Source organism: Gastrolobium bilobum, unplaced genomic scaffold (genome assembly GCF_033153095.1).
Source record: "Gastrolobium bilobum isolate Gb01-03AN ecotype WA unplaced genomic scaffold, APGP_CSIRO_Gbil_v1 utg39525, whole genome shotgun sequence".
In the NCBI taxonomy this organism is placed as follows: domain Eukaryota; kingdom Viridiplantae; phylum Streptophyta; class Magnoliopsida; order Fabales; family Fabaceae; genus Gastrolobium; species Gastrolobium bilobum.
Window position 1 is genome coordinate 108,877 of NW_026895757.1, and position 69,781 is coordinate 178,657.

Below are 69,781 nucleotides of genomic sequence, written 5' to 3' on the forward strand. Positions count from 1 at the left end.
GGTGTTGGTTGCTGGCGGACAAGTCTGGAGGTAGCAATATCGGTTGTCGGCTAGTCTCGTTGCTTGGGGGAGGATTTGATGAGATTGGTCGTTTCAGCTGGGGATCTGCGGTTCTGGCACACTTGTTCAGGAATTTGTGCGAGTGTATAGATGCCGGTCGATCTGACATGGGTGGTTGCCATATTCTTCTTCAGATTTGGGCATGGATACGATTCCCACCCATTGCTCCACCCCTTCCACATGTGGTCAGCACTAGGCCTTATCCCAGAGAGCCATGACAGTGAGCAGACTCTAGCCACGGACACCCATAGTGAGGGATTGGCTCGACATGTACTTGGTGGTATTGCTTCCTCGTTTTCGATTGGCTCCCACGGAAAAGAATAAGCCTCGACCAAGTTGGTTGTCAAGAAGACATTGTCTACGTACGTGAAAGGACTCCGCCTAACACTTAAAGCAGCAGTAGCGGCGTGACTACACGGGTACTTAAAGGCCTTAAACTTTCCACATTGACAAAATCTCTGTGGGAGATTGACAGAATATGAACGCTCCCAACCTGCGTCAACCTCGAACACAATATGATCCACGTTGTATGCACGAACATGGTGGCCTATTGCATGTACCTGATTCTTCTTGACCAGTTCAACAACATTTTTGCAATGACGATGAGATGATTGAAGTTGCGCAACGGCAGATGTACCTCTCTCAACAAAATAATGAACCAATGTGCTATATGTGTGCTTAACCAATGCAGTTATCGGCATATTTCTGGCCCCCTTCAAAACCCTGTTCACAAATTCTGCCAAATTTGTTGTCATATGCTCGTACCTCTGTCCTTCAAGATCGTAGGCACGCGACCACTTTTCCTTAGGGATGACAATAACATAGAATGAATTTAATTACACAGCAGTATGTAAACGTTGACATGTCATTGAAAATAAATACGTACCTAGAACGAGATCCGCAATAACGTCCGCATCGAGCTGTCTATGTCCCTGGGAAATGTGCTCATTCAAACAATTGTGATCTCCACCTCATCTCGTAATCTTCCAATTTTAACCAAACACTGGTTTGATCGCCCTAATGTGCCACAGGCAACCTTTAACATACGCACAACATTTCATGGATAACTTTGCAGGCGTGCTCTCAATTACAATTGCTTCTTGATGCTCCCTAATCAGGTTGTGCTTAAGTTCCATTTGGACATCTTTTTTTGTTGCAAATTCTTGGTTCACAAATAACTTGTCACCCAGTTGCCACAGACCTTGTATTAAACCCGATCCTGAAACCGTACCATCAGTGCATGATTCTTGTTCACTCCGATAACTTCAATCAATGTACGAATAATGCGGAATTCCTTGCCAAAAAGGAATAACAGCTTCGTCACCTGCATCTGATAATTAAAACTTTTTAATACAAACTTCCTAAATCAGGTATCAATTTAGGTATATACAAATTATATCAATTACCTTGATGATGATTACCTAATGGGGCAGACACAATGTCATGCAATTGCGGCATTTGCGCGACCACTGGTTCATGGTAGTCTGGGATTTGAGACGCACCCATCTCACCACCTTCATCTCCATCTGAAGCACTAGCATCCTCCGCTAGAAGACGTTCTTCCATTGCGATGTTTTCATCATCATCGTCGTCGTCTTCGTCTTGCATTTCCCAAGCCGGATCATTTTTATCTCCCTCAGAAATGTTACCAACTGGAGACGCATGAGCGGCAGACGTTGATGGAAGACGGGGAGAATTTAAATCAACTAACCTCACCGGTAATGGAACATTCTCCGTCGCGGCGATGTCGACATACAACTCCAGAAAATCTGTCCTTGACTGGTTGAAAAATTCTTCCATTGTCATCTCCACGTCTTCATCGTCAACCAATTGCAAACTAATGTATTTATCACATTGTCATAACCTTGTCGTGATCTGAGTGATACATTGGTTGTCTTGAAGACTTAATGTAACACCCCAAATTCTAACAATTTATAATAGCATAAATAAATTTAATAATTTTATAAATAACAGCGGAAGTTCAAAATAATCGAATTTGGGAAGTGTTACCGCCGCACCTGTACAGGGACAAGTGCAAGGCTAACTCTATTACATTCAAATAAAAATCTAAGACTACAGTTTTTTTTATACATAATATTTATTACAGCTAGAAATCCTGAGTCGTATCCTCACTGCCCACTGCTAGCCCCATCCTTGCAACCTGATTTACTGAAAATTTGCTCCCCCGCAGCCGCAGGATCATTGCAGTCAACAAACACAAAAGTCAGCAAAGCTGGTAATCCCAATCAAAATACAAAAATAAATAAATAAATAAATAGAACTCATAATAATTAAATCAAGTGATATAACTCAAAAATTCAAATCAAATACCAACTCGTTATTAATTATATTAATCTTTATTTAGTCTATTTATTGTATTTAGTAAGGGTAATTTATCAGCTAACATATTCAGCACAACATTAATCATAATATTACATAAATGGTAATATTCACAACTCAATGACATCCATCATAATCAAATCAAATAACATTTCATTATTAATCATGTTTAAGTTCATTGTACTTAGTGGGAAGAGAACCATGGTAGACCCAGGAAACCCTGTCAGTCTACCCTGTGACCCGGAAAACCCTGTCAGTCACAAACAAATCACATTGGCCATAATCAATTCACATCTTCCTAGTGTGCACACCTCTTCCCAAAGTTGCTACTAGTATCCCGGGAAACCCTGCCAGATACCACTTTGGGAAGAACGGATACAATCTTTTTCACATCAGTTTAACATCGGAGGCATAAAGCCCAAAAGTTGTGTTCATCACCTTGGGAGGTACCATCCCAAAGCTATCCTCCCACTATTAATTTATTCAATCACATACAATCAATTCAATCTTGTCACGTTTCTCATAATTGTCAAATAGTTTTCATGATTTCCACATCAATTTAATCAAGAGTATAATTTCAATAATATCATAATTTCCAAATCCATTATAATTTCCAAATCATTTATCCAAGAATATCAAAACTTCCAAATCCATTATTCAAATATAAATAATTACACAATTAATTCTGATATTTTCTAGAGGATAAAAATTCCCAACAATATAATTAATCAAAATTAAAATTAAAATTAAACCCAATAATATTCATATAATTAACCTATTTCTAGGGACTAGGATTACATATATCAAATTACATATAAATATAACCTATAACTCTCTAGGGATTAGGATTACATACAATGTATTTCATATATATAAAGTATCCTAATAGAACATAGGGATTATGATTACATATATCAAACATATAACTACCTAAAGATTAGGATACACCCAATAAAATTTCATACACAACAAATCTACAACCACCTAGAGATTAGGATTACTTGGTCTCCGTTTTCGCTAACTTCTAGAAGAAAAGAGTAATTTGGGGCAGAGAACCGGTTGGTAATCAGAAGAATATAAAATAAATTAAACTAAGTTTTTGAACTAAGAAGAGAGAATAATAGAGGAGAAATGTTGAAGAATGAATTGGTTTGGTTAGGCTAGACCTCTATTTATAGTTGAAGTTTAGGGCTTACACATTACTGACTCAATGCTGACTCATCATATCTAAACAATTTATGTTTGTTGACTCATCATATCTAAACAATTTATGTTTGTTGGCTCATCATATCTAAACAATTTATGTTTGTTGACCCATCATATCTAAACAATTTACTAATCAATCATTACTAATCAAACATAAATACATAAATCATCAATCAATTAATAAATCAATTAATCATAATTTATCAACTAATATATATATATATATATATATAATTATCACATAAATCAAATAATATTACTATTATTATCTTACCTCTTATTATTTTAACTATTATTAACACATTAATTAAAAATATTAAATATCAATATTATTAATTACAAAAATACTAAATATCATTATTATCCAAAAATATTTATTATTATATTATTATTATTTTTATTTTATTAAAAGAAAATATGAGGTATTACACTTAACTTCTGCCGAATTCTCTGATGCAGTTCGCCAATGGTTGCGTTGCGTTGGATACGTGTCGGCCTTTTTTCACCTTCAAACATGACACCTCGTCGACCTTGTACCTTCCTACCATTGTAATATAACACAACACGAACAGAATTAGGATTTGAACTCATTCTTAAATAGAATAAGAAATAAAATTCAAATACTAAATTAAATATGAAGGATTATGTATGTATGATGTTAGGAATTTTGGTAGAGAAGAGATATAAGGTGAGAGAAGAGGTGTGAAAAGTTGTAAGAGTGGAAGGAGAATATATAGGGTGCACAATATGACGCCCCATTGGGGCGTCTCCCTTTAGGGTGAGACGCCTTAATGGGGCGTCACATGTGACGCCCAAAAGAGGCGTCACATTGTGCAGTAGATCCGTAATTATTCTTAAAACTATAATAAATGCGTAATTATTTTATTAAAAAGCATTAAATTAATTTTTTTGCCAGTGATTAAGGACTGTGTCATGCATATGTCATCCCTACTTTGGTATGCCAAAATAATTTGCACATAATATGAAAATAGTTTCTTGCTTCGTATATTAGTCATGTGTCGCACTATCATATGACAAGGAGCTTTTCAGTTACAAAACCTACTAATGAAGAAATTCAAATATAATCGGAAAGTATTAATATTGACATTTTTATAAACCATTTAGTATCAATTAAATAACTTTCTTTTACTAGCAATTGCATGCATAGTTTTAGATTAGGAGTATTTAAGTAAAGTTTCTTCCGATAATATTTTATTTCTTATCCAACAAATCTGTATATTCACATTACAGGGGAAGTATCCGTTTATAATTTTTTTTTTTACAAATTACATTAAGTATGACCGGTTATACACTCTTAATTGAAGTATGACTGTTCATATTTAGTGTAGTTTGTAAATAAAAAATTTGTAAATATAACATTCCCCTATGTTATATACTCAATAAAATGGTATGATATTATGACAATATATAAATCTATCTAATTAATGATATACTTTGTATAATAAAACTTATTCTATTCAAGCAGGATCGTATTTGATATCCTGATTTGGTGACTAATGGTAATCACGGAGGAGATAGCCACATGTGATGACAAATTATTGTGCACAAAATAATAGACTTGAAACTGGAAGAGCGGGGGTGTGTATAGTGGTAGTGAGAGACAGGTTTTAGAAGTGTATACAAGTATTAGCGGTATCACTTACTTACTTTACGATTTCACATTGTCTCTTTTACTTAGTTACTGTGGTATATTTTGTTATTATACTTGTGTACACAGTAGATAGGATTTATCCTTTGGTTATTGCTGTGTAACTACTTACAGTTATTTTGTTAGAGTCCGTTGGGTGATAGCTGGACCCACGTGGCCCATGTATTGTCAGCTTAGCTATTTTCCTTTCTTATAAATAGGACAAGTGTCCTATCAGTAGTGTGACTTTACCATTTATGAAATCAGATCTGAAACTTCTATCTCTATCTCTGTGCATTCTTCTACCCTTTTTTTTCTCCCTCTCTCTCACACACAGAGCTTTGTTCAAGCTTCTATGGCTTCTACACATAATCTCAATATGGTATCAGAGCCCTCCTATTGAAGGCCTGAGCCATATCATCCACACACATGTCTTCCGCCTCAGATTCAAGTGCGAACAACAGTTCAAAAGAAGGATCAACTTGTTCACAGTCCAAACTTCTCAAGAACATTTGATGGAGCCTAAAGCTTCTTCTTCTCTCTTCGATCTTCAAGTTTCTGTCAAGCTTACACAGGATAATTACCTTTTATGGAACTAGATTATAGAGCCAGTCATTACACCTCACCAATTACATAAATTCCTTGTGAATCCTAAGATTCCACTGAAGTATAAGTCTTGTGAAGATCGCGAGAATGATGTTTTGAGTTCCTCATATGTGCAATGGCTTACGCAAGACCAGATGCTTCTTACCTGGCTTCTTTCAATTATTTCTGAAACGGTTGTTAATGATATATTACCGGTGAAACATGCCTTTAAGGCCTGGGAGAATGTACATAAATTATTCCATGGGATGATGAAATCTAAAGCCAGACAGTTACGATCTGAATTCAAAACCATCAAGAAAGGAACAAAGTCAGTGAAAGAGTACCTTGCACGAATCAAGACTATTTGTGACTCACTAAAAGCAATTGGTAAACCAATTTCTATTGAAGAACACACTGAACAGATCCTTGAAGGACTTTGAGCATATTAGAACTCATTTGTTATGCTAATTCATGGAATAGAAAAGTCATATTCTATTGCAGATCTTGGAGTTGAACTATTGGCACATGAACAGTTATTGATGAAGTAAATAACTGTCAATCTAACACAACAAACAAAGCAAATAGGAAGTGAAGAAGATGATTCTCAGGTTCAGAATCAGAAAAATAAAGGTGAACAAAGGAACTTATCGTCCAAAAATGGTCAAAATCGTGGAAGAGGATTATTTGGAGGTTGTTTCAATAGAGCAGAGGTCGTGGAAACATATCCAATGTATATTGCCAATTGTGCTACAAATTTGGCCATGATGTTAACTCATGTTGACATCGCTATGATGAAAACTTTGTTCCAACCTTGCCTCCACCACAAAGTACACCTTTCTCACATTTCTTTAGTCCTCAATCACAGGGCCAAAGGTCATACCAATATGTCAGAACTTCCAATCCTCAGCCACAAGCTCTAGTTTCAACTCAACAAGGACTTCTTCCTACTCGAAGTTCTGTTCCTATGATGGAAAGGCTTCCAGATTCTGAAGCTTCAAGTCGTGTAACTGGTGGAGCTCAAAATCTTATACAGAATCATCAACTACTTGGTTATGACCAAGTTTTTATGGGCAATGGTCAAGAATTGCCAATAACAACCATTGGATCTTCCTCTTTTTCTTCTCCTTTTGACTCTAGTACTCAATTGCATCTTAATAATTTACTATTAGTTCCTTCAAACACAAAAAGCCTCATTGGTGTTAGTAAGTTTGCAAAGGATAATGCTATCTTTTTTGAGTTTCATCCTCATACTTGTCTTGTTAAATCTCAGACTTCCCACAAGGTTCTCCTACAAAGGACTGTTAGTTCAAATGGACTTTACTATTTTCTTGCTATTCAACTACTGCGATATGGTTCATCAATGGCAACTTATACTTCTCTAAATGTGTTTAAAGTGTCTTCTGTCTGCAATAATTCTACACCTGTATGTACAATCTCTGAATGTCATATGTCCAATAGTCATTGTAAGTCAATTAGTGAAAATAATCAGCTTTGTGTACTTTCACAATCTATGTATTCCTTATGGCATTTTTTCTTAAGACATCCACACTTTGAGTCATTCGAAAATGTACTGAAGTCTTATAATATTCATGTCAATAAAATGGCAGATGATTTTTGTTCTTCATGTTATGTTGCCAAGTCACACAGACTTCCCTCCACACCCACTAAAGCAATATATAAAGATCCTTTTGAACTTGTGTATAGTGACTTATAGGGACCTTCACCTTTAAAATCAACATTAGGTTACTCCTATTACATATTACTTGTGGATGCTCACACAAAATATACCTAGATTTACCCACTAAAACAAAAATGCGAGGCACTTACACTGTTCAAACAGTTTTATATAATGATCAATAATCAGTTTTGAAGACCTCTTAAAGCCTTACAAACAGATTTGGGTGGGGAATACAAAACCTTCACTCAATACCTGAACCTTCATGGCATTTCACATCGCATAACTTGTCCTCACACACATCATCAAAATGGTGTTGTTGAAAGGAAACACAAACATATAATGGAAATTGGTTTAGCCTTATTAGCACATGCTTCACTCCCTATGCAATACTAGGACTATGCTTTTATTTATGCCACTTACCTTATAAGTAGACTCTTATCTTCAGCTATTAACTTTGAAGTATCGTACCATAAACTCTTCAATCAAAATCCAGACTATAAATTATTAAGGATATTTGGATGTGCTTGCTTTCCATTTCTCAAACTATACAATAGACATAAACTTGATTTTAGGTCCCAAGAGTGCATATTTTTGGGATATTCCCCAAACCATAGAGGTTACTATTGTCTTAATCCTGAAGGGAGGGTGTACATCTCTAAAGATGTCCAATTCAATGAATACAAGCTTCCTTATTCCATTTGGGCTCAGAATTTGCACGTCCTAATCCTTCGCAATCTCTTCCGTTGCCTATTTCAACTTATTTTCTTCCTCAAGTGTCTTCCTCAGCTCCCTTAGAGTCTGTTTCGCCACCACAAATCAACTATTGTCCTGATTCTCCCACTATTGATTCTCCTACTCAATTATCCACTCATATTGATTCTCAAACTATTCAGCCTATTAGTGACTCTCCTCCAATCACTGGTGAACCATCCCCTGATACTTCTAATATTGTCCAACAGTCCCCATATTCCATCTCTTTTGATTCTAATGCTTCTTCTTCATCTGTTTCTCCTTCCTCTTCTTCACTCTCTTCCTTTTCCCAATTTGAATATGCTCCCTCTGCTAACATTGGACCTCCTCTCCTCATTGTTCTATTATCACAATATCAAAAACTGCAATATGCAATCTGGCTTTTTTGACTCACATTGAGCCTTCCACAGTGAAACAATCTTTAGCCAGTCCACACTGGTTTAAGGGTATGCAATTGGAATTTTATGCTTTGCAATCTAACAATACTTGGAAACTTGTTCCTTTACCTTTTGGCAGGACTGCTATAGGATACAAGTGGGTCTTCAAAGTCAAAGAAAACCTAGATGGAAGCATAATCAAATATAAGTCCAGATTAGTGGCCAAAGGATTTCACCAAATGGAGAGTTTCGATTATAATGAGACTTTTTCCCCTATTGTGAAACCAATCACAGTTCGAATTATTCTCACTCTTGTCCTCTCATTTGGCTGGTCTTTGAGGCAACTAGACATTAGTAATGCCTTTCTCAATGGGGACTTGGAGGAAGAAGTGTATACGCAGCATCCCCTTGGATTTGAAGTAAAAGACATAACACTAGTTTGTAGACTCACTAAATCCTTATATGGGCTGAAACAAGCCCCTATAGCCTGGTTTGATAAGCTCGAGCTCTCATTGCTTTCTCTTAGGTTTCAATCAAGTCATTGTGATCTTTCTTTGTTTGTTTTTAAGGTTGCATCCAGGCTAGTTTTGCTCTTGGTTAATATAGATGATATAATCATTACTGGTAATGATACTCAATTTGTTCAATCTCTCATTACTCAGCTGCATTCTAATTTTGCTCTAGAAGATTTAGGCACTCTTGATTACTTCCGTAGAATTAAGGTTAAACAACAGTCCCCCACTACTCTCTTCCCCACACAGTCCAAGTATATTCGTGATTTACTAACTAGGGCAGAAATGCATAATGCCAAGATTGTTTCTTCTCCCATGCCTGCAAGCTGCAAGCTTACAAGGATTGGATCTAATCACTTCCCTGATCCACACTTATATCGTTCTATAGTGAGAGCTCTTTAATATGCTACCATCACTCGCCCTGAAATTAGCTTTGCAGTAAACATAGTTCGCCAGTTCATGAGTAAGCCTTTGGAAGATTATTGGCAAACTGTAAAACGTATCTTAAGGTATCTCAAAGGGACTTGCACTTTTGGATTGCTTCTTCAGGCTGCCAATCCTCGGGTTCCATTCTCTTTGACTGTTTCCTGTGATGCTGACTGGGCTAGTGACCCAAATGATAGAAGAACAACTTTTGGAGCTTGTTTATTCTTGGGTCCAAATCTGGTTTCTTGGTGGTTGAAGAGGCAAACCCTTATTGCCAGATCTACAGTTGAGGCAGAAAATAGGAGTCTTGCTCTTGCTTGTTCAGAAGTCCTTTGGGTCAAGTCTCTCTTCAGTGAACTGCAACTCCTTTTATCTATACCTTAGATTTTTTGGTACAATTTGACTACTACATCCCTATCTCATAATCCGGTTTTACATACTTGGACAAAACACTTAGAGCTAGATATCCATTTTGTAAGAGAAAGAGTTTTAGCTAAGGAGCTGGTTGTATCACATGTCCCTACTGTTGCCCAAATTGCTGACATACTCACCAAGGCGCTCTCTCCAATTCAGTTTGCATAGTTAAGACACAAACTCAGGGTATTGGATGCTGGCATGCCTCTCCAATCTCGCTCTTTGACTTTAGGGCACTGAGGTGCCGAGTTGTGTTCCTCTAAATTAGGAGTATGATGGTTCTGGGTTAGTTGACCATATTTCGTGCACGTGCTCCGCATCTTGGAATGAGTTCAATCCCTTATGCCTCAATTTTGGATCAGTTGATAGTTGTTGCGCCTTGTTCAAGAGGTCGTCCAGGTAGTATTCGTTTTTAAAGGTCGGTTTATGAGCCGGATAAACGCTAGTGCTTCGTAGGAGCTTGGCACCTCAGTTGACTGTTGGTTTCTTCTACGTTCAAGTCGATAACTACATCTTTACACGTGGCACCTTCTTGTTAGTTGATCATGCATTGGGATCATAGGAAAGCCTTCACATTACGGGCCTCATGTTGGTTGGTGACGACGACATATATATCCCTTAATTATTCCCAGCAAAGTTACTTTAATGTCCTCATACGAAATGTCTTTTATGCCCCAACATTTAGGCCTTTTCAAATTCGCGCCCCATATAATTGTGCCTTGCCCCTCTTTTCCCTCATGCAACCACTGTTTCCTCTCAATCCTCTAAAGTTCTAGTGTTATTTTCTGCTTGTTGCTTCTTCATTCTTGCTCTAACTCAAGATAATCATTTGTTTCAGATACGGTTCTTACAACTACGGGGGCATAGTGGAAAGACGTATTGACGCCCAACCTTATGAATCCAGGCAACCCATATATACATAAACGCTAACGAATGCTAAACAAAGATCTTTTATAGACGTACACCCAAAGCTAGGCATAGGTCTACTATGTTGAAAACAGTGAAATCTTGCATCATAATGAATGACAAAAAAACGAAGACATTAATTACGAAACTTTGTCTCAGGAGCTGAACAAAATCAACTCGCCTAAAAATCTGACGTGGCTGTACATGTCTTTGCTATGAGCACAATGTGAGGAAGAGCTATCCTAGAGTCACAACTCACAAGGGACAAAAGGGATTGGTATTGTGCCAGCTAGCATTTCTTTCTCTTCCCAAGTATTATGCGGGCATTTTAAATTGACAAATGACTATATAACAGTCAACGGAGAACAGATTTTAGTGAGTCCGCATTGTGTATCGCATTTTCATTCACATGAATTTTGACAGTGCTACGATAACCACTACCAGAAAATGAACCGGTCACAGCATGAAAAAAGGAATACTTCAAAGAATAATCATATCAAAATGCTCTAAAATTCGAAGTAAACTTTTAATTTCCCTTTTTCGTAAAATTGACCAAAAATATCATAAACTTTATCATGTAGAATCAAACCCTCTTGAAAGAAAAACGGATCAAAATACCCCAAGAGATGCAATTGCGCAGCACCTTCCACTACAGACAAAATAGCCCCTACCCTACCCCTACCCAACCAACCTATAGCTTTTAACGCAAAAAAAAGGAAGAAAAAATCCCCCGCTAAGCAGGCAGGACTGAGGCACCTGTAACTTATTGCAATATTTGCAAAATCCAGGGTTCCAATCAAAACCCACCCTCTTCTTTCACTCCCAAATCATCAGCCTTCTTTAAAAACAAAAGGGAAGAATGTTACTAGCCATCTGCCATTAAAAAAATGAAACTGGCATCTATCCATGATAAAACGAACATCAAGCTTCAGATCTGGAGTCAGAAGAACTCAATTCAGCAGAAGCTCCACGCAAGTTAGTGGCATAAGATTCAAAAAACTTGGACAACTTTGGCTGCATGCCCTGGCATAGCTTTAATGTAGTGGTGCCCAATTTCATGCACTACAAAACAAAATTAACAAAGTATAAGCAAATAATTCGGCCAACATGAATACATAAGGCTTTAAGAAATTAAGAAATCAATGAATACAAAACTAAATCAGGTTGATAGATACTCACCTCCTGATAGAAGGCATTGATCTCCTCTTCTGTGAGGCCTTCATCCTCACCAGAATCCTCCTCCCAGCCAAGAGAACGGAGGAATGCAGCCTCTTCCTCATCAGGAACTGTATCTTTCTCTTCATTATCAGGAAGTCTGTGAACCTCCACATGGGCATTACCATTGCTAGTTACGTCTGCACCATTTCCAAGATCTTGAGGACTTGCAGGAGTGCCAACTGCTTCCCTATTTACTTCACCAGATTTGTCCATTGTGGGAGATAAAACCACTGGGCTGGAATCTGGAAGAACTGAGGAGTTTGTCAGAGTTTTTTTCTTGATGAGATTAAAGAAATCATTCCGGCTCTGCACCTGAGAGATAGAATGTTTCTTATCCACAGTGGAACCTAATTTCAGATCCAAAGAAGTCCGCTTCCGTTCTGTGGAGGATTTGAGGTTATTGGGGTTCCTCAAAGGTGTAGTAGAAGCAGCTGGTAAAGCAACAGCATGATGATTTCCAGGTCTGCTGTTAGAATTATGTGTTGGACTTGAAGCATCCTTGGAGGCGGGGGTAACACCATTTTCCCACACCACTGATTTAAGATCAGTAAACTTTCCAGATGTCTTTGGAGCATCACCTTTTGCATTTCCACTGTGAACGGAATGACTAGCAATGTGCAATGCAGAGGGTTGCTGCGGCACAATCTTGGCAGCCATATTCATCTCAGCATTTCTGACTGTTGTCTTGGGCTTTGATTTCTCAGAAGAATTGTTGACCTGAAAAGAAAACTATCAGAAAATCACCAAGGATTTAAGAAAAAACTATAATTTATCAAATAGAAGACAGATACATGTTGCTAGAATATAATGATATTCAGTATTTCTGATGTTCTACTAATCTAAACAATATTCAATTTTGATATCATTGACATTTTAAGAACAAAAGGAAAAGTATCATTATACATAATCCAAATCAAGCATCCTCCACAGATTCATATATAATGGATGCAGACACAGACCAATATACCATCAAAGTCAATTTTGACAAAATTGAAATATTATAATCAAACCTGTATATATATATATATATATATATATATATATATAGCACATTTCACAAGATCAAATTAACAGTACTTAACATAAATAAAAAAATTAGAATAGACACACACCCACAAACCATCACAGTACCACCAGTAGTACAGCAACCTCAGTGCGCATGCCTAAACCAATGTCAAGAAATCGCATAAAAAGTAAAACAGGCGAAACCATGCAGCATTTGTAAAATTAACTGCCCATTCATAAACTCTTTGATCCACAATATGCATGAAAGAATCTCAGCAGAACAAGATACCAACTGATGATACAAGGGATCTGCTTCCTGATTCAAATTCAGGCTATAAAACCAATTCTAAAAATGAAAACTGCAAAATAAATAAATAAATTACTTGGCTAATGTATCATCTTTTCTAATGCTACCAATTAACCAATTTATTTCATATTTAAGAACCGAAATTGCGACCCGCATCGCTTCAAATTCGGGTTAGGATAGAAAAATTACAGTTTCATAAAGGAATTAAAGAATAAATTCAGAGGATGGATGCCAAAGATGCCACACATGTGACCTTTATAGAGGGAGGACAGCTGAGAGAGGGTAATAACTAAAACAACTTGTAGATTCCATATATACCCCTCTGTAGTCATAATTTTGTGCATTGTGTAAGGAGGAGCAATCAAATAAAAATGATTTATTTGCATTTCCCACATGCATCACACACTGTAAAAAATAAACACAAACAATATTCATCAAGAAGATGGATACGTAAAAATGATTTATTTGTTCTATAGTTACATCCAATCAGTTCCACAAAACTGTAAACTAAGTTCAACACAATAATAGGACAAAACTTCTGTTTCTTATTCCTTTTATTTATCTAAAACAAATATAAATAGAATAAAGCTGAACACAGCGCCCAAGTAAAAGTCATATCACACAATTCATGGAGAAAAAAGAAAGTAAAAACTATTATAGAAAATTAGTTTGCAATAATATTAGACTTACAACAATAAAGCAACATAAGATTGCAAGAACACTAATTTGTAATGGGCACTAATTCATGACCGAAGTCCGGCGATCATGAAATGATAAAAACAGAATACAAAACGAAACTAGTAAGAACTTTTACATCAACTAATTCTGATATTTTTCTCTTTCAAAGTCTAGTGTCTTCCCTAGAACCCCACCCTCGCTAAAGCATTCCAGGTTGTTAACAACTTTGAAATTTCTGGTACTTATTCCGAATTCTCAACCTCAACTCAGTTGTTTAGTACTAAATAACACCCCGTCACAAGAAAAGCGAATGGACAAAAGACAAGTGCAGTATCAAATTAAGAAATCAAATGCCCTGATAAAATTTAAAACAAACCAAAATTTGCAATATATGACCGATAAAACAAATCTTTCACAAGGCAATTTTCTCACCAAAGCCTTAGGCATTGATGGTGTTACTGGAATCAACTGTCTTGACTGCTTTATAGCCAATTCCTCAAGCCTTTGGGTTTTGACTGACACCTATAATTGATCAAGGCCTTATTAACTGGTCATGAAAATAAATAAAATCATTGGAAGTATAAGAATGAAGAAGATAATGATAGACAACTAGCTCAACTACCAGAGGAGTAGAACGAGCTCGGGATGGAGTCTGTGCCAAAGCTTCAGCCATATTAAGACCAGCTGTTGTACTTGAAAGTACAGACCCAGAAGTAGGAGTACCAGTTTGCTGCACAGTCAGAGATCCAGTACTAGTGCTGCCAATTATAGTAGGTACCTCTGCTAGTGCAGATGTCCATCCCTCCCCTCCAATCAAAGCTGAACTGCCTACAGGGAGAGTTTGACTAGCAGTAGCACCCAAACCGGGAGATGAAACTCTCCTTATTTCAGTAATTCCCTGCCTCTCTTCAGCTCCAAGTGATGGAAAATCCTTATCAAAAACAGCTTTCTGAATGCTACTACCAATACTACCACCAGAAAGTATGTCATTGCCATTGTTCTGGCTGCTGTTGCCACCAGATTTTGTATCTACTGTAACTCTGTGGGGCAAAAGCTCACTCTGTTTCCTGGAAACCATTGAATGAGAACGCCGCAAAGTATCCCTCTCTATCCTTCCCGAAAAGAGGTCGGCCAATGGTTCAGAACAGTCACGATCCCAGTGGTCTCCGAAATTCGATCTATCTTTGTCTCTATCACGGTCCTTATCACGATGACTTCTGTTGAAACTACTATATGCATGCTTGGCAGAACCATTGATTGAACCCCTCCGAGAATTTGATGAAAATGTCCGTTCAAGAAACACAGAGCGAGGGCTATCAAATTCACTAGTTGCCTTAGAAGATCTATTCCTTGTGTGATGGTGTACATGAGGAGCATCTAAACAAAAATATTAAGAGTTATTAATTTATGATTCTTTCCCCCCTTTTTATGAAGAAAACTCTGTTATAAACTTGCAAGTTTCAAAAAAACTGTGATTCTTAGATATATGATTGCAAGAAAAAAAGGAATAAGATTCTATTATAATGTTTTGAATTATTTAAACTGCGCATCAAAATATGTAAACAATTCAGGACATTGAAAATACCCGTGTGAGTAGACGAAGATGTAAAATGGTGGGCTGAACTGCCAGCCCCGGCAACACTTCCAGCACTTCTCAACCATTCTGGAACTAATGCAGGTTCACTTTTTTCCATAACGAACACTGAACATGATCAGAATCAACTAAAAAAGCTCGTGCACCTTCTTCACCAGCCCTACCCCTAGAACAGCACTAATATACTTAAACGTGAAACTACTGATTCTAACTCATACCCCTCATCTTTCTTTATTCTAGATACCCGAAACTAATCAAGAATAACACTATCGTCCGTCTGGCAGTGGAGTAATGAGTAACACCAGCTTATCTTCACAGAAGCTACAACCCCCAAACTTAATCACAGATTCAAGAAAATTAATCACAGATTAACTTCCAACCTTCCAAACGGTTTACAAAATTAACCACAGATTCAAGACCGTAACGGCTCCAACAATGCTTAACTGAAAGGGGCCCTCCAACAAACCACAAACAGACACCGCAACGCGCCAAAACAAAGGAGAAGGAAACAAGAGCCCCGTGACTTAACAATGCTGTGAAGGAAAAGCTTCTCTACGCCTCCATCTTCAAATAGAAAGATGGATTCGCATAAGACCTCGAAAACTCAGAGAGGCATCACCTCTTCAGGGGGAAAATATTGAAAAGAAATCGATCCCCGAACCAAAAAGCACGACTACGAAAACAATGGTAAAACTCTATAAATCGTTAAGCCAACCATCAAACAGTTTAGCACCAAGAATTGAGCCCTGTAAGACACCGAAAAATTACGTAGAGACAATAGAAACCCTAGAAAATACGCATGTGGAAAAAACTCCTCCGGAACCTAGGGTTACAGAGGGAGGAAATTTGGGGAAATTAGAAAGCGAGAGGAGGAAAGAGAAACAAAAAAAAAGGGAAGAAACTAACCCTAGAGTTAGAGAGAGAGGCAGTGATTGATGAAGATAAGGAAACGCAGCCGTTTCAATAACCGCCTAACGTAGCAGTGGTATTGCCGATTAGAAGAATGCGTTTAAGAGGGAACAAGAAGAACAAGAACAAGAGAAAGAGTTTTTGTACGAATAGCAACGTGTGATTTTTGAGAGAGCGAAATGGGATTGATTGAGATATAAGAAGAAGAAGAAGAAGAGACAGAGAGTGTGAAAATAGAGAATAGGGTTTTGTTTTTGTGAGAAGTGCGATGTGGTGTGGTGTGGGTGTGGGTGTGGGTGTGTGAGAGAGAACGCGAGAGAAGGTATAATTTCTGTTAGTTTAGGATACTGAGGATGAAACGTATGAAGAACAGCCTCTTCTTCTAAATGCAATTATCAAATTACAAATCAAATTAGGATATTAATATCAAAAACAAAATATATACGTGTGTAATTTTAATTATTATTATTTTTCCTCACTCTTAATTCTGACGTTTCCTTCGCTGCGCCTCCCAAATTCTAACCTTGACCTTTTTTCTTTTTTCTTTTTTAATACCGTACCCTGACCTTCTTTGAGTCTTCTTTTATTTTATTTTATTTTATTTTATTTTTTTTGGTAAAAACCCTTTCGCTTTTTTCTTGTACTCTTCTTTTCCCATATCCCTAAAATTTGATTATTTGATGCATGTATGATTTTTTCTTGACCACAAACGGTCACGGTGTGGGTGAGGGGCATCCACTGCTGCTTCATGGGAGCAAATTTTTAAAATAAATTAGATAGTATTTAAAATTATAAATAAAATATGCATAATTAATTCAAGTACAATGCAAAAGCATAGATTAAAAATTAAGTACCTAATTATTTAAAATCAAACTTAATTTAAAAAAAATAAATAACATGTATTATTTTAAAAATATATTAAGAGACTTATCTCCTTCAAACAAAATTGAATTTAATATATAAGAATTAACAAGAATATACTAATATTAATACTGCATATTCTTTCATTTTGCTTATTATTAAAATATATGAATGTATATTACCAATTTTTTAAGTTGTTACATTACAGATTATCTGACCAAATTATTATTTTTTACTATCATCTTGTCATATTTTTATAATACTTAACTATCATCTTATTTCTTTTTTTGGTGATGCATAACAGATTTGTGTTTCAATTGTTTTCTGAAAAATATGGTTTCTTTTGTATTATTTGTAGTTTAAAATTTTTTATTATTGTAAATCTCTCTCACACACTCACGAACATACATACACACATATATATAGATATATATATATATAAGTTTTTTAAAAAAAAAAACTGACGAGCCAGGAAAGCGTGAAAAAACAGACTACAGAAACTTTGTAATGACCGTTCAAAAAACAGTAAAAAGTAACTTTAAATATACATACTTGTTGAATTATCCATGAAACAAGTTATTGAATGTTTGCATAATAGTCCGTTTCAAGTCATTATTACATTGTTTAATAATCCTATTGAACGAACCATAATTATTTTGCAAAATCGACTCGCAGTCCTTGGGTTAAGGGTTTACTTTGACACTTTGAAACTTTGAAACGGCTGTTTTGTTGAAATGTTTAATAATTCCATGGGATTTACTTCCGTCATATTGCTAGAAAGAAGTAATATTTCTTGCTAACTCATGTGTTTGGTGGGACCCATAATTTTTATTTTTAATCTTTTAACTCTATTATCGGAGACTATCATCCATGAATCCTTAATGATGAGAGGAACGTAATACTGGATCAATACAGAGTTCGTTTTCTGATACACAGGATTCCTTTGCAAGACAAGTGCAGAGCATACTAACTTTTTTCATATAGTAGCAATTATAGTAATAACATTATACTAAGTTTTCGGAGAGAATAGAGAACTTTTTAGAAACTCATAAGGATATAACACACAAATTTATTTTCTTGCAAACTCATTTTGCTCATACGAACATTGAAGGTTTCCTTTTATAGGCAAGGAAACGATAATAACAACAAACATCATAATCAAACAACAGACACCTCAACAGACATAATAATACAAACGACAGACAACTTTTCAGAAATATGAATTATTGGGCACCCACTTTATATTACAACCATACACGTGTCTTTTAACTTGGCTCATTATCAATAGTGTCGGTACTAATGGACAGATTCAGAGCCCGTCTTTCTTCTAAGTGGACATCACCATACATATCTTTTCACCATGGCTTGTCAAATTTGGCTTTTTCTTCAATTATTTCTACCATGACATCAGTATTCGGATCTTGCTAGATCATATTGTCTTCAGGGTTTTTGGTTTCTGTAATTGGATCAAAAACCAATTATATTTCCATTGGATCTGGGCCTTCAGAAGAGCTTGGGCCTTGTGAGGAACTTGCGTGAAATGTTTGATACTTTGAATCTTCAAACCCATTGAGCTCTTTGACATGTTTTAACAGAGAGGTTTTAGAATATGGGTCTAATGTGTAATCATTAAAATATCCTCATAGATAAGCAATATTCTGAGACCATATGAGTCCATCTGGCCTTTGCCAATATGGCCTGAGAATGATAAAAATGGTAGTGATCTTTGAAATCTCTCTTCTTGTTTTACCTTCTTATTCCTTGGATAGAATGATCTTGTGCAGTTCTTTTCTCCACCGCGGCAAAGGAGAATACCATTCTAACAAGGTCCATAAAAAGTAATCTGAATTGTCAGGATCCATAAGAATTTCATAAGTTCTCTGAACCTTAAGAGCAAAAAGGACTGAGTAATTGAACGTGAGACACCATATACACTAAAGAGTATTTTCAGTAATGCCAAAACCTATATCACAAAAAACTTCTAACACTTGTAAATAAAGGGTTTCTGGATGAAAGGCTGAAGGTGTAACGTTTTTTGTTTTCATGGTCTTGTGGAGGTAATAAGAGTAATAATATTTAGCAAACATTTGGATTTGGTCAACTAAGGTATGTTGTCTTAATTCTGGAGGATAGTCTCTTTTATGCTTAGCTATTTTGGGTAATGCTTCATGCATGAGTATCAGAGGAAAAGGAACACTGGATATACCAGAGATGACCTGAATAGGAACTCTATGTCTGGAAGGTTTGGATAGGAAATCAGGGATGGTGTTGAGATTTCCTTTAATATGCTTTACAGTGAAATTTACCTTGAAAATCAATCTTTTAGTCTAAGGATTTGAGGGTCTGGTGGCATCTTGTTTTTGAATTCCAAAATCTTTGGAAAAGATGAGTTATCCATCTGGACTCCAAAATTATGATCACGGAGATAGAAATCAAATTTCTTGATTCCATTTTTGACTGTCAATGCTTCTTTGTAAGTGGTATGGTAATGTTGTTCTGCATCTGTGAATTGGCCACTTGCATGTCCTCAATAGTACTTCTTTTATGAGGACAGCTCCCCAAAAATGATCACTTGCATCTGTTTGAATAATTCTTTTACCAGTATTAGGAATCTTCAAGGCTGGTGGATTCTGACCAATCTTCTTTAGTTCTTTAACTGCTTGGGTCTGTTCTGAACTCCAAGAGGAGGGATTTTCTTCAAAAGCTTTGAAAGAAGACTAGTATATTTGACTGCATGGGGAATGAAATCTCTAACATAATTAACATTCCTAAGAACTGTTGAATATGCTTAACAGTTGAATTTTCATCTGGAAAATTTATGAGTCCTTCTACCAGGTGTGGCTCTGGCTGATACATTCCTTTTAAAAAATGCATTCCTAAGAAATCAACTTCAGTTTGAGCAATATGGATCTTTTTTTCAACAAGCATAATTCCATACGACCATACATGTCAGCTATTTCTGCAAATTGGCTGAGCAACTTTCTATGTGCTTCCATAGCTTTGGAAAAAAGAAGAACATCATCAATATAAATAAGAATTGTATCCAAGATTGGATTAGAGATTCTTGTCATTGCTTTCTAAAAAAGTGAATGAGCGAGCTACTTTGAGACCAAATGGAAGGACTCTCCATTGGTACTGCGCATTTGGAATGCAGAAAACAGACTTGTACCTGTCAGCAGGGTCTAATCCAAGTTGTCAAAAACCTGATTTTAAATCAATCTCAGAGAAGATGTGAGCATCTTTAAAGAGAATAGAAGGAGTATCAACCTATGGATAGGAAACTTATAATCTTGTAGGAAATGATTTAAAGGCTTATAATCAATCACCAATCTTTTCTTGCCTCAAATTTTTTCTAATCTCTTTTCCACATAAAAAGCTTGACATGCCCACTGAGATTTTGTAGGTTCTATCAATCCTTGCTTCAGGAGTTCTTGACATTCTTGTCTTACTAATTGAAGGTCTAAGGGAGACATTCCTGAATGAGTTGCTTTGGTAGGATTGATATCTTCATTGAGCTTGAAAGGAAGCTAAATGAAAAAATCTTCATTTTTCCATAGAGGATTAGGATGAGAGAATCCTCCATGATTATCTGCACATAAAGGCTTAAATTTTTCTTTAATGTCTTCAAGTTCAGGAGGAGCTTCAGAAAGAACATATAACCTTAAAGGTCTGTGAATAAGATTTGAAGTCTCTTTTGAATCTTTTTCCTTGAGGAAGGATCTGAAGTCTATGAGCTTTGGTATAGATATCCATTCCTATTAGAATATTTTTTTTGGGCAGAGTAGTCCCAATAACATTTAGGGGAAAACCTTATCCCTATAGGCTGCTTAATGACCAGGTAGGTTCTGAAGACCTTTCCATCAGTTGCTACAAAATAAGTTGTCTCTTTATTCCATGCTTCAGGAGGTAAGATCTTAGGATCCATCATTGATCTTTGGGCACCAGTATCCATGTAAGTAATTACCTTTTTGGGATTACTGGATTTGGATGACAAGATGTGAACTTCTACACTGGGCTTTGGTATAGCTGGACTGAGATAAAAAAACTCCATTTATTGCAAAGACTGGAACATCACTATCAGAAATTTTTGAATCAGGAGAGGAGTCTTGTAGTGCGAAGACTGTGTCCTCATTTCCAGTGCTCTGTTCAGAATATAAAGATTCTGCATCACCTTTATCAATATTTAAAGTAATTATCATCTTTACTGATTTATCTGACTTGTTAGGGAAATTCTTTGCATAATGACCCTTCTTCTTACAGATGAGACACTTTTGCCCTTTGTTCTTCCTACAAAACTTATTTTTCTTGAAGAACCTATATTATTTTTGGGACTTATGACACATCTTTTTTTAGTTGAATTTTTTGAAATGAGTCTTCTTCTTTGTTTTGCAATCACAGTTATTGTCATCTTTGCATTTAATCTCTAGATAAGACTTCTTACAGGCTTGGGTATACTTTGACCTCTGATTCATCAAATAAATCATGTACTTGTGCTGCTTACAGAGTTTATCTACTGCTTCTAGCATCAGTTGGTGAATCTGCCCCATAGTAAGGGTTGTGAAATCTTTGCCTTGAGCAATTGTCATCCTGTTTAATACAGGTTGAATCTCTTTAGGAAGAGAAGCCACATAGGTGTTCTTTAGGCTTGGATCATTATATCCATTCAACAAGTAGAATCTCTGCATAATTCTTTTGAAATGTTTTTCTAGATCTTTAATCTTCAAAGAGCAACACTTCATCTCGAAGAATTTTTGCCTGTATTTTTGTCTATGATGTCTCCATCTCCAATGAATTCTTGATGGAGAACTCCCAACATACCAGAGGTAGTTCCAACTTGATGGAGTTGATCCTGTCGAACACTTCCCAAGTTATGATACCATTCTTTGAGAGAACCAATCATTCTTGAGCAGAATTATTCCATTACTTTGTAAGGGTCGGCACCAGTAGGTAAAATTTTAGTATCAATCCATGCCCCAGATTCTAAGAGTCTTTTTCTCCACAGATTCGGAGAAATATCATCAAGTGTAAACCAAGGTCCTGCAACAGTTGTTTTCTTGTTGCGACTTCCGCTAGTAACATCTCTTGTTTCAGATGAGGGGAATCATAATATGACCCAACTCTAAATTTTGCAGTTCTGGCCATCAATATGCCAGTAATATCAGCATATTCTGCCTCATAGAAATCAGAAGAATCTGGCACTTCATCATATTGTTCTTCTCTAGAGGTTTCAAAAGTGGTCTCCAAAGGAGCTTGATGATCTGAATTTGTTCAAGGGCTTCTTTGGAAGAGATCTCGGAGGATTTAGAACTCTGGGTACGTGAGGAGGATTCAGTTGTCTCAGATGATTGAAATTCATCTATATCTTGAGGTTCAGCCTGGATAATGGCTAATTGATCTTTTAGATCTGCAGTTTCAAAAGTTCTTTTTGAAGAGTTGGGATTTTCCATAGGGTCTGTTGAGTCTGAGGATAAAGAATGAGTTGTCTCCATTCTAGTTATAGATGAGTGTCTTCTAGAAGTAGAAGGTTGTTTTCCCCTATCTCTATTTTCTCTGATCTAGGGTTGGCAAAACGGGATCGACCCGGCCCAACCCAAAAAAAACGAGCCGGGTCAGGGTTGGCTCAGAAAAAAATGAGACAGAAAACCCGACCCGAGCCGGGTTAGGGTTGGCTCAAAAAAAATGGCTCGAGGGTTAGCTCGAAATATTGCTCGCGGGTTGACTTGAAAAAAAGTTCTTTTAAACTCAAACAATGTTTGGCAATAGTAATCAACCTGTAACACCCCATGTATACCCGGAATATTAACATTACATCGTATTAAGCGGTGCTTAATTAAAAATGCGGAATATTCTTTTTCTTTTCAATTATGACGTCATTATCAATTACCAACTTGATTACTTAATCAATTTCATAAAATATCGCCTGTATGTAAATTGCAATAAGACATCTATTGAAATACCTCAATATATAAATAAAGTGTGTATCTACATCACGGTATTACATCTCGTAATCCGGATAATATCCTGATACATTATACAACACCAAAATACTCAAGACATAACAATACTATGTGTCATGGACAATTCTCATGCTCACCAAATAAACATAGTAAACAACCAGTCTCAACGTAAAACTCCACAAACGTAACTGAAGCTATAAGCATATAAACAGCATGCAAATCCAGCATCCAATCATGGCAGCATAATATAACAACAATCTAACTTAGCTCCGGCCTCCTGCCGCCTGAGGTCTCAACATTACCTGACCCTGAAATAAGCATTCCCCAAACGTGGGGTGAGATCTCTAAACAAGAAATCTCAGTTAGACAAGGGGTCCTCAAGGATCTTCCACCCCAAGCTCACTTACATGTGCAATATAAGTTCTAAAAGCATTTATATCATTATCAGTTCCAAAACTATGTAGTGCAACAGATATCTATGGCATGTGTGTAATCACTATTCTACTGGCCAGAGAAATGTAGGAATACGTCTATTCCCTACATGTATTACAAGGAACACCGCTTGCACCTCACCCACAGCCTCACCCTCTTGTATGTTCTACATACTCAGGCTTACCGTATAGGTGGAACACCTCCATGCATATCAACAAGGCACTAACATACAATAGCTCAACAGCATTTCCAAAACATCAAAAACATGTAACACAGCATGCATATACCATATCCCCATGGGACATGGTGGAACCACAACATGGCTAAACCGAGGACACAAAAGCTTACCTCTAAGCTAGTTATCCAATACCACAAGCTCAAAGTCCAATCGCAGCAGATCACAATCTGATATGGACCAAATATAAATCAATAAACATTTACCACGTGCATACAAATTAAAGACAACGCCTTCTCATTACGTTTTATGTCTTAAAGCTTCTAACAAAGCCACAAGTCCTTAATCACATGATTCTGACTTAGTCCATTAATTACAGAAGTTCAACTTCATCAATCTAGGGTCCAAAAAACCCCAATAGCCTACTGTACACACAGCACAGCTACTGTTCTGCGAAATCCCAGAATATCTGGATATTCCACGAGAACATATCCGGATATGCAATATCCGGATATCGCACTGTCCATATCCGGATATACAGATTCTCATATCCGGATATCCAATATCCAGATATCCCAAAACCCCATATCTGGATATCCAATATCCGGATATTCCACGGGCAGATATCCGGATATTTCACGACAGAATGCAACAACTGCATTTCGTGAAGATATCCTTCAAAGGTTGGGTTTTTACCGATTTTAAACACCTAAACATGCATTTCTAGGTGTGTTAAGCATTACCCAACAACAAGTTATCATCTTTTAGCCTTAACATGCATCAAGCTTCCACTTTTAAGCCTTAAAACTCAAGTTAAAGGTTGGTGATCATACCACAGCTCAAAAACAGAAGATGGAGATGCTCTTGGAGCTCAACACAGCCCCTCAAGTCTGACTCAAGGATGATGCACGAAAATGAACAAGAAGGTAGGTCTTTCACTCAACAAGAAGGCATCTTGGAGCATCAAAATGCCAACAAAAGGTCACACCCCTCAAGATCAGCAAACACAGCTCTTCAAACTCCTTCACACAGGTTCTCTAACTCAGAAACGGCACCACAATGCAGTCCCAAGACCAACCTTCACCCTCACCAAGTGTTTAAATGGAAGAACAAGCATCAAAGGTGAATGCTTGCTCAAGAAATGGAAGGGAAGGCAATGGAACAATGTATAAGGTGCAAGTCAGCCACCAAGTCACGTAAACAAAACTGAGTGCCTAGGGTTTAGGGCCAAGTGTGCCTATTTATAGTGATTTAACACATAAACACACAGTATTAACTTTAATTGCTACGCTTAGCTTTTTAATCCCAAACTTTGGATTCTGAAACTACACATTTTTTCAAGAATTATCATATTTTTCTTATAATTTCCTGAGCACCTTTCTAGTACGCGCTTTTCAAAGTCAGTACCGGTTTCTAGCACCAGTTCTCATTATTTGGACTTGAAACTCGTTTTACAAGTCCTACATATTATTCAAGTAATTATCATGCACATACTTTAATTTTCCGGGATACTTTTTCGGTACGCATTTATACCGACTAGCAGAACCGGTATCTGCACTTTTCTTCCGAAAAGCGACTTTCAGCATTTTTAATCACTTATCATAATTATTAAAGCCTCTTAATAATTATTAGGGTCAATTATGGAATCATTTTCTAATTTTGCATAATTAATTAATTAAATACCTTAATTAATGGTGCGGGTTCTTACACAACCCATCATCACCAATCCTATTAGTCCTCCATCCATCAATGTGAAGCTTTCTCAACAGCTTGCATCTCTCAGCAACTACATAAATCCCCAAGTTAGAGCACTCAGCGGTTTTCACAATGTGCAAAGTTTCCAAGCCCAAGCAACTAGATATCCCATTAAGACCCACATCACTAACTTGAATCTTCTCAAGGTGAACTTCAAACAACCCAACGTTTAACAATCCAATCTTCTCCAGAGTCTCATTCCAATCGCCCAAACACCCAATCAGCTTCAAAGTTCGAAGCTTTTTCGAACCAATTTGAAGTGGCGTGAAGCTAAAAATGAACACAACGCAATTAAGCTAAAAAACATTCATTTTCGCGATGGAAAATATACATATATATCTCGATTGTGCGAAAAACAGAACCAAAAACTAGAAAACTAAAAAAAGAGTTGAGAATGGAGAAATGATAAAGGGAGAAGATTAGGGTTGGATAAAAAAATGAGAACGAAGAAAGATAGTGACGGTAGTTGGGTAACTTGGGTTGGCTACTTGGCTCTTTTGATATATTTTTTAATTTAAAAAAAAAAAACTCAACCCGCGAGTTGGCCCATTTGACCCGCCGCGGGTTGACTCATTTTTTCCGAGTTGGCTCGGGTCTAGTTGGCAACTCATTTATGCCAACCCAACCCAGCTAATTTTTGGCGGGTTACGAGCCAACCTGATGGGTTGGCTCCGTTTTGCCAACCCTACTCTGGTCATAAGGCTGGCTACTTGGAAGAATCCAGGGTCTTGGAGGGTGTGGATTGGTCCAGAATTCTGGTGATTTTTGGAAAGGAGAATAATAATTTGGCATGAGAGATGGCAAAAAGGGATTGTAGTTTTCTACTGATTTTGGCTTTTGCTGAGATATGATATTTTGCTCAATAATTCTTTCTAGATCTTGAATTTCTACTTGTAGTCTTTTTATCTCCCAATCTCTCATGTTGGCTTCTAAAGTAAAGCCTAGCTTTCTGACATCTTCTTCAAGCTGAGCAATTTGCTGCATATTCTTCTCATAGTACTTTCTCATCTTTTTTGAGAGATGTTGCAGACGATCTTCAACAGTATCCATCTGATTGTAAATCTTTTCAACTTTCGCATCAAGTTTTTTCAGAATAGTATTTTGAGCATAAGCATTTTCAGTCTGCCAGTTGAGTACTTCTTCAGCTTGACTTAATTGCTTCAATTTCCCATCTCGATGGACTTCCCCTTGGGTGATTAAAGGTTTAATGGTGATTTTGGTGGTTGGATTGGTATGTCTCTCCAAGGGAGGAAAATCACTTTGTGAGAACATCATACATGGTATTGGTTGGGTCTTTGGTAAGGATTTCTAAACCTCTCTTATAGATCCAATGAGAGGGTAAAGATAGTAATAATATTATATGAGGTAAGTAGGAGAGGAACTTCTCAGATCATGGATAACACAAACACTGGAAATACTCAGCCTATTAGGCTTTTTGACCTTAGTAGTCTCATTTTCATAAGTATTCACCGAAATAATTTCTTGGTCAAACATATTACCTATATAATGCATAACGACGCGGTACTGTGGGAATCACTTTAGGACGTGACACTTTAGCAACCGCGTCCTTTGCATTTGTTCCTGACCACTGGAACGTGATGCCCTGGCAATTACGTCCTATTCCCAAGACCACTGGAACGTGATACCCTGGCAATCACGTCCTATTCCCAAGACGCGGAACACTCTCAGCCGCGTGTCAATGGGTCCCATCCCAAAAAGAATTCAATAGGAAGCGGTAGTATATAAGTCGCGTTTCAGATTACAAGTCAAGTCGAAGACAAGCAGATATATATGTTTCACCTAAAATTTAGGCATATTGATATATTCATTGTAAAAGAGTACATAAAATCCAATAAATCTAATAGTACCCAATCTTATACCCTGTTTCGTGTTTGGTCTGCTTTCTCGATTTTCAATATGTGAAAGAAACAATTTAATCCAAAATTTTAACGTGATGAGTGAGAGTTTTTTTTAATAATTTATATTAAGGTAAAAAAAAATAAAAATAGAATCTATGCAAAATTCATACTTCAAGCCCAAAGGACTTTTGTATGAGTGAGTATGTAAGTGAATAATATAAACTATTATAAAGACCTTCATCCAACACCTTAAAATTATAACAATTATAATTTTATTGTTAGTAAATTTCTAAATTAATTATTCTCTGGGTTTAAGAGTTAGTCTTCTAACCAGTAAAGAATAAATTGCTAGCAACTATAAAAATCATTTTGTACGAAAATAACTTGTTGCTTTTATTGGATTTTTTGAACTCTTTTACCGTGAATATATCAATATGTCTAAATTTTAGGTGAAATATATATATCTGCTTGACTCCGACTTGACTTGTAACCTGGAACGCGACTTATACACTACCGCTTTCTGTTGATTTCTTTTTGGGATGGGACCCACTGACATGCGGCTAAGAGTGTACCGCGTCTTGGGAATAGGATGTGATTGCTAGGGTATCACGTTCCAGTGGTCTTAGGAATAGGACGTGATTGCCAGGGTATCACGTTCTAGTGGTCAGGAACAAATGCAAAGGACGCGGTTGTTAAAGTGTCACGTCGTAAAGTGATTTTCACAATACCACGTCGTTATGCATTATATAAGTAATATGTTTGACCAAGAAATTATTCCGGTGAAACCTTATGAAAATGAGACTATTAAGGTCAAAAATCCGCCTATTATGTTACAGTCATCGTTTTCCCTTTCTAAACACATTCCCTCAAAAATATCCTCAAAAATAGAAAATATCATATAATACTCTTATATCCCTGAAGATGCAAAGATCCTTGAAATAATACCACCGTTGCTCAGCCCTTGTAATATTTTCAAGAGACAGAGATCTGTGTTATAAAGTATCACTAAGTTGATCTCCACCAGTAGACCAACCATGAAAGAATATGTCCAGTCTCCCATAATGGATCAGTGTGAAATACAAGCCACTTCTCAAGAACAATATGTAGATCTGGAGATTCCCGCTGAGTTAATCACTCACTGGAGGCAAGAAGGCTATACTGCATTTCATTTTGGTGCAATCAGACTAATCCTTTCAATCCACGGAAGGAAAGGTCTACTAGTTACAGCTTGTATTGCTCTGCTAGACCCTAGCTTTATCCATTATGAAAATGCTGTCATTGGAACTGTGCTGATGACTCTTTATGCGAGAATCGTGGTTTTAACCATCTTTCCAAATTACAATGTCAGCCTGAAAGATAGAACTTTGCCAAAAAGGCTCAAAGTACAGATACAACTCACAGGAGCTGATCAAGTATCTGAGGCGTATACAACAAATTTTCACCGTCAGATGACCTATAGACTTCAAGATCATGTTGTAGATCTTCCCCAGCTGCCTAATAGCCACAACGATGCTTTGTTTGTCATAGCCAAAAATCCAGAAGATACACCTTCAATTATCCAAATTCTGATAAATATATCTCGTGAAGAACTGACATAATTGATCCCCTTAGAGTGGCTGACTAATTATGAAAAGATTTATAAGGCCAACAAACTCATCCAATCTCATGAGGCGAGTTTCAAAAGATCTGTTGATGGAATTGTCAGAATAATCTTCAAGAAGTCTGATGCAATAGCCAACAATTCTACTCTGCCTATTTTCCAATCTATGATGATGTCTCCATGTTATACTGAAGAACAAATCCCAGTTTATGGGATGATGCCAGACTAATCCCCTGTTTTTACTGATCGTATTAATGGTCATTTCATATGTGATGTATATCTGAATATGGGTGATCCAGATTGTGAATGTTGGATGCACACTGGAGACACTTCAGATGAGGAAGAAGAAGAAGAAGAAGATACAAGGAGGTGTGGGCGTTGCAAACCACCACCTACTGTCCAAAGAAGATCTGACCTATGTAATGGTCCATGGGTAGGTCTCAAGACACAGAAAAAACTTGAACCTCTTTGGATCTACAAGAGAGGTTTGGAAATTCTCAGAGAATAATGATTACTTCCTCTAGAACCTATAACATATATATTTCCCTAATTTTATTTAAACAATTATTTATGTAATACTTGTAAACAAATTATTATGAATAACTTATCATATGCTATCATGAGATGAGTGTGGTAATCCCATCGCTTTATCCTGTCGCCCTTTCTCGCTTTAAAAAAAAGGTTTAAACATGTATCCAAAAAAAAAGGTTTAAACAAAGAAAAATATATTTTTTATGTTGTATCACTTATCTATTTTTTTTGTTACATAAAATAAATGCAAGTATGTAACATGATAAACATATTTTCCTTGAACAATATATTCTCTTTTATAAGACAATAAGTGTTTAACCCCTAAAAGTAGCTCAATTGGCAACTAAACTCCAAAAAGTTTGCTTTGGTCATGGGCCTTGGCCAAAACAAATTATTGAAAAATCTTTGGGGTCCAAAGGACGTGCCTCTCTCCTTGAGGGAGGTTAATTAGTCTTATATTTCCTCTGATGGCAAATCTTAATGCACCCGTTATTCCAATAAGGAGATAGCCTTTGGGTTTATTATGAGAACAAGATGACAGGGAGAGGTTGAATGAGAATCTCTTGGTTCATACCAAAGAAAGAAAGAAAAAAAGTATCGAACAATGAATGCTTAGCAATGGTAAGGAAAACACAATATCTTTTTTTTGTTACCCAAGGTATTCGCCGGCCGACAGTCGAAGACTAATCCTTTCGATGCGGGAGATCACATTAAGTGGACAAACCTCTCCCAACAAAACTATTTCCATACACACGGCAACAAATTGAGCCCCTATCAGTATGCTTAAAGAACTCAGCTATCTACTAACTGTGTGGGGCTTTGTTACTAAAAACGCAGTATTTCCAGCTTACAGTTTGATGGAAAAATTAAGGGTTTATGTAAATGCCTGGGATAACGCAAATTATGTATTCTGATGATTAACAATGCTCAATGAGTAAGGTTCTCCCCCTTTATCACTGTTTTGACCTATTATAGAGTCTTGATGACAGTTGAGAGAGTATGTGACGTTCAAGAATGAGAATTTTACAAGTGGTATTAGTGGGTGTAGTCAGTGTTTTAAAAATCGCCTCGGATCGGCCGGGTCGACCCGGTGGGTCCCCGGGTCCGAGCGATTATTTGGACGATTTTGCAGTCAATTTGATTGGGACCGGTTGACCCGGTCGAGACTCGGCGACTCGGTTGACCCTTTCTCTTCTTCTTTTTTGGCAAAACTTTTTTTTTGGTTGTTGAGAACTCTTGAATTAAATTATGCTCGTATTTTGTGGTAAATATGATTAAAAAATAAGGTGAAAATAAGAAAATATTTTAGATTAGTGCAGTTCATTTATGTAATTTCGTTGCATATTATTGATCTCAAGAAGTTAAATGGGAATAAACACTGATGGTCTCATCTCAACAGTGGACACTTTCTCCTTAGTGTATATTTCATGCATACCATTTGTTATCATAATTTAGTTTATTTGTTTTATGTCAAGGCACAAAATGTGCATTTAGCTTACATTACAATTTTATCCAATATTAGGATATGGTCTAAAGCTAGAAACCTAGAAGTATATAATATGGAAAAACTATTTGTGCTTTAAAAGGATGTAAGTTGTGTCCTTTTATTTTTTTTACTCTATGTGGTAGTACATAGTTATAATATGAAAAAAAATTTATCTCTCTCTCTCTTCATTCACATCAGCTGATGTTGAAAGTGAAAAAAAATAAAAAAATTCTTCTTATAACTATGTACTACCAGGAATACATAGAGTAAAAACTAAAATGACACAACTTACATCCTTTAAAAGGACATACTCTAAACCCATACAATATTTTGCTATCATTCAGAACCAATTTATTTTTTGAAGCTCATTGATAGTTTTCTTATGTGAATTTTTAATGGGAAAATGTGTGTCATTTTAAATGACACACCTTACATCTTTTCACTCTCACAAAGATGTGAGACCTTTTTTTTAAAAAATTTCCCCCCATTCTCTCTCCCATAATTTATCTTTTTTTCTTATTTAAAATGACATAATTTTATGTCATTTAAAATGATACACATTTTTTTCATTTTTAATATAAGTAATATATTTATATATTTTTTAATATGTCAACAATAAATCCGATTGATCCCAAATGAATTCAGTTAAACCAATAATTCAATAATCCAATACTTCGGTCGAGTTGATTACAGATTCGAGTTTTAAAACACTTAATGAAGTTCGCAGAAACGGACTTGTGCGATACAATCCCGCGAAACGGACTTCGCAGCTTTATGAGCAAAAGATACCTTAGGTTGAGTAGGTATTATGGAAACTCATCTCAGAAGCCATTTGTTTGAAAAACCCTACCCGAAACAATAAATCAAGTTTAAATTCTAAAAAATATTATAAAAAAACCTTTTAATTACATCTATCATCTAAGTTATTGGTTAAAGAACAAAATAAAATAAATATGACCTAAACATAATGACCCAAAAATTATTAAAAAAAAGTAATTTAGAATTATTGGAAATTTGATTATGATAGGAAAGGGAAGAAATTCATTTCATACACACACATATATATATATGTATTCAGAATTATTATTTTAAATTAATTATGTAAATTATAAATCATTGAAAAATGACATTTACTTCGTGTGACAACCAAATGACATAAATCAGACTAAAATAAAAAACTAAAATTAAACAAAACCAAGTGCAATTCACAATGAAAGTATTACAAAAACTAAACTTATCCTTTCCCTTTAAAAAATTAAATAAAGGGTTTTTTGTTTCTTCAGCGATATAATGTTATCTCTAGTGAGACAAAAACAATATTGTTTTGGAGTTAAGAAAAAATATTATAATATTAAAGATTAATATAACCTCAAAATGAATTAAAATTACAAATATACCTTTTTCTGAACCTCAAAATAAGGTGATTTTGATCTATAGAGATAAACTATCTCCACTAATTGGAGAAACATTAAACACTTGGATAAAAAAATAAATTTTATTTTTCTTCTTAAAATACAATAAATTTTAAATTAAATAAAATCAAAATAGTTTACATTAAAATATAACATGTTTACATTAAAATATAAATTTTTTAAAAATTAAAATGAAAAGAATTAAAGAAAAAATAAATTGTGCAAAATAAAATCATAATAATTTACAATGAAAAACAAATTGCATAAACTATTTTTTTAGTTCTTTTAATTAAAATAGGATAACAAGAAACATAAATAAAACAAAAAAATAGTTTACAATGAAAAATACAAGTTACAAAATTCTGATTTTATTTTTTCAATTGGAAAGAAAAAATAAATAGCCTCAGAGGAGTAACTTACTGCGAAAAAGAAATTGCAAGCGATATTATTTTTTGGGATCTACTATTTTCATTTTTCCATATATTTTTTATAGAATGATTAAAGAGATAGTCTAAAAATAGACTCTTTTTTTTACCAACACGTTACCAACAAATAATGCAAAAATATAATTAATTCAACAACCACTAGTAAATAATAATAATAATAATAATAATACACACATTTCACTTCTTCATTCAATTCATGAGATCAATGAAAGAAACCACAAAATAGAATTATATCAAATTAGAACACCAAAAGGTTTAGCCTTACCCGTTGAAAACATGATTATTCTTGATTTCTATCTTATTTCTTGCTTGCTTCGATATTTCTGTAAAATTTGAAAAATCAAAATCTTGCTCTGCAATTCACATCACTTCTTGATCACAATCATTGGACGAGTTGTGGAGTGACGGTTTATTAACATACTATGAATGGAGATAAATGACCTAGTCAAATTTCTTAACCCTAATCTCCTTCTCATGATGGCTTAAGCCTCAGTTTATAAATATTTAAGCTCAAAGCAAAGTATCACTTAAATAAACGAGCTTTATATGTACTCCTATAGGGATCATCACTTAACTCATTTTTTATTAAAACAAGAAAAATTATATTTGATTAAAACCTATAGTTATAAAAATTCTAACAATAAAAGCAATAATAGAGAAATCCACATCCCAAAATTAAAAGAAAAAGTTAAGGGCATCTTTTATTGTATTCTATTTTTTTAAAATTATTTTGTAGAATAATTAATAAAATAAGTATTTTCTATATTTTTTGAAAAAATTAAAAGTCAAAACACAAAATAAAAATAACTAAGTGTGCGTTTGGATTGACTTTTTACTTTAGAGAATATTCTATTTTTTTTAAAAAAAAATTCTTTTGAAGGATTTTATGTGTCTGGATTTCAACTTTCTGAAAAAGCATAATTAAAATAAAAAATAATATTTTTTTAGAAGTCAGGATCATTGCTTCTAAAAAAATAAGAAGTTAAAAGTTCAATACTTTTTTTAAAATCCAATTTTACCCCAACCCCACTCTAACCACTCCATCCAACTACCATCACGCGTCGAGTAATTTTATATATAAAAAATGTTTATTAGTTTTAACATCAAAATCATTTTTTTATTTAAAAGTATTTTTTATGAGATTCACCCAAACATAAAATTTAAAAAAATCATTCTAAAAAAAGTAAGCCATAATTTTTTTTTTTAAAGTCCATCCAAACGGGCCTTGGGATATGTTCTCTAAATTTGATTCTAAAAACTAAAAAATAATACTTATTTATTTTATTACAAAACATACCTTATTAAATAGTTTTTTTATTTTGTGTTTACAAAAAAAAATAGGTCTTTTTGTTCTGAAAATCAAAAAACCATTTTTGAAAACAGAATTCAAACATACTTAAAATTGTCCCCTTTTATAAGAACTGGATATAATCTCCTACGCCCCCCCCCCCAATGAGGTGATTTATTTTATCCCGAAAGATAATTATTAAGAAAAAATAAATATTATAAAGGTCCCCCCCCAAAATGAAGTGATTTATTTTATCCCGAAAAAATAAATATTATAAGGGTGATCAATTGTCTTGTGGACAAAGTGGTATTACCGGTCTCAACTTTTTTTCTTATACGCGTCTCTTTTATGTTTTATATGCCCTAATTTGTGTTGTTATATATGTTTTATGTAATTATGCATAATATAAATTATTCCCGTATAACTCTTTTATCAACACCATTTCGATCATGTTATGAATTAAATAGTACATTTAAATGATGTTTTTCACATCATCAATAGGTCTTTTTTCTGCAAAAGCATTAAGACTGCTGGGTAAAAGATTTGCCCAGTTAAAACACATTTCATAAGTTTTGCCAAACTAATATAGTCAAACACACATTTTATCATTACAGGACCAGTCACGCAACATTAAAGTACGGGACTTTCAGCCACGTCAACCAGTCCTTCATGGTTTTAATGCGCCACTTACTGCCACGTAGGCCTGTCCAACACTAAACACATATGGTGTCAGTGCGGAACTAGTATCACACCTGATCAGTATGTGACTAGTCCCGTACCGATCAGGTGCGAGACTAGTCCTGCACTAACACCGTACGTGTTCAATGTTGATCTTGCGCTACTCAGGTACGTGACTTATAGATAATGCCACCTGCCCCAATCCTGGTCGTCTATCCTACCAAACCAGCCCAAAATCTCCTATATATACCCCCAACCTATGAAAATCACAACCCAGTGTCATATTCTCACATTCCCCTTTCTTGTGTTTGCTATTTGCGTTGGGCTTTTACTCATCATATTCATCTACTTTCATTTTTTATCACTTTTATTTTGTGTTCTATAGTTTTCATAATAGCACTATTGCAATGGATCAATTTCATTCATTCGTATATTATAATGGTTATAATTTTGTAAGTGCAAATAGTTTGACTTTCGAAGGGGAAAAATGAGCAATGTATATGGTCCAAGGCATGTCCGTTAAAGATTTAAAGGAAAAGATCCATCAAAAGTTGAAGCTCTAACAAAATCAAATAATATCTTCAGTGACGGGTAGAGTCTCGAGTAGAACCACCAATATGTGGGTTTTGAGATATCTGATGATGAAGAAGTGATGTTTTTCTTAGAATATTCGTCGATAACTCTGTGTCTCAATTTGTTGAGTTGTTATACATGGATATTGATACAACTGAGGATCTGTCAATATTGATTTGTAGACTGGACCTTAATAATCAGTCACATTATGTATCGTCTTCTGTACCGCATACTACACAATCAACTATTGCTCATGGAGAAGAGAGTGACTATATGGTAGATAAAGAACTTGACAATGAGGAGCAAGATGAAAATGAAAATACTCTATTGGCTAATGACCATGACCGTAATGATGGCGATGCAGCTGATGAACATCATGCTGATCCAATTTCCCATGAGACGGGTACCCTTATGCCCAATCCCGTAGTTCTTCCATAATCATCAGGTTAGTTAGTGAGTTGTATTATTATATTTTTATTTTGTTATTGGTTATAATGTTTTCACATCTACTATGTTATGTGTGAATGTGTAGATGTTGCACCATTTTGGATGCGATTCCATATTATGAGACTATTAATTGGGATTACTCACATGAAGATATACTAGATGTTGAAGGTTTAGGTTGGGGTTCGTGGACAAGAAGAGATGAATTGTATGTGAAATAAGAGTTCAACTCCAAGTATAATGTCCAGGACACAATAAAACATTACTGCATGAAGGCTCGTTAAGACGCTTTAATGGTTGAGAGTTCTACGACCAAGTTGTCTATGAAATGTGAGAACTACGAACAAGGCTGCAATTGACGAGTAAGAGCAATTAAAACGAAGAATAACAACACTTGGGTGGTTAGTAAATAGGTTGGAGATCATAGTTGTGTGAGCCAATTCATTTCCCAAGATCACAAACAACTTTATTCTAAATTTATTTCCGTAGTCATATTAGGTACGATGTCCAATACTATCTGTCCGTTTTGATAATTATCTGTGTTTATCAGTCAACGTAAATAACATTATAAATATATATACGTGTTGTGAATGGTATTGCAGAGATGGTCAAGGCTTCATCTTCGGTACTTGCGATCCTGACACAAGAAAAGGTGACTGATCTCTTTGAATTTCATGTTTCTTATAGGAAGGCATGGAAGACAAAACAAAAACAAATTGCTAAGATTTACGATGATTGGGACAAGTCATATGCTTTTCTGCCAAAACAATTTGACAATATGTTGCATTTTTTCTCAAGATCTGCGTATCACATTCAAACTGAAGAATATGCAGTCAATCAACAGGTTGTTAATGAGTTTCAGATGTTTCAAAGTGTTTTTTTTGACTTTCAATCAATATCGTGAGGCATTCAAATGGTGCAAACCAGTCATACAGGTGGACGATACGCATCTGTATGATAAGTATAAAGGAATATTATTGATCACCACAGCCAAAGGTGGAAATAACGAGATGCTGCTAATTGAATTTGCGGTTGTTGAAAGTGAAATAAAGGAAACATGAGAGTATTTTTTTGGCTTTCATCCGAATGTATGTTACAAATAAGACTGGTATATACCTTATTTTTTATCGATATCGCAGCATGATATCAGTAATTGGTAATGAGGCCCTTGGTTGGCAACCTCCTAATACGTACCATGTTTTTTAGCCTCCTTCATGTAGAAAACAAATTTAATATGTATTTCAAGGACCATGAGTTGAAGAAAAATGCAATGAAGCTAGGTAATATACTCAAACTCATTTGCATTGACGTTAAACAGTACGTGTGCCACCTGATGTGATTGCTAATTTTGTGTCAATGTTTCTTTTTTGTAGGAAAAATTCTAAATAAAATCCACTTTGACATACTGTACGCCGAGTTCTGCAACACTAGTCCGAAAGTGGCTGCAAGGATGATGAGCATTCCGAAAGAGAAACGAACTCGGAGTTATGATTTGGATGGACGAAGATATGGCCATATGACCACTAATTTATTTGAATCAGTCAATATGTTTTTGAAGGGAGAACGAAACATGCCAATCACTGCTTTGGTCAAATGCACGTACAATCGACTGGTCTATTACCTTGTCAAAAGAAGGACTAAAGCCTATAAAGATGCCCAGAATGGTAAATATTTTTCCAGTGTAATTAGTGAGGCCATGACAAAGAATGGAGAGAGGGGTACATCACAGCGTGTTCAGGAGTATGATACGACGCATACCACATTTCAAGTTGATGACGACGACGATATATTATGGGTTAACTCGAGTGAGAGGAAATGCAGTTCGACAAGTTTCAGGCATTCAAATTCCCTTGTAGCCATATAATTACTGCATATACGAAGGTAGCCCATGATGCTGAACAATACATGAATCAAATATTCTTCATTTACAATATTATGTATGTTTACTCTTCCCTCCCTTGATTCAAATTGAACTTCAAATAAATAAAATTTAAAACATAATCCATGTAATATCTAACATATTATGGTTAAAATGTATACCAATCTACTAAAAAAAATGAATAGCTACCTCCGAAGAGAAAACATTACTTTGTACCGCATGTTGTGTAGATACGTTTATTTGTAAAAGTTGTCTTCATAGACTTCAAATGTTAGAATTTCTTTTGTAATAACTCTATTCTAACCAGAATTGACTAGTTAAATGGATGAATTTTTTTAAAAATTATTTGACTACTTTATTTTTTAAAAACAATCTGTTTTCACTCAAATTAAATACAAAAAATAAATTTAAAATATTACATTTTCAATCGTGAGAATCTCGTTTCAAATTATATTTTATTTATTATTTTTCTATGGATAAAGGATTTCTCTGGTCAATGAAGATAAGTTATCTTCAGTGAGCCCAAAACGACGTTGTTTTGAACTCAGTGAAGATAACTTTATCTCTAGTGACTGAAGAAATATTTTTTTTTATATGATATAACAGTTTTCGACATAAAACAAAACATTGTTATTTATTCAATATAGAAAATAACATTTAAACTCTTTTAAGGGTTAACATTTACAAAAGTTTCGCTATGCCGACACTGAGACAGAACTACCCCTTTTTAACCCGATCTATAAATAGTTATGTTCATAACTCAACTTCTCATATTTAAAGGAAAAAGCACCATTTTAAAATTTTCGAGCAAAAGAATTGCTCAGTTAAAGTTGATTGGATAAGTTTTTCCAAAGTAATGCAGTCAAACATGTCACATATGCTGACGGGACTAGTCTCGTCACTGACACTGACGGGACTCGTGCCACGTCAGCACCACGTAGGCAGTTTTGTTACCATAAAACTTTAGAAGACCATAACTTGTGACTCAGATATCCAAATCAGATGATTTTATTTTTGATTTCACATAACTTTTCGAGATCTACGCAATGACATCTCATTTGACATATTTTATCTCTCACAAACATAATTTGAATTGGTAACAATTGTACCATAATCACGCGTTTAAATCCAGAAGATCTTCAAACTATGTTTGTGGAAGATAAAATATGTAAATTAGGTGTCATTACGTAGATCTCGTTATGTGAAATAAAAAAAAAATTATCTGATTTGGATACCCGAGTCACAAGTTATGATCTTTCGAAGTTTTACGATAATGGGACTACCTACGTGGCGCTGACGTGGCACGAGTCCCGTCAGTGTCAGTCCCATCAGCATATGTGACATGTTTGACTTTTGGAAACACTTATCCAATCAACTTTAACTGAGCAATTCTTTTGCTCAAAATTTTTAAAATGGTGCATTAGCCCATATTTAAAACATCAATTGTTATAACCAAAAAAATGTATGAAAAGATACCAAACTCAGAAAAATAATCAAAAAATAATATTTGGTCACATTAAATTTCTTTATTTGTTAATACAAGAAATTATATAAATAGACCAATCAAATAAAAAATAAAAATTAATTACTTATGTTTACCACGAACTTTAATTTGATTATTAAATTACAATATAATTATTAAAATACTATTTGTTTACCTTGGAAACACTAATTTCCCCTAATTCAACTTTCCAATGCAAAAAAAAAGTAATTGTAAAAACAAAGTTAAAAAATAATTATTTCCGTGAAAAGGTATTTGCAGCGTGTGAACATATATATAATTTTAAAAAAGAAAATCCACATAGATAAAAAATAAAATAAAAAAGGCACTGGAGCAATCCGAGTCATGTGTTGGTGGTCCATGTGTCACCGCGTTTTCTGTTTCCACTTTCCAGTTCAACGGCGTTTACCAGTCGTGTTCAGTCTTTCTTCAACCATTGCTTATTCTTCCCCTTTCTATATGGTTGGTCAGCTCCGTTTACTTTCTCTCTCGTCTCAAGGGTTCTGATTTTACACCCGAGACCAAGAGAGAATCATAACATTTTCCTTCTAATTTTCTTCATTTCTCTCAATAGAAGGAACCATAACTTGGTTTACGTCGATTAGCTTTCATTCAATTTCAAAAGCAGCTTATGAATTCTTGATCCCATTCCTGTTATTAATTTTAGATGGATTTAGATTTAATTCTCCATGCATCATCTACTTCGGATTTTCGGACATAGCAAGCAAACCACCACCATGGATGCTAAGAAGCTCCGAAGAAAACCCAAACTCGAGCGCCGCAATGCACACAAGCACTTCGAGTACGACGCCGTATCGTCTTCCTCCTCGCTCGACGACTCCTCCTCCTCCTCCGGCTCGCTCTACACTCGATCCATGGAGTTCTACCACCGCACCAGCTTCCGAATTGAGGGAGTCGAGGGTGAGTTCGATCGAATTTGCAGGAGTTTGGGGCTCTCGGGGCCAGAAGACTTCGCTATTCCCGCGGCAGCATGGGAGGCCATGAAGGTTCGATCCTCTTCCGATATTCTTCCAAGGTTGAAACTCACCGAGCTGGATAGTCAGGAGAAGGAAGAACCAAAGGTAAAAGAGGAAAGTAACGTAGCAGAGGGTTGTGATTTGGGTGAGAAATTTGAAGAGAGGGTTAGGGTTAGGGTTAGGGTTAGAGACGAGACTGCTGAGACTACCGTGTGTTGCACGGAAAGTGGCGGCGGCGGCGGCGGTATAAAGGGGGTTCGTCCCCCGATGCTTAAGCCGCCACCAGGGGTGAGGGTTCAGGTTGTTGATAACGAGTGCTCCACTTGGGACCTTTTGAGGGATTTTGCTCCGCAAGGTGAAGGGGATGTACCGAGAGAAGCAGCGGAGAAAGAAGAAGGGGAAGTTGGTGGGGTGAGTCCGAAGAGAGAAGACGAAGAGAGAGTGGATAATGCTGCAAGGATAGCGGAAATTGTTGCTGAGCTTTCAGGATCGTGTTCGTTTACTACGTCAAATGAAGATGATTCTTCTAGCACTGCCACGGATCCTAGGTCTAATAATATATCTCCTAACGGGAGAATCAGACGTATTATTACCCCCGGCAGATGGCAAAAGGGTGGCCTTTTGGGGCGCGGCTCGTTTGGCTCAGTCTATGAAGGGATTTCTGAGTAAGTTGACTCAATACCGTTCAGTTTTCCTTTCTCTTTTCCACTTGAATATTATCAATGTTACTACTACTGATCAATTTCATCGTTAGATGATTAAGTTGATCTAACGATTATATTTATTTTCATCTTTGTATGGTTATGATTCCTCATATTTAATATGAAAGCATTAAATATGAAAAATCATAATAATATAAAGGTAGAAATAAATATAAATTATTAAATATGGAGAATTATAACCATATAAATATAAAAATAAATATAACCGTTGGATCAACATAATAGATCTAACGGTGAAATTGATTGATAGTAACACTACTTGGTTGTTACAATATCCTTCTCCGTTTAAAATTTTTTTTATTATTGGAAGGTGAGTTATAAATGGTTTTACATTAGCATGTACGTGTGTTTCTCCTTTTTTTTCTTTTTTCTTTTTTCTTTTTATTGTAGTTCTTTGTTATAATGTAATGTTTTCCTTTAATTAGATCTAAAAACTACAGAAAATATATTATATTAGATGGCTTTTAGGAAAATTTCATTTCGAATTATGAACGGTAGCAGGCTTGGATTGGAGTTGGGGCTAATGCTTCGGTTGTTTAGGACCGGGAAGGTTAGTTCAAGAATATTGCTGGGTGGGTTTGGATATGGTAATAAATTAGGCAAGGCTTTGTTATGACTTTCAATGTATCTAGTGAAGATTTTCCGTCTAGTGAAAAAGAGGAGGGAAGAAATACACTTGTTTCTACTTTACCAACATTTATTCTTTCAAAAGCTTATTTTCAAAATAAATAGTAACTAATCGTAAAAAGTGAGTTGAATAAGAAATGGGGTGAGCTAGTTGAATCTGACAGGTCAATGTCTGTTGAACTAACTACTCAGAAACTGTTAGTTTGTATCCTGAAACAGATCATTTTTTAGGGGGGCAGGAGGGGTTATTTAGAAAATATTTTGCACATCGGATAATATTATCAATTCATTTCTTTTCCTTATAAAACAGTGTAACTTTTGGCCAGAATAGGAGTACAAGGGCTTTTGAACCCTTCAAATTCGTTTCGTTAATACTTCCTTAAGGGAGCGTTTGGTATAGGAGAAATTTTTTATAACCAGGTAAATATAAATAGTGGGGAAATAGTTGTAAAGCAAAATAAGTGGGAAAATTTTAAAAATGTTGTTTGGTAGACCGAAATATTACCAGGAAAATTGTGTAAAATATACTGAGACTATGTTTGGTTTAAAATAAAAGATTGATGGGAAATATGACAAAATTTCCAAAATACCCCTGAATATTAAACAATTGGAGGTGAGGTTCTCTGGAGAGGGGCAATTGCGTAAAAAATTTGGCACCTAAATATATCACTTCCCTAGTTTTCTATGGATACCACCTCGAAGGTGGGTTTCTCCAACGGTGATTTTCAGACCAAAACACATTGATTTCAGATTTGCATGGGGAAAAAGAATGCCCTGTTTTATTTCATTTAATCCTCTACCAAACTAGTCATTCTCCATTTCCCACCACCACTTACCCGTCTATCCCATTAAAAACCACCTACCAAACATCGGATTGTTTCCATTGTGTCATTTCCTTCAATACCCATGTTTGTAAGCTTCAAAACGCAGTCACCATAAAATGTAACTTTCTGTGTGGATGACTAGTTAAGTCAATTTTCTTTGGTCAACAATCTGCTGAAAAAGAGCATGATGACAGCCACCCTTTGTTCTATGTGTAGGGTTCATACCTATGTGTCCAGTGTTATCCGTTCGATGTGAGAGGAAAACCATAATTTTGAAGGGTGTGACCTTTCTATTGCTTTATTTTTTCTTTGCTAAATTTCCTAGATTCTTCTAAACCTTTGACAGTTCTTTGTCTCAAAGGTGTCCCTCTAATGTGGGGTTTTAATAAACTTAGCTATTAGCCTTTTACTAATAAAGATAATTTCTGAAATGCAATAATGCAAGTCTTCTATTGCTCATACTGATTAGGAAATGTATATGAGCTTCGCTGGACTTGTGTTTCCCCTTAATTGAATAGTGAATTAGGTTGTTCATTTGGCCACTGCATGAAATTGATGCAGTGGTACTCTGGCTTCAAGTTGAATAGCCAATGTGAATGTATTTGAAACCATATAAAATGATAACTGTAGAGAAATTTAATGAGCTAAGGGAGCTATATTTTGCAAGGGTAAGGATATTGTGATTTGTAATTGCTGTTCACTGCCACTTTTTTGTCAAAACCAAAAGCCTCAAAAGGTTGGACCTGTTTGATTGTGGTTTGCTTTTTTTGTTCTTGAAACTATTTTGTAGAGTAGTCAATAAAATTGGTGGTTTTTTTTTTTTTTTTAAAGTGAATAGTCAAAACATAAAACAGAAACAATGCAAATATGTTCTCTAACTTGATTCTAAAAACTAAAGTAGAAACAGACCCGTTATTTTATTCTGAAAGTTAAAAGTCAAAACACACTTTTTTATCAAACAGGCTTTTTTTTTTAATTCTGAAAATAAAAAAATTGTTTTTGGAAACAAAATTCAAGCAGACCTGTTATTTTTTAATTTGGCATCTTCCTAAGCTGCTTACAACAGGGCATAAATTATCATCCAATGTTTTCCATTCAAATTGCTGCTTCTTTTGGATTTTTTTTCTTTACAAAGCTCAAGAGCAAAGCTTTACTCAGTGTGATGATTGTACCGGTGTTATAGTCATTATATTATGTTATGCAAGTGATATCTACTAACAAGTTTGTATCTTCTAACTATCACTGTAGCGATGGATTCTTTTTTGCTGTAAAAGAAGTTTCACTGCTTGATCAAGGGAATCAGGGAAAGCAAAGTGTCTATCAACTGGACCAGGTGATGGGCTTACAGTTTTAATGCTTTATAACTTCTTTTTTCATACTTTTCTTTTCCAATAATTAACATTCTTTAATGAAAAACAAAAAAAAGTTCTCTTACGTAAACATTATGCTATCTTGTGCAATACTTCATAATCGTTTGAGAGGTTACTGTCTCCTTCATGTTTCTCCAAATATATTTATTTTCTCACATTTGGCTTTCTCTTCTCTCTCAGGAAATTGCACTTTTGAGTCAGTTTGAACATGAGAATATAGTTCAATACCATGGCACAGAAATGGTACTTTCTTCTTGTCTTGTCTTTTCTTTTCCTTTTATGTTCAATTTGATATTTTCTTGTTGTTTACCATTGTTGAGTCTATATGGAAAGTTGTCGATATAGATTATGTCTAATGTAACAGGTTACACATCTCCAGCTTTTTTCAATGTTTTGAATATAAATGGAATGTCTTAGTTAGAGTCAGGACATGATGTCAGGATAGGTCATGAAATGTAGTCTAATTTTTGTATGACAAAGGATCCACATGGCTGCAGTAACTAATCATGTAAAACTTCAAAATGCCAGGAACTAAACTATTTGTGCAATGTTCTTCTGTTATTATTATCATTTTCGTGTGGGGGGCAAGCTTCATTGTTGATATTTTCACATCTAACTGAATAAGCTTATGATTCAAAATTATTCAAAATGTGATTTGTACTTTACACTTTGCTTGGTATTTGTGCAGGATGAGTCAACGCTGTATATCTTTCTTGAGCTTGTAACCAAAGGCTCCCTTGGAAGCCTCTATCGGAGGTATACTCTTCGAGATTCCCAAGTATCTGCCTATACAAGACAGATTCTGCATGGTTTGAAGTATCTTCATGATCGGAATGTGGTTCACAGGTGACTACAGATTATATTTTTATTTTAATATTTTGTTGGCTTTCCTTTTTGTATGTATTACTTCTGCTTTTCTGTGGTATTCCTGGTCTTGAATCATATGATGTGGTTCCCTTTTCTAGATCGATGCTGACAGGAGTCCCATATATGGTTATTGCTTTCTTGCTTCAAATGGACTTTCACTTTGGCTTATTGTCTCATAATTGCAATATAAATACTTTGTTAAGGACTTCTGTTACAACCCAAACACAATGGACAAAGGTTTCAAGGAAAATGAATAGAAATTGTATTGATTGAAGCTGAATCAATAACAACTCAGCCCATTCCAGTACATGATATTGATCCTACAATCTATATGATAGAAACTGAAATAATGGTGGGAAAAATACAAGAGAAAACGAGAAGATAATTTCTGAGTATTTGAGAGACTCAGAGCTCTCCCAGCCCAATGCCCAATCTGATTTTTCCAGATGATCAGAATTCATTCCTATTCCTCTATTTAAGCAACCAACTTTCCTCCACCTTTAAACGTCTAACAGAATATTGTTTACCACCTTCGGGAACCTTCTCTATTAACAAACTTCTTGCTGACTCAGCACTGGGCTATATTCTCCTACATCTACTTCTTTCCTACACCTTGTTTAATTGAATCGTAACAACTTCCTTTTCTTCTTGTTATTTGGTCCTGTTCTTTTTCTTGTTTGGGCAAATATCATTACATTTTCGTTGCTTGGAATGCTTGTTGCTGATATCCGAGGACTGTTAACTGTTTCATATATTGGGCCAAAGAAGAGAGTTGAAAGAAGAAAAGTATCTAAGGGAATAAAAAGATTTCTCATCCAATTATTCTCATTGCCATTCTTTTCTTGCCCCAAACAAATAATTTTGATGCTAATATGTAGTCTAGTATTTGTGGACGGCGTATTAGGTTTTTTCAGCAATTGATTGCTTTGGATTTGAATTTTATAATGATTAAAGAAGGAAAATCATGTTCGTCCACATCAAACTAAGGTAAGGGTAAGAGGTTGAATGATTACAAAATTACAATGCATGTTAGGTTTTTCGTTTGGGAAATTTTAATGGGTAGACTTTTTTCTTTGGGTTAAGCTCATGATTTCTTTAACATCTTCTCTTTTGTGTTCCTGTGTCAGTTGTGTAATTAGGATGAAGCAATCTTTGTACATATAATCTAATTATATTTTCCCCAATTTAAGGGATATTAAATGTGCAAATATATTGGTTCATGCAAGTGGATCTGTCAAGCTTGCAGATTTTGGATTGGCAAAGGTACCTTCCTCAGTTTATGCTTCTTTTCTAGTCTTCTTTCGTTTCTTCAATATCGTAATTTAAATTTTAGATATCTAAATAATGTTCAATTACTTATCATTTCCATTTTCTGATATTGCTTTTCTGAATTGTTTTCAGGCTACCAAACTGAATGATGTTAAATCATGCAAGGGGACAGCATTCTGGATGGCCCCTGAGGTTTGCCTTAAGTCTTTTTTTTTTTTTGTAATCGTTTGCTTCAGTCTTAACTTCTGAAGAGAAATACTGAATACTGGTTCAACTATTCTAATTTATTGAGCAACACCACTTCTTCGGCTGAGGACTGAACACATTATTAAATGAAATTAAATTGTCATACATTTATCAGAAACTGTATGCATTTAACATGCTACTCATCTAAAACTCTAAATGCTTTCACTTTTCTGTGAAGTTGGTGGTGGTTCCCACCTAGAACCCAAGGAAATTATTACAACCCCACAAAAATTAGATCTTGTTACACTTTCTTAATAGGGATATTAGAGAAGCTGAAACAATGAAACTATGGAGGGTTGAATTTTTACTCTTCTCTTTTGCTTTGTCCCATTTAATTGCCACATGGCTTGATCCATGTAATGAACAGCTGGATATAATTATTGATAGTGGTGTAGTAATTATGCATATTTTGTTTCAAGAATTCATTGCCAACCATTTCATGTTCGAAAAGAAACATCCCTTCACTTTTGAATTTAGAAACCTTAGACTTTCCAAAATTCTCCCCTTTTGGGGTGTTCCATCTTCTGATTTCTTGATAGCATAACTGTTGATTCTTAATCTGGAACATGCAGGTTGTAAAAGGAAAGAACAAAGGTTATGGGCTTCCGGCAGATATATGGAGTCTGGGATGCACTGTGCTGGAGATGTTATCGGGCAAAATTCCATACTCTCAATTGGAATGTGTATGTGTCATATTTTTCCTGTTTTCACTTCCATTACCATTGTCAGCTCACAGTAAGGGTGATTATGTAACCCCTGATGATGTTTCCCTTTTCTGTCTCAAGGGAGGGCTCTTCAGTTTTCACAATTTCAGTTCTGATTTCAAGTCACTTGCAGTCTTTTTTCTTTTTTTTTTTGGGTTTAGTTTTATGCGTTTGCCTTTACAAAAGTTTTTGCTTTTGCAGTTTATAATGATTATGCAGCTTCAGCTACCCCTTCTAATCTAAATTCTCGATGTTGCTGCTAGTTATTTTTTAAATTAACTTCTGGATTTTGTTGATGTTCCGTGTCCCATGTTTTGCATTTAGTAGAAATGTTGGTTGATTCTTATAGTTATATGAAAAGTGAATATTTTTCCATGAAATATATCTATAACTTTTAAAATTGTTTTCCTGCTGGTTCTGACTTTTGAGCTTTGATTAATCTCTTCCAACAACAGATGCAGGCATTATTTAGAATTGGAAAAGGTGAACGACCTCCTATTCCTGATTCTCTTTCAAAAGATGCACGGGATTTAATCCTGCAGTGCCTTCAAGTTAATCCAGATGATCGTCCCACTGCTGCCGAACTCTTAAATCACCCATTTATCCAAAGGCCGATTTCCCAGTCATCTGGTTCTTCACTTCCTCACGTTCCTGGCAGAAAGGGTTAAAATTTGTTGTCTTTAAGCAGGAAACATAATTGAGGTAAAGATTGTTACATACCATCTCATTTTGCTGCTTTGTTTGTCTCTTTTCATCATCACACCTGAATTATATCAAAAACCTGTTTTCATAGTTGACCATTCTTTTTAGAATTTTCATTTGTAACTCATGAGTGGTTACATCATTTTGGTTGGAAACAAAAGGCCTAAGATGCTTGAATTGGTTTTCAGGATGCACATACAATACCTTCAGTTAAGTTGGGTGGGGTTCAAGTGCGGTTACATTCTTATTTGGGGGCAAATGTTCATGCATGCATAACTGAAATAAGAAAAGGAGGAAAAGAAGAAAACGTTTCTAACATGTCTGCGGTGGAATTCTCAAATTACTGACTACATTGTTTTCATCCATTTGCTCAAATCACTGTAGCATGGGTTGAATTTTTCTCTTTCAGTGGCTTATTTCATTCTTTTACTCTTGATGACAGTTCTGTCCTTCATTGCTTGTAACATATTTCCGATGTTCAGTCTTAAAGTTGCTGAAGTTCATCTGGAACCATTAATGCAGTAATTGTTGCTCGTATTGTGGCATTCAGAGTTTGCTTGCCTGTAACTTAATCGATTTTAAGAGCTGCTTTGGATCTAACAAGTGATATGGCGCTCCAGAGAACCAAATTATCGACTTGGCTATGTCCTACTGGGGAATTATGCTCAATGTGTTATCTAATTACTCAACGATGATTTGTCCGTTGTAGCAAAGCTAAACTATCAACGTCGAGCTAAAAATGTTACCCGCGCCTTCCCCTCAAATTAGCTACGGGTGAAAAAATCTGTAGGGCTTACCTCTCGGAGCAGTTGTAGCAAGGATTAGAGATAGCAAGAATAAGAGATCTTGCTATTTGTAAATATAAATTATTAGCATGCCATTGTTTGTGTACATTTATATTTCGAAGTTGTTATTTTCATCATTTTTTTTTCTTTTCTTTTTGAATCCATGTTTAATGATTCCCACTTTCTTAATGGTCTCTGAAAATTTGATCTTTGGTTTAACACAATGATGTGCTTAATTCATGTAACCAACCTCGTTTTGTAGGAAAAGGCTCTGTTGATTTTGGTTAATGTTTTGTTGCTTCTTGGAACAAGAGATGTAGTGTGGTTTTCTGTTCTCTATCTTCTGTGGCCGTTGACTGACCAAATAGGGGCACAGGTCTCCTGTGTTTATTCTGGATGTTTCTGGGCCGAATGCTCCCTGACTGTATAGGAATCTTGTTATACCACTTGCTTGAAGCCCTTATTTGCACGGCATTGCTTGGTTTTTGGGGAGTTTATACTTTCGCTTGCACTATCTCTGAAAATTTCGAAGACCAATGGATGAAAATGGTAAAAATATATTCTGAAGTAAACCTTCAAATTTTGAGAAACACGGCTATGGATTAGAAATTAAAATTCCATCCATGATCCCTAGGTACAACAAATTTTAGCCACATTAGTTCTTAAGCACCGACGGTTAGTCCTTGAGAAGGACTATATGACCAACATTTGTTTACTTTCAAATTCCTCAATACGAATTTGAGAATTTATTTCTTTTTCTTCTTTATTTTTTTAAAAATAATTTAAGCGATTAACCTGCACCTTCATATATTCCCTAACATTGTACTTTTGTTTGCTATTTAATGCATGGGACGATCAAATTAAATGAGTATTTGTTGTGTTTTTTTTGTTTTTGTTTTAAAAGTTTAAAATTAAAATACAAAATATAAATAACTGAAATATGTTCTCTGATTTTAAAAACCAAAAAGTATTTTTAGAATTATTTTTATAAAATAAACATTATTCAACAGATTTTTTTATTCTAAAAATTAAAAAACTGTTTTTGATATCAAGTAAATGGGCTTGAAATAAATGGGGTCCAGTATAGCATAGCAACATGAGCCCACACAACAGAGCACTACTCATTTTCCTTTAGATGAAGGGAACAGCTCTTGTATTCCCCCCCCCCCCCCCCCCAAAAAAAAGAAAAAAAAAGAAAAAGAAAAAGAAAAAAGAACAGCTTTACATTGGGGTAGGTGTTGCAGCACACGTCACCTCTGCTAGCCATTGTTTTGGATTTTGGAGAACGTGAGCGCGAAGATCGGGCGCTCTCTCCATAACCTTCAACTCCACAGTTCCAACCAAACAATTCCTCTCTTTCCATTCCTTGAAAGACCTGCAGTTACCAGGTATTCCTCTCTTTCGATTTGTTGCCTCCTGCGAGGGTTTTCCTCACCCTTCGATTTTCTGATCTCTGATTTCTGTTGTTTCACCTTCTTCTTTTTTCAACGTAATCTTAGAGCTGTTTTCGTATCCGTATGTGCTTTTAGAAATTTTCTTCTAAGGTGAGCTCTCCATGGTTACGATTTATGAATTACTAGCGTTGGATTCTATTTGCGCACGCTCTTTACACTAAAATGGATTCAATGTCCTGAGTTGCACGAGTGTGGCAAGATATTGATCCGTCTTTTATAACTTAGTCTTTCATTTTCACTCTGCGTTTCCTACAAGTGATAGAAAATGTCTCCTTCCAAATGATAATCAGAAGTGTTCGTGAATTTTTCCCTTAGATGTATTTTTTGTTAACTAATTTTGTATTGCTAGGTAAATCTAACCTGAACAATTTATGTTGTTTGGATCGTTACCTTTTGGTTCTGTGACTAATATCGTGTTGTTGTGGAAAGTGGCACTTGGTTGTTGTTATGACGTATATGTGCGTTGTGTTGCTTCCTAGAAGCAAATGCGGGCAATTATTGACAGAAATTATGAGTTTATTCTTTCTTAGATACTGGTTTGAAGTTTGGTATCCTGTTATCTTCATGATATCATTTATTGTTGAAAATGGTGGATTACTTGAAGGCTGTGCATCTGTTGGATGTGATATTATTTTCCATCAATTTATCTCCCAAACAGTTAACTCCAGATGCTATGATTACTGAGAAAGTGGTCACATTGTACATACTAGAAAAATTTCATAAAGTTTTAAGTTGATGTTGGGTGATTAAGTTTCACCTTTTTAACTCTTTGATTTTACTTATTCAGATGCTACCTAAAAGATCTGTAGACATTGAAATTAAATGGAGAACTTGTAACTTAATTTTTGAGGACTGTTTGCAATGCTAGCAGTACTATGTTGCACCGACACGGGACACGAGATACGACACGACACTCCGACATGTTAATTCTAAAAAATGTTAAATTTTGACATGTTAAGACACGTTTTGATATTCTATAATATTTTTAATTTATGTAGTGTATATTATATTTAGGGGGGTGTATTGGATTAGGATTTTAAAAGACTTTTTTGAGATAAAAAATCCTACAGATTTTAAAAGACATTTTAGAATTGGAGAGACTTTATAGACTTTTCTAAAAGATTTTTTTTACAATCAAGATTTCATAGGATTCTATTTTAAAGGATTTTAATCGAATTCATGAGATTTGAAAGGACAATATGGATTTAAAAGATTTTAAAAAATTATATGAATTTTTAACAAATATTCAAAATTACAAGAGTCAATAAAAACAAATAACAAAGAAATGCAATGATATTAATAAAAAAAAAGTAAACTTAACAACGGGTTGAAAATTATCTCAAAAATTACTAAACAACAACTCTTCACATATCAATAAAATCTAATATAATTTTCTCAATGAGTTTGATCAAAAATAATAATCTTATATCAACGGTTAACTTCCAAATTAAATATTAATTAATGAGTTTGATTTGCGAAAGTAATAACCATTGATTGACGAAAATCAACGGTTAAGATATGGTTGTAAAATGTTGTAAACAAAAATAGGCTGTAAGTATAATATTCCCCATAAAAAAATAACAAAGAAATGCAATGAAATTAATAAAAAAAAAGTAAAACCTAATATAATTTTCTCAATCAGTAAAACATAATATAATTTTTAACAAACATTCAAAATTACTAAACAACAGTTTTTCACATATCTAATGGGTTGAAAATTATCTTCTTCATTTGGTATCAAAGTTATGCATATATGATTATAAGACCCAATTTTTTTAATTATGAAAATAATTCTAAATTTGCATATAGAACCTAAAGTTCATGATAGAATTTTGTTTGAAATTTTTTGCAATTGATCTTGAAAACCTTGGGGTTTTTATTTTATGTTATGAGAGTTTTCTAACCATGTATTATATGCATATTTTCATTGAATATTCTAAAATTTTGAATCTGAAATTTTGGGTTTAATTACATGAAAGTTTAGAAAATTTCTCAAAAAATTTTCAGTCGATACATTGAAATCTTTTAAATTGCTTTGGGGCTTTTGAGAAACAAGTTTTTAGTTATCTATTGACACAAAAATTGTTTGAAATTGTTTCCTATAGTGAAGGAATTTCGTTCATGAATGTATTGTTACAAAATATAGGGTTCATATTATGAAAGTTTCAATCTTTCTTTAATTTGATATTGTTTTATTGATGTAAAACGAAAATTGGTTTGAGGGTTTTATGTTATTTTTTCACTGTTTTATGTTGTTTTTAATACAAAAATCACACGTTTTTGTGCCAAGAAAAATCGCAATCCATAGCTTGAAAAATCACTTTTTAAACTTCCAAAATTTCTTAAAAATTGATCAAAAATATGTTATTTTTGAGATAGATTATATTAAAATCTCGTTGGTTTGTTGTTTCTGGGTTGTTTTGATATGAAAATTGCTCAAAAATAAGCTCCGATGGCGGAATCCAATTTCGAGCAGTCTACCTGTCAAAGGAAGAAGAAAATATTGCAATAGAAGAATCTCAAGAAATCCTAGGGTTTAAGGTGAAATTGTGAGAGAGGCATCCTATTTATATTTTTCACTAAAATGTCTCACGAAATCCACAACAATAGAAAATCTATTAAAATCGTCGAATTTTTGAATACCACGAGATTGTGATTCCATTGTTTAAAATCATGATTGAATACCAACGGATTTGGACGGATTCCAAAATAATCCTTTAAAATCCTAATCGAATACCAACGGATTTTTTTGTTCAAAAATAATCCATTAAAATCCTTTGAAATCTCAATCCAATACACTCTCCTTAGTATTCAATAATTTAACAAAAAAAATAAAGTTAAACTTATAATACCCATCAATTTCGCAAAGAAATATAATATATCCCAAATGTTTATATTAAACTCAATAAAATCGTAAGCGTAATCTAACGAATCTAATAGTTGGAACTCAAAATGCAACGCAACGTAACCTTTGAACTTTTCTTGAGTCTTGGCAATGAGTATTAAAGTGTCGGAGTGGCGGGAAGTGTCGGACACGACATGTCAGGATTTTTGAAGTGTCGGTATTTCATATAGCACTACATTGCGAACGTGTGCAATAGCTTCTAATCCTTTACCTATTATCTGCTTCCTTGAATTTCTCAATTTCTTTATTTTTTAATGATTTTCTCCGATTCATGTAATTATCCTCCTTCAAATGCAAGGTAAGGCTGCCTATTGCAAACCCACACAATAAGTCTGACCTTTCCTTGAACCCTGTGCATAATAGGAGCTTTATATCACCAGTGTCCTTTTTTAATAATTATCTCCATCCAAAGAGTTTCAAACTCTAAAATCCAAATCAAGAAGCTATTAGTATCATGCCAAATGAACTACCTTATTTCAGTCCTTCTTGTTAAGCTGTTCTTGTTAGTACCCTGCCTTTCTGATATTTTGTATCCTGTTGTTGCTTCAAGATTGCGTGATAGATTTCTTATGATAATTAACTATACTCAACAATGAGACTCGTTGACACGAGTGTTTTATTTTTCTTATTCTTTTGTCGGTCATTTGATATATGCTTCGGACTGAATGACATCCTTTTGTCACAAATTTGTTAGTTGTAGAAGACTCTTCTATTCTAGTTTATGTTTGATTGTCTTAAAGGCCATATTTGGGATTTTGTTGACTTGAATCAGACTTCTCTTGAGGCTATTGAATGCTCTAGTCCTGCTTTCTCTTCATGTAGTAAATGCATTTAAAATCATCATCAGCATTTATTCATTGGCATGTGGGTGAAATCTCCCACTGACTCAAGGTTCCAGTAATTATAGTTTCATCCTTAATTGAGATGATTAAAGTTTTAGGTACTGGGCAAGGTTGAAGCATTTCACCCTGATTGGGGTTTTCTTGGGCCTTGGGGTGTTAGAAAAAGAAGCCACATGTATCAACTTGGACTTGTGCCTTATCCTTTTCAGAAGATAAATTGTTATGATTCTTATATAAGTAGTGGTAATCCTTTTATCCTGGTTTTTTTCATGATTAATCAACTTTCTCAAATTTATGATGCTCTTTTATGCTTCAACATGATTATAAATTCTGTAAGTTGTTAGAAAAACTTGTCTTTTGTAAGGGTGACGACAATCAACCTCAATTAACGTTTATATTGGTATGAAGCATACTTTTATCTTTTCTAAGGCATTAGAAAATAGTTATGAATGCAATTATTTTTTTTGTTATTATATTTTAAAGTTTAGGTTTCATTTTTTTTTCTATTCACATATTTTTCGTTTTCTCCTTTTGGTTCATTAATTGTTATGTAATCAGCCTTGGCAAAATGGTTGGTGTTGTCACCGTGTAACTTGGAGGTCACAAGTTCGATTGATATAATCAGCCTCTTGCAAATGCAAGATAAGGTTGCTTACTATGAACCCACACAATGAGCATGAACTTTCCCTGAACCCTGTGCATAGTCGGAGCTATATAGAACCTGGCTGCCCTTTTCATATGTCAAGAATGATTGCCCAGTTATGCATACTCTGGTTAAGGACATCTATGAGCAATACTGTCACCATGGAAGTTGTAGAGAGGATCATAAGGAAACCCTAGGCTTATGTGAAGGATCACTAGATATACTTTCAGCGTGTTATTACTTACTGAATGTACATATGCCATATGATAGTGTTCAAGTGTAGAAAATAAAGGATATTTAAATTTTTGATATAGAAAAGTCAGAAGTGTATAAGCATGTGATATTTTAGACATGCAGGTTTAGTGTACATGCTGCATGAACTTTCTGCAAAGCTTAGTTACATGGTTTGTTGTTTAGCATGAAAAACATGCATAAGGGTGTTGAAAAGATGGAAAAGAAAAAAGTGGATTTTCCAATTCTAAAAAGATGGAAGTTTGGTTGCATAAAGTCAGGACATCAAAGGAAATAAAACATGTAAAAGCAGAACTGAGTGAAACTCAGTGGGATGGCAAAGTCATGGTGGTCTAGCCTTGATTGATGACATTTAATATATGAGATTAAGAATGATATATAGAATATAGTAATTCATGGAGAGCAACTGAAGTACTGTACATATGCAAGTCAACGGGGATACATAAATGTGGACAATGAGGAAAGAAAATTGAGTGAATTCATTGATCTAGCTTTGGAAGTTTTGTTTCAGATTTCGTGTGATGTTCTGCTGATATGTAATAGTATTAGTAGTATAAAGAACCAATTCAACCCAAAAGTTTAAGCTGTTAAGTGAAGGCCCATCAATGGTTTTATACTTCTCTAACACGCCCTCTCACACGAGAGTCCATTGGGCCTGAAGGGTGGACAATGCACAGGCCCACCTACCTGTGCTAAGAAATTCCACAAGACTTAATTAATTATTAACTAAATGGGGGCGGTGAAAATCGAACTTGTGACACCGAGGCTTTGATACCATAAAGAACCAATTCAACCCAAAAGCTTAAGCAGTTAAGTGAAGGCGCATCAATAGTTTTATACTTCTCCAACAAGTAGTTATATAGATATATTGGTTTTACGAAGCTTGGATTTTATTTGTACTTGCTATCTTTGGTAGTGATGATACTTATTACCTGATTATTATTTTTATTTTGGGTTATAGTTCCTGACTTTCACTTTGACTTGTGTTCATATGTTTCTAATTTGCTGAAAGATGAAGTTTTGTTGTATGCTGTTTTATCTTAGACTTGTGTACTATGTTGATGTATGTTTAAATACTGTGAAGAGTTTATGTTAGAGTTCTCTTGGGGTTATCTCGTCTCTATTTGTTTAACTATGAATCATATGATTAATGCTAATTGCTATGAACAGGTATAACATATCTTAGTATTTCTACTTATTACTTTGACACGTGCTTTATATTAAGACTTTAATTTTGTGGCTTAGATGTAGCTACAATAGCTGCGGATAATAATTGAATTACTACGATCTTTTTATGTAGCTTTTTTGGGCTAAAAATATCAGTGCAAGGACTTTATAGGTTTTGTTAAATATTACTGCAAAGTCATATAAATGATATGATATCACAAATGTACTTCAGACATTTGATTTATAGTTTTTGGAATGACCAGAATTTTAACTTAGTATGTTAGAATTTCTCTCCTTTTTATACCCCTCTCTCCCTGCTTAGTCTCATTTTCAGTTTGTAAATGGCTAAAGATGGTAAGGTGCGGTGCAAGTCCCGGTCTCGAGGTCAGAAGTCGACCCCATATTTATTATCTTGTGCAAGAAAGAGTCTGAAAGATGTTAATGTAAAGAAGAGCTTTTCTAAAGCATCAGAAAAGAAAGATTGGGAAGATGCAAATTGCTCAGTCTGTATGGAGGTCCCCCACAATGCTATCCTTCTACTTTGTTCATCTTACAACAAGGGTTGTCGCCCTTATATGTGTGCTACTAGTCATCGTTATTCAAACTGTTTTGAACAGTACAAAAAGGCATACACGAAAGCAACTTCTGTTCAAAGTATGCAGCTAGAAACAGACTATTCAAATTTTGATTTAAGTGCAGGTGAACCTAATGACAATACAAAAGTGCCTGAACTTCTTTGCCCCCTTTGTCGCCGGCAGGTGAAAGGTTGGACAGTGGTTGAAGCAGCACGGAAGTCTCTGAATTGCAAGAAAAGAAGCTGCATGCAGGATGATTGCTCTTTTGTGGGGAATTACAAGGAACTTAGGAAGCATGTTAGGTCTAAGCATCCATTTTCACGACCACGTGAGGTGGACCCTATTCGAGAAGAAAAATGGAAGAGATTCGAGTGTGAAAGAGAACGGAATGATGTGATCAGCACAATTTTATCTTCAACACCAGGGGCTATGGTACTGGGGGATTATGTGCTTGAGCCAAATGACCATGCATTTTATAGCGATGAGTATGATTCTGATGAGGAATATCTAGAAGATGATTTCTTCTCCGTGAGGTCCATTGGTTTGGGGAGAACTGGCCGCTTTTTGTCAAATCTTAGGTATAATCAGGAACATGCTGCTAATTCTTTCGGCGTTGATCATTTTGGTTTGCAGAGTGTTGCATCAACAAGTTCTGCTGCTGTCTCTGGGCGTGGTCTCCACCGGCTACTGTTAGGAAGATCTAGAAGACGACGGAGACATAGGATTCCAAATGCAGGCAGGTAAATTAAGAGACGAACTACAGAAATGTGGGGAAAGAGTTGTGCTTCTGCAATATTATACCAGTGACCTTGACATGGCTTGTTTTGTTGCTATGCCAGAGCAGTTTTATAACGTAGTTGGCAGAGTATAGCACTTGACCCCAGTTTTAGTTGTGAACCATGTCATCTATAGATTGATATGGTATCACATGACTTTCCCTGTTTTCAGTTTTTCAAATACTGTACAAAAGGCAATTTTAGAGTGCTCATTGCCTCCCTGATTGCTAGGTTTAGGATATTAAGGTCATAATATGATTGTTAGATCCCATAGGCTGGACTGGTTGTTATTCCGTAATGCAAAGTGTTGAATTGAACAGGTGATTAGGGACAAGGAGATGTCCCAAATAATTTCGTTTTGAAGTGATGTGGTTTCATTCTTCCTATGATGATTTACTTACTGTACAGTTTGAATTAGTGTATAATAATTCATCTTTGATAGTGTTAGGAATGCGGAATGTCTTTGTTGGGTAGTGCATGTCCTTGGACCCACCATTGGCTATGCAGTGGTTGAGCTGATGCGGTAAGGTAATTGTAGGCCGGTGCCTGAGTTTAAGCTCTATTTTTAAGACCACCTGCACCCTTTTGATATATCTGGTGGATTTGTAGGTAACAGCAATGCTAATTTGTTGAAATGCTGCTAGTCATGGAAGAGGCTATTATATGCCCTTTTTTTCATGCAAAAATGTCCCAAGACAAATGTAGACAGAATTATTGAATTTTAATACACATGGCTTTTAAGTTGCACATGTCGCAATCAGAGTAACTATCTTCACTATTTTGTTTTAAAAATCTGTCGCATTGTCTATAGGAAAGGATTAATAAATATCCAATATTATCAATAACTTGAGAGTAATTTTGGATTTTCTGGATGAGACGAATATTTAGATCCTTGGAGTACAGGAGTATAGAAAAACAATTCCAACTCTCCAGGAAGGAGGAGGAAGAGGAAGATAGATCCATTAGAGCCACGCATAAATAATCTTATCTTATCTTTTACTGTCTTTTCCTCCTCTATAGATGTTACCTTTACTGAGTTTGTTTATCCATCTCAAGTAGTGCGAATTTGTTTTTATTGAAAAAGGTTTTCACTATATTGATTTTAATAATTACATGAGCAATGAGGAGTATTTATACAAGGAAAAATAGTTAAGCATGACTAAGCTATGACTCACCAAACCTAATCACAATCATAAGAATGACTCAGCTATGACTCACTAAACCTAATCACAATTAATTCTAATCAATTACAATTAATCTTAATTAATAGGAAATAAAAAAACAATCAATCCTAATTAATCTTAATTATTCCTAATTAATAGGAAATAAAAACGGAAAAATATTTGAATTTGAATTCTGATTTTCTACACTCCCTCTCAAGTTGGGAGGTAAATGTTGACCATTCCCAACTTGCCAATCAAGTCTTCAAAGGCTGGCCGGTGTAGGCCCTTAGTGAGAATATCTGCAATATGCTCTTTGGTAGGAATATACACCATACATACACTTCCATCATCTATTTTTTCTTTGATAAAGTGGCGATCAACCTCCACATGTTTTGTTCTGTCATGGTGAACTGGATTTTGAGCAATACTGACAGCAGCCTTATTATCACAATACACTCTGACAGGTAGGGAAAAAGAGATCTTCAATTCCTCAAGAAGTCTTCTTAACCAAATTTCTTCACAAATACCATGGGCTAGAGCCCGAAATTCTGCTTCTGCACTGCTCCGGGCAACAACTGTTTGTTTCTTACTTCTCCAGGTCACAAGATTTCCGCAAATATAGGTGCAATATCCTGAAGTGGATCTTCGGTCCAATGCAGAGCCAGCCCAATCTGCATCTGTATATATTTCAATCATCCTCTTGTGTCCCCTTTTAAAGAACAATCCTCGTCCAGGGTTTTTTTTAAGGTACTTCAGAATTCTATAAACTGCACTCAGGTGTTTTTCCTTAGGAGAATACATGAATTGACTAACCATGCTAACTGCAAATGCAATATCAGGCCGAGTGTGAGATAAGTAGATCAACTTCCCCACCAATCTCTGATACTGCTCTTTGTCAACTTCTTTCCCATCTTCGATTCCCAATTTAATATTGGGTTCAACTGGAGTCTCTGCTGGCTTGCACACAAGCATTCCTGTTTCTTGTAACAGGTCTAGAATATATTTCTTCTGAGTTAAAGAAATTCCTGCCTTACTTCGAGCAACTTCCATGCCTAGGAAATATTTGAGAGATCCAAGATCCTTCAGTTCAAACTGATTAGCTAAACATTTCTTCAAAGAGCTTATCTCCTCACAATCATTACCTGTGACAATTATGTCATCAACATAAACAATGAGAATAGCAATTTTACCACCATTGGAGTGTTTTAAAAATAAAGTGTGATCAGTCTGAGTTTGGAGGAATCCTCTTCCCTTAACAGCTTGAGTAAACTTCTCAAACCACTCTCTAGGAGATTGTTTAAGACCATAGAGAGACTTTTTCAACTTGCATACTGAATCGTCTCCTTTTTCAAAACCAGGTGGTGGATCCATATAAACTTCTTCATGTAGATCACCATTTAAGAAAGCATTCTTTACATCTAATTGTTGCAAGGGCCAACCAAGATTTGCAGCAAGTGATAAAAGAACTCGGATAGTGTTAAGCTTGGCAACAGGGGCAAATGTCTCTTGATAGTCTATCCCATGAGTTTGAGTGAATCCCTTAGCAACCAGTCTGGCCTTATACTTGTTGATGCTGTTATCTGCATTAAACTTTATTGTGAACACCCACTTGCAACCTACTGTTTTCTTTCCTCTGGGTAATGCTACAGACTCCCAAGTTCCATTTTTGTTGAGTGCATCCATTTCTTCAAAGACTGCATTCCTCCATTTTGGATCATCAAGTGCTTCTTGGATATTTTTTGGTATTTTTGTACTGTCTAACATAGTGTTGAAAGCACGAAAACATAGGGACAACTTTTCATATGTGATATGATGAGAAATAGGATGAGCAGTACAAGATCTAGTACCTTTTCGGAGAGCAATAGGCACATCTAGGTTGGCTGTATCAGTGTTGCTGGAACTAAGACTCGAGTCAGAATCCTGGCAGTCTAGAGGCTCCTGAGGTGATTCTCGCCTGCTGTAAAACTTTCCCCATTTTCCGGGAGGATCTCCATTATCTGACACATTAACTCCCCCTGTCTTTTTCGTAATGACTCCCCCTGTCTCCAACGGCAAAGGCAAAACAACAGAATCATTTGGTTTCCAAGACCTATCTTCATCAACCCCAATAGACTCCCCCTGAAGAGAAGTCGAAGGAAAAAAAGATTGTCTCTCATCAAATGTGATATCCATAGAAACAAAGACCTTACGAAGTGAAGATGAGAAACACTTGTAGCCCTTTTGGTTAGGAGGATATCCTATGAAGACACATTTAATGGACTTAGGATCGAGCTTGGACCTTTGATGGGAAGGAACATGTACAAAAGCCACACAGCCAAACAACTTGGGAGGAAGGGAATGATGAGCCCGAAAAGAAGGAAAGGTGTGGGTTGAAAGTTTGAAATGGCCTTGAAGGCCGATGCATGCAAGAGGGAAAAACAAAATTTTTCTTTGCGGAATATACATGCACATCAAGATCATGCTTTAGGAAAGCATGATGTTACCTTGTTCGTGAAATCACCAGATGATCAAGGCTGGTCTGAAGGGTTCAGACCCTCTAACGTTGATCCACACCACCCACTCGTCTAGGAGCAAGAACTCCTTCTTGTGAAGCCACCGTATGATCACCACAAAGAGGCTTGCTAGGCGCTCTATGTGTGAAGATGGAGGCTAGGTGAAAGTGTTTGAAAAAGTGAAGCTCTCAATGTGAAAGCTTCACAAGTGGCGCAGGAGAGAGGAGAGAATAGGCTAGGTTTTCAGAAAAACCCTTGGAGGAACAACTAAACACTTAGGCACATAAGAGGAGAGTATTTAAAATAAAATACCAATCAGATTTTTCTCCTAAAAATCTGATCATTAGGCGCTAGATAGGAGAGAGAGAAGTGAAGCTGTTTTATTTCAAAAATTGCTAACAGGCTCCTAGAATATTCTCTTGAGAATCGGTTCAAAACCTATTCAAAATTCTGATCAGAAATCTTCATAAGATCAGCTATATGGTGCGCCCCATATAGCCCAAAAAGGTGACCAGATACATCTGAGTAGTTGCATTCAAATTTGAATCAACTCACTCAGATTTTCTCCCAACTGACTGAATCTTCTGGAGCTGATTTTGATGAGCAAATCTTGCTCACCAACAACCCAAATCAGCGCCATATATGGCCTTGGATCTTGTCCAAAAGATTCTCTCATGATACTAGTGATTTGTTCCAACAAGATCTCATCTTATCCTTTTGTTATGAAACAACCTTTCATAGGCAATTCAAATTCAAATATTTGAATTCAAACATTCAAATATTCAAATTCAAATGTTCAAACATTCAAATTCAAAATTCAAATTCAAAATTCAAATTTTCAAATTTCAAAATTCAAATTTCAAATTTCAAATTTCAAATTCGAAATTCGAATTTCGAAATTCAAATTCAAAATTCAAACTTTCAAAATTAAAATTTCGAATTCCAAAATTCAAAATTTAAATGTTTGATAATTAATTTAACTAATTAAATTAATTAGTAATGTCTTGGACTATCCAAGCCCATTATAATGAACCATGCGCCCTCCACCCCTTTAGGTGGAGTTCCAAACAACTTCTTGGGCTAATAACTATTATTAGGCCCAATACCTTTAATGCTAGAGCATCTAGACAATTAGGTGTTTGTGTGTGACCCATTAGGTCCAACTTAGCCACTGACATAAATGGGCTTGGACCCAATAAGCCCACAACCCATCTAATGACAACACAGAGCACTAGCAATGCTTTGTTGCCCCAGAACTAGTTAGATTAATGATTTGATCATCCTATTAAACATATTTAGTTGCCGTGTATATTTCATTTCGTCTCGGTTACCTTCCCATAAAACCTAGGGTAAGGAAGCGTATCAACCCCTGCGGTTTAGGGTAAGCTTTATTCGAAATAGGGAATCTTCAATTTACAGACTCTAAAGGCAGATCATCTCATGATCTCTTTTACTATGCATAGATTCCCGAGTCCCTGTAAATGTCATCCCGATTTCTCCGGTTTACAGATAACCTAATCTCTCACAGAGATTTGACGAATTCCTCCAGCTTATCACCCTAGCCCTGTGTTCTTTCAGGACAAGCCCAACAGTATACCTATGAGTCTCCATGTTTCGGGCAGACGAGGTTCACAATCAAAGCATGCCTTCTAGAACACAGTCTAGGTAACAACTTCTGGTCTTAGGAAAGACATACCCAAATATAAAGAGACTACTCTAATGATACTCTCTGTGAGAGTTCCTCATAGAGTCTCTTTGTGGGTCCGTTCAGTGCGAGCTATACCCTTATAGGTCCTCCCACGACTTTAGCTAAGACATCTCCATATCTGTAGCATATGAGGTCTATACCTTGTATCCATATACAAATAGATAAGTCGTGCTAGTCTTACCCGAGATTACTGACCCCATTCTCAGTATCTCTAGACTAGAAACATAAAATTAGGAATGAACATCCGGTATTCTTGAATCCTCATGATTGTGATCTCATCACAGATACTCAAGAGATACCTATTTTATTCCACGGGGTTTATCAAGTTATTCATAATATATTAATATTAATATCGAGACATAATTATGAAACAAGATAAAGAGTGCTTTTATTTATTTGCGACAATATTAAAAAGGTCTACATCTCTGTCCTTATTTAATCATAAGATTGTCTCTAGGACACCCAAATACTAACAAGCTCCCACTTGGCCTAGAGCCAATCAGACCTAAGTCGTATACCCAAAGCCTCATAATGACTATCATGTTTTCTCTGAGAAACAGCCTTTGTCAGAGAATCGGCCAGGTTTTCATCTGTGAGAACATAATCCATCTTTATATCCATTCTATCAATGATTTCTCTAACCAGGTGATATCTGCGGAGCACGTGCTTAGATCTTTGATGAGACCTAGGTTCCTTTGACTGCGCAATGGCTCCAGTGTTGTCGCACAGCAACTGTATGGGCTCATCCACGCGTGGAACCACCCTAAGTTCAGATATGAACTTCTTGATCCACACGGCCTCCTTAGCCGCTTCTGAAGCAGCTATGTATTCAGCTTCTGTCGTTGAATCTGCTGTTGTCTCCTGCTTGGAACTCTTCCAAGATACTGCCCCACCATTTAAGGTGAATACGAACCCTGACTGTGACTTGCAGTCATCTTTGTCACTCTGAAAGCTGGCATCAGTGAACCCTTTCACTGTAAGCTCATTAACCCCACCATAGATCAGAAACGCATCCGTAGTTCTTCTCAAGTATTTAAGGATGGTCTTGACTGCCGTCCAGTGACCCTCTCCAGGGTCAGACTGGTATCTGCTCGTAATGCTTAAAGCATATGAGACATCTGGTCTCGTACATATCATGGCATATATGATGGACCCAATAGCCGAAGCGTATGGAATTCCACTCATGCGATCCTTCTCAGGCTGTGACTTAGGACACATAGCCTTTGAAAGATGTATCCCATGACTGACAGGTAGAAAACCCCTTTTCGACCCTTCCATGCTAAACCTCTTTAGCATCTTGTCAATGTACGTGGATTGAGATAAACCCAGCAGCCTGTTTGATCTATCTCTATAGATCTTTATACCAAGTATAAAGGTCGCCTCTCCCAAATCCTTCATGGTGAAGCTTTCTGAAAGCCACTCTTTCGTTGTTTGTAATGTGGGGATGTCATTTCCTATAAGCAATATGTCATCTACATTAAGTACTAGGAAGACAACATTACTCCCACTAACCTTCCTGTAAACACAAGGTTCATCCTCGTTCTTGATGAAACCGTTACTCCTAACGACCTCATCAAAACGAATATTCCAACTCCTTGATGCTTGCTTTAGCCTATATATCGACCTTTGAAGTTTGCATACCATATGCTCCTGATCTTTGATTACAAAGCCTTCAGGTTGTGTCATGTACACTTCCTCCTTCAAGAACCCATTCAAGAAGGCAGTCTTGACATCCATTTGCCAAATTTCATAGTCGTGATATGCTGCTATTGCAAGCATGATCCTTATAGATTTGATCATGGCAACTGGTGAGAAATTTTCATCATAGTCAACTCCTTGTCTTTGACGATACCCTTTCGCCACCAACCTATCTTTGTAGGTCTGAACGTTGCCATCTGCATCAGTCTTTCTTTTAAAGACCCATTTATTACCGATAGGAACTATTCCTTGCGGTTTAGGAACCAAGGTCCATCCCTTGTTCTGATACATCGAATCCATTTCAGATTCCATGGCTTCAAGCCATCTAGAAGAGTCAACATCCTTGACTGCCTCTTCGTAGTTACTTGGTTCATTATCCTCGACGGTTTGCTGATTCTCAATCACAAACCCATACCTCTCAGGTGGATGGATGTCCCTCGTAGACCTACGGAGTTGTGTGTTTACTTCTCCATCGGAGAACGTCGCCTGCTGAGCAGACTTGGGTTCCTCAATCTGTTCATGTGGTTCTTGAACTTCTTCAAGATCAATCTTACTCCCACTGGCTCCTTGAGAGATCAAATCCTTCTCAAGGAACTCAGCATTCTTGGATACAAACACTTTGTGTTCATCCATAGAGTAAAAGTAGTATCCTTTAGTACCTTTAGGATACCCCACAAAAAGACATTTAGTACTCTCAGCACTAAGCTTGTCTGATGCCAATGTCTTGACATAAGCTGGCGATCCCCAAACCCTGAGATAACTCAGGTTGGGTCTCTTACCATTCCATATCTCATATGGTGTGGTCTGAACAGATTTAGACGGTACCCTATTTAGAAGGTATGCTGCTGTGTCTACGGCATATCCCCAAAACAATTTTGGAAGTTGAGTCTCACTCATCATAGACCTAACCATGTCTAACAAGGTCCTGTTTCTCCTTTCGGAGACACCATTTTGGTGTGGTGTGTAAGGAGCAGTAAACTGCGAGAGAATTCCATTCTCTCTTAGATAATCCTGAAACTCATGGCTCAAATATTCACCACCACGATCTGATTGTAATGTCTTAATTATCTTGCCACGTTGTTTCTCTACTTCATTCCTAAACTCTTTGAACTTTTCAAAAGCTTCAGATTTATATCTCATCAGGTACACATACTCAAATCTTGATTTGTCATCCGTAAAGGTAATGAAATAGGAGTATCCTCCTCTAGCCTCAATAGACATTGGGCCACATACATCAGAGTGAATGAGTTCTAATAACTCACTAGCCCTATGACTCTCAAGCCCTTTGGGCGTGTGATGAGTCATTTTCCCAGCTAGACAAGATTCACATTGTCTATAGGATTCCAAATCCAAGGAATCTAGGTATCCATTTGCATGCATCCTAGACAATCTTGTTTCATTTATGTGCCCTAGTCTACAGTGCCAAAGATATGATTGATTATCCATCCTATGTCGTTTCACATCTATTTTGAGCACTTCAGTTCCCATTTCTAGAACATACAATCCATTTATTAAGGTAGCAGTACCATAAACAATATCATTCATAATGATAGAAAATGTACCATTCTTAATACTGAAAATAAATCCATCTTGTTCTAAACAAGAAATTAAAATAATGTTTCTAGAAATACTTGGAACATAAAGACATTTATTCAAATGCAGAAAAAGGCCCGTAGGCAAAATGAGGTCGGCTTCTCCAATAGAATGAGCAGCAACTCTTGCTCCATTACCAACGCGGAGGTCCACCTCGTTCCTCTCCAATCTCCTGGGGCTCCTAAGTACCTGCAACATATTGCAGATGTGAGAACCACAACCGATATCCAATACCCATGAAGTAGGATTATCACATGAATAATTTATCTCAATCATGAAAATACCTGAGGTAGAAGCATCACCATGCTTCTTGTCCTTCACACTCTTCAGGTAGTCTGGACAGTTCCTCTTCCAATGGCCTTTCTTGCCACAATGGAAGCACTCATCATCGCCTTTGTCCTTGGATGCTTTCTTACCCTTCTTGTTGCCCTTCTTCTTCTTGGATTTTCCTTTGGGCTTAAGGGAGTCACCTTTAGCAGGCCCCTTACCCTTACCCTTGGCCTTGCTAGGCCCACCAATCAGAAGAGCTTGTGTCTTATCCTTCTTGATAGACACTTCAGCAGTTGTTAACATACTTAACAACTCAGGCAAGCTCACTTGCATCCCATGCATGTGGTAATTCATGATGAATTGACTAAAGGAAGGTGGAAGTGAGGTGAGCACTAAGTCATTACTTAGTTCGGCATCCATGATAAAGCCTAGATTTCCTAGCTTCTCAATCAGACCGATCATCTTAAGAACATGACTGCCAACAGACATGCTCTCAGACATCCTGCAAGAGAACAATTCTCTTGAGGCCTCATACCTCTCATGCCTGCCTTTAATGTCATACAACTCCTTGAGATGTAAGACAATAGAGGGAGCATCCATATGCTCATGCTGCTTTTGCAGTTCAGGCGACATGGATGCCAACATGATGCAGACAGCCAACACATTGTCATTCATGTGCTGTTTGTGGGCCTCGAAATCAAATTTCGCGAACCCATCTTCCCCTTCCCTAGGAGCTACGGGTAATTCAGCATCTAGGACGTAAGCAATCTTCTCGGCCCTTAGAACAATTCTTAGGTTCCGATACCAGTCCATAAAATTTGGACCGGTCAGCTTGTTCGTATCAAGTATGGAGCGCAGTGACAGTGTATTAGTCATACTAATTAACTGAAAAATGTAAAGATAAAAATTAATTAATATTTGGACATGTAGTAAAAACAAATTATTAAAGACTTTTATTAATTTGCCCCTCCCACTATTTTATCTAAGTCAATGACCCTTCCTTTTGACTTAGCGTTATTCTACTTTTAGAATTTACCTTAGTGGGATTAAGAATGCGATTATTTATTTTAACCCCCATCTGAGACCGCAAGATTAATTTAAGTAATGGATTGATCTTTATCAATGGTATCTCATAACCTTTCTTAACATTAGGTTGACAACTCCTTGTCACTTAGTGGTGCATCTCATGCAACCAACCTAGCACTATTACCCTAAGCACATAAGCCCGGCTGGGCCTGCAGCTTATGTCTCAGTTAAGCACTAACCAGCACCCCAAGTGTCTTACACTTCTAATACTACTCTTACTCAACGAAACAGTGGGTCCCAACTGGGTTGTAGAGCACAACTATTTAGAGGAGGTTTGAGTAATATTGGTGGTGGGAGGTAATCATGCGCTTAATAATTTTATTCCTCTTAAGGGTTCATTTTATTAAGGGTTTATTAAGTCTCATCAAACGCATTAATATATTATCATGCTAGTCGTTACATATGTCATACATCTAACGGTTTAAACTAGTCACAATTGGACTTGCATAATAATCATACAAACGCGATTTAGTCCAACTCATGCATACTAGACGTCATAAGCCATAAAGCATACATATCGTGATACTCTATCTCATGCATACTAGTCGTATAATAACATACATGCAAATAAAACAGTTTTATTTTGAGATAGTCATGGTGCTCGCTCTTTTGTCCATTTTGCTTCTTAAGCCTCGGCTTCTTGTCGTCTATACGCCACTAGCCTAATTTCTCTAATTACAATTAAAGAAACTCCAAAACATCTTGGAGGGACAAAATTTAAAATAAAAAATTTAAATTACAAAATTTGAAATTCAAATTACATCTCTTTTAAAAGAGCCCAAAATTACACATTAATTTAAATTTGAAATTTCAAATTCCGGGCACCATGACCATCCCCTTCCTCTTTTGCACCTGAAATGTTAGACAACTCACAAGTACAAAATATTATCACATAATATATATTTTTCACGTATGTCTTGATATTTAACAATTAATTATCAAAATATATTTAAAATTTAAAACTTTTCTTAATTTTTCAATTGACCGAATTATATAACAGTTAATATAATTCTAATTTTGTTGACTCTTTCTCAAAGAACACAAAATTAAATCATGCATATAGCCATCAACACTTAATGGCCGAACCATATACTCATGTATATGAGATTAATTTTCGAAAAATTTAATTGCATGCTCATGAAACAATTCATGGAGAAAAAATAAGAAATCAATCAAGGTGTTCAAAACACCTTTCATGGTTGAACTCCACCCTTCAAAAAGGTGCTTCCTTTTAAAACTTTTATAGAGAAAAAGACAACCATGAATATGAATGGATGCATGAACATGGCATTCGAAATAACATGTTCATAAAAACGAAAACTTTAACCGTTTAAAGTATTGTAAATTAGAATCCATTCATAAAAAATTGAATCTTTAACCTTTAAAGAGATTTTAACCGTGAAAAATATGATCACAAATAAGGTACCATCACCCGTCGATGGTAAACCAACCGGGCTCTGATACCACTTGAAAGTTTGAAATGGCCTTGAAGGCCGATGCATGCAAGAGGGAAAAACAAAATTTTTCTTTGCGGAATATACATGCACATCAAGATCATGCTTTATGAAAGCATGATGTTACCTTGTTCGTGAAATCACCAGATGATCAAGGCTGGTCTGAAGGGTTCAGACCCTCTAACGTTGATCCACACCACCCACTCGTCTAGGTGCAAGAACTCCTTCTTGTGAAGCCACCGTATGATCACCACAAAGAGGCTTGCTAGGCGCTCTATGTGTGAAGATGGAGGCTAGGTGAAAGTGTTTGAAAAAGTGAAGCTCTCAATGTGAAAGCTTCACAAGTGGCGCAGGAGAGAGGAGAGAATAGGCTAGGTTTTCAGAAAAACCCTTGGAGGAACAACTAAACACTTAGGCACATAAGAGGAGAGTATTTAAAATAAAATACCAATCAGATTTTTCTCCTAAAAATCTGATCATTAGGCGCTAGATAGGAGAGAGAGAAGTGAAGCTGTTTTATTTCAAAAATTGCTAACAGGCTCCTAGAATATTCTCTTGAGAATCGGTTCAAAACCTATTCAAAATTCTGATCAGAAATCTTCATAAGATCAGCTATATGGTGCGCCCCATATAGCCCAAAAGGTGACCAGATACATCTGAGTAGTTGCATTCAAATTTGAATCAACTCACTCAGATTTTCTCCCAACTGACTGAATCTTCTGGAGCTGATTTTGATGAGCAAATCTTGCTCACCAACAACCCAAATCAGCGCCATATATGGCCTTGGATCTTGTCCAAAAGATTCTCTCATGATACTAGTGATTTGTTCCAACAAGATCTCATCTTATCCTTTTGTTATGAAACAACCTTTCATAGGCAATTCAAATTCAAATATTTGAATTCAAACATTCAAATATTCAAATTCAAATGTTCAAACATTCAAATTCAAAATTCAAATTTTCAAATTTCAAATTTCATTTCAATTTCAAATTTCAAATTTCAAATTTCAAATTCAAAATTCAAAATTCGAATTTCAAAATTCAAATTCAAAATTCAAAATTTCAAAATTCAAATATCGAATTCCAAAATTTAAATGTTTGATAAATAATTAACTAATTAT

The 69,781-nt window shown here is 35.7% G+C and overlaps 4 protein-coding genes across 7 annotated transcripts; 3 read left to right on the top strand and 1 right to left on the bottom strand.

The window, feature by feature from the left end:
• The first annotated feature begins 9,615 nt into the window (after positions 1-9,615).
• LOC133295666 (uncharacterized mitochondrial protein AtMg00810-like) lies at positions 9,616-9,966 on the top strand. The gene has a single exon (XM_061494507.1). The coding sequence runs from the start codon at positions 9,616-9,618 to the stop codon at positions 9,964-9,966; it is 351 nt and encodes a 116-aa protein (XP_061350491.1).
• Positions 9,967-11,441: 1,475 nt separating this feature from the next.
• Positions 11,442-16,989, bottom strand: LOC133295671 (uncharacterized). Of its 2 annotated transcripts, XM_061494513.1 has the most exons (6): positions 16,611-16,989; positions 15,696-16,450; positions 14,733-15,487; positions 14,543-14,632; positions 12,082-12,849; positions 11,442-11,964 (listed from the first exon to the last, which is right to left on the bottom strand). In XM_061494513.1, exons 2-6 carry the CDS (start codon positions 15,802-15,804, stop codon positions 11,824-11,826), a joined length of 1,863 nt encoding a protein of 620 aa, XP_061350497.1. In that variant the 5' UTR covers positions 15,805-16,450; positions 16,611-16,989; the 3' UTR covers positions 11,442-11,823. The 2 variants fall into 2 exon arrangements, with proteins under 2 accessions (XP_061350497.1, XP_061350498.1); XM_061494514.1 differs by having other exon boundaries at positions 12,082-12,837; positions 15,696-16,989.
• A 22,834-nt stretch (positions 16,990-39,823) lies between these two features.
• On the top strand, positions 39,824-48,762 carry LOC133295667 (mitogen-activated protein kinase kinase kinase 1-like). The gene is made up of 9 exons (XM_061494508.1): positions 39,824-41,132; positions 43,889-43,973; positions 44,191-44,253; positions 44,699-44,856; positions 46,068-46,140; positions 46,279-46,338; positions 46,965-47,075; positions 47,552-47,798; positions 47,987-48,762. The coding sequence occupies exons 1-8, from the start codon at positions 40,180-40,182 to the stop codon at positions 47,762-47,764; spliced, it is 1,716 nt and encodes a 571-aa protein (XP_061350492.1). The 5' UTR covers positions 39,824-40,179; the 3' UTR covers positions 47,765-47,798; positions 47,987-48,762.
• A 1,003-nt stretch (positions 48,763-49,765) lies between these two features.
• On the top strand, positions 49,766-57,572 carry LOC133295668 (uncharacterized). 3 transcript variants are annotated; one of them, XM_061494510.1, is made up of 3 exons: positions 49,766-49,971; positions 56,169-56,500; positions 56,546-57,572. In XM_061494510.1, exons 2-3 carry the CDS (start codon positions 56,188-56,190, stop codon positions 57,163-57,165), a joined length of 933 nt encoding a protein of 310 aa, XP_061350494.1. In that variant the 5' UTR covers positions 49,766-49,971; positions 56,169-56,187; the 3' UTR covers positions 57,166-57,572. The 3 variants fall into 3 exon arrangements, with proteins under 3 accessions (XP_061350494.1, XP_061350493.1, XP_061350495.1); XM_061494509.1 differs by having other exon boundaries at positions 56,169-57,572; XM_061494511.1 differs by having other exon boundaries at positions 56,198-57,572.
• Positions 57,573-69,781: the final 12,209 nt, after the last annotated feature.

Coding starts and splice junctions, on each gene's coding strand:
- LOC133295666 (XM_061494507.1), top strand. CDS start 9,616: ATGAGTAAGCCTTTGGAAGATTATTGGCAAACTGTAAAACGTATCTTA.
- LOC133295671 (XM_061494513.1), bottom strand. CDS start 15,804: ATGGAAAAAAGTGAACCTGCATTAGTTCCAGAATGGTTGAGAAGTGCT. Junction 14,633..14,732: donor GAGCTCGTTCTACTCCTCTG/GTAGTTGAGCTA, acceptor GATCAATTATAG/GTGTCAGTCAAAACCCAAAG. Junction 12,850..14,542: donor CATCAATGCCTAAGGCTTTG/GTGAGAAAATTG, acceptor ATTTTCTGATAG/TTTTCTTTTCAGGTCAACAA.
- LOC133295667 (XM_061494508.1), top strand. CDS start 40,180: ATGCATCATCTACTTCGGATTTTCGGACATAGCAAGCAAACCACCACC. Junction 46,339..46,964: donor CATTCTGGATGGCCCCTGAG/GTTTGCCTTAAG, acceptor TGGAACATGCAG/GTTGTAAAAGGAAAGAACAA. Junction 47,076..47,551: donor CATACTCTCAATTGGAATGT/GTATGTGTCATA, acceptor TTCCAACAACAG/ATGCAGGCATTATTTAGAAT.
- LOC133295668 (XM_061494509.1), top strand. CDS start 56,188: ATGGCTAAAGATGGTAAGGTGCGGTGCAAGTCCCGGTCTCGAGGTCAG.